Source organism: Lethenteron reissneri, chromosome 33, assembly GCF_015708825.2.
Source record: "Lethenteron reissneri isolate LAM-NWPU_2019-01 chromosome 33, ASM1570882v1, whole genome shotgun sequence".
In the NCBI taxonomy this organism is placed as follows: Eukaryota; Metazoa; Chordata; class Hyperoartia; order Petromyzontiformes; family Petromyzontidae; genus Lethenteron; species Lethenteron reissneri.
This window is the reverse complement of record NC_083811.1, coordinates 7,089,704-7,156,950: the sequence shown is the minus strand read 5'-3', so window position 1 is coordinate 7,156,950 and position 67,247 is coordinate 7,089,704. Positions and strand designations below refer to the sequence as shown.

At 44.8% G+C, this 67,247-nt stretch overlaps 1 protein-coding gene across 4 annotated transcripts; it reads left to right on the top strand.

Annotated features, from left to right (window-relative positions):
* Nucleotides 1-26,559: 26,559 nt before the first annotated feature.
* On the top strand, nt 26,560-62,703 carry FAR1 (fatty acyl-CoA reductase 1). Of its 4 annotated transcripts, XM_061564457.1 has the most exons (14): nt 26,560-26,783; nt 31,617-31,701; nt 34,532-34,589; nt 38,346-38,816; nt 42,461-42,636; nt 47,674-47,853; nt 51,005-51,182; nt 52,353-52,397; nt 53,960-54,078; nt 56,005-56,072; nt 56,235-56,406; nt 57,588-57,717; nt 58,841-58,968; nt 59,605-62,703. In XM_061564457.1, the coding sequence occupies exons 4-14, from the start codon at nt 38,412-38,414 to the stop codon at nt 59,765-59,767; spliced, it is 1,764 nt and encodes a 587-aa protein (XP_061420441.1). In that variant the 5' UTR covers nt 26,560-26,783; nt 31,617-31,701; nt 34,532-34,589; nt 38,346-38,411; the 3' UTR covers nt 59,768-62,703. The 4 variants fall into 4 exon arrangements, with proteins under 4 accessions (XP_061420441.1, XP_061420442.1, XP_061420439.1 ...); XM_061564458.1 differs by lacking the exon at nt 34,532-34,589 and having other exon boundaries at nt 38,439-38,816; XM_061564455.1 differs by lacking the exon at nt 34,532-34,589.
* The last annotated feature ends 4,544 nt before the right edge of the window (nt 62,704-67,247 follow it).

The following is a 67,247-nucleotide window of genomic DNA, read 5'->3' as shown; positions in this document are numbered from 1 at the left end:
TGCAGGAAGCAAAATGAAAACCTTTGTAACTTATGACCAAGCAAGACCTTGCTGAGGAGGTGTGTTTCATGCTATGGAGATGTGAGGGCGGGGGTAGCTGTGTCAAGCAACAAACAGCACTGTAAAAGTTGTAATAGATAAAACAAACATTAAAATCGTAAAATTAAATTCCCTATTTTGCTTCGAAAAAATAAGAAAATATGCATGTGTGTGGGTTCTGTGTCGCTTCCCAACGTGCGTTTGTTCCACTGCAGTATTACATTAGTGACGATCATGTTACCGTTCGAACCGCACAACGAGCCGATGCCACGCGGAGCAAGATGCACGTTATGTAACGTCATCATCTTGGCTGAGAAGGGTTTTTTTTTATCTATTCGGCACAATAATTTTTTACACCAAGCTTTGCGCAACTTGGCCGGTCTTTTACAGGGCAGGTCCCTAAACAGCAACCCACCAACTTGAGTTGGGATGCAGAGCCGTATTATACAGTGGGCACTGTGCCTTGACGAAAATTAAAGGGCCTACAGTGTCTGTTTTGTATGATAAAAATATAACCAATACATCTTCTTGAATAAATATTTGTATTTATATAGCAAGGATAGGCAGTCATGTCAATGTTTTTTTTCACAAGGTGAGATAAATTAACACGGAAGATTAACATTTCGATTATTTTTTTCATTGCAAAATTAGCAATAACATTTCGAATGGTGTTTTCCGCAGTCTCATTCTCAATAGATAATCTATGCAAGGGAACACAAGCGTTGTAGCCTATCGTTGATCGGAGACTTTTTTCATCAGCTTTAGCGAATACATTTTCGCTTATAATATTTTTTGGCTTACCTTGGTATTTTTTCCCAATAGTTTCAAATTAAATCTGCTTATCGTCGGCACGCATCGAATTAGGGCAGCATACTAAATATTGAACATATCAGCAATAACGACATCTGTCCAGCGGCTGCACGAAGTTTGCATGAAACAAGCAGGTGAGAGCAGCGGTAGTGGCATGGGGCAGCAGCAGTAACAACTGCTGAAAGTTACCACTGAAGGCCTACGAAACAGAAGTGCCTAGGACCTACAAGAACCTAAATCCGGCCCGTGTTGGGAAGCATTAAAAATGAAGTCATAAAATCACGACTCTTGTGTTCACACAATTTTGTAGCTTTATGATTTAAGTAGATGGATCGCACCGTAGCCGGCCATCTGAAACATCCAATTTGTAAATGAAAAAAAAATGGTTCTGATGAATAAAACTGTTTTCCACACGGAGCCATGACATTTCTTCATGAAGAATCGGCTTGTATTTTTCTTTCGGACCACGGGGTGCCCTTGTGTTGATGGAAAATGTCTCAAAATAGAAAGTGTGGGGGGGGGGGGGGGGGGTCTCGCTCATTGAGCAACACTCGAGGGAAGAAGGGAAAGACCTGAGAAGCCTGTGGTCTCCTCCGGCTGATGGATGTCGCCGCGAGGAGGAGTAGGCGAAGGTAGGCAATGTCTCCACCTGATGTATGAGATGGGGCCGCTGTCCCTGGGCACTCGCGGGGATGATGGGGAAAGCCCCAAGCCTTGAAGAGGCTCATCCGCCGCGGCACCAGCGGTGGGCGTGAGGTCATGGACGGGAGCCCCTGGCTTTGGCCAACGTGACCAGATCGGGCTGAATGTCCGATCTTGTCGGATGCTGGCAGCCGAGAGTCTGCGAGTCCAGACCAGACATTGCGCGTGTTGACACCCATCGCCCGAAGGAGGCTGAATTATAGCAGAACAAATTCTAGATTTGAAGCTTTCGTGACTGCAAGGATTCATATTCTTAGGTTTTTTTCGGTATTATCACGTAGATAAAAAAAATTAAAATTAATAAAATAAAATTAAATTTTATTTGTTTTTATCTACGTGACTTTACCGAAAAACCTAAGACTATAGCAGAACGAGCTTCTCGCAGTGGGCATTTAAAGTTGAGTGCGTAATTACTTTACAAATCATTTGCTTGTCACGTAATTCACGGTTGTTGACCATATGAAGCTTGTATTTCTCGGTTATAGTTGTGATGCTTCAGTTGGTACAACTTTCTACCATTGGCCCATTTTCTATAAGCTGGGGTGAGTGAATAGTACTGGGATGGGAGACTCCCTGGGAATACCAGCTTCTGTAGATTTGGGCTGCGAGGTGGATAGGAGGTTGCAGGACAACAATGGATTTCTGAATGTAATTGTGCAGAGTTTAACACGTAGGCTTTCGCGACCAACATCATCCATAATAGAGGTTTTTTGAGTTAGATCGCGTAAATATATAAATGTGTCGGCATAATGAATGGTATGTAATAGATAAATATCTTGTCAGAAAATATGATTGATATAATGTCTGTGGTCAATGGTAAAAAATAATGTTTAGATCCAGTTTGTTTTTGTGGGTAGTTGGCCTGTAAACTTGACCATTGTTCTATCCTCTATGATCATTGTGAACAGCTTATATGCGTGTGATAAGATGCTCGTCGCACTCTTCATATATAAGTACACTTCTATTGTGATGTTGAGGGCTAAAAAGTGTTTGTGTCACGCAAGGTAAGTGGAGCGCATTGTTAATATGCAATAGCCATCCCATGCCAATGGTAGGATTTGCACATTCCGTTTGCAAGGACTGCAGAACAGGTAATGTCGATGCGCCACAAAGAGGCACTTATTGGATAAATTCCACCATTTGATCTGGAGACAGACTCTCTGCCACAATGCCAGGTTCACGTCGGATAGCTTTGTGTTTAACAGAATTGTTTTAGAAAATTCCATGTTTTTTTGGCTCGCTCTATTACGAATGGATTTGTTGTGGAACATATAACATAGAAATGTGGCGAAAATTACCATTTATATTCCATTGGTCTGCAATGAGTAACCACCTTCTCAGCGCATTAACTATATGACCTCACACTTTAAATTGAGATGTACTGCAAAGGGGAAACAGCCGATGTCAGGAATTGGATGTGCTCGCTCTATGACGTGGTTATTTTTAACTCTGTGCGTGGCTTGTTCGTGAAATGGTTTATGAATAGCAACAAAGTCAAAAGCATAATTATCCACTGGTTCATTTTTGCCATATGTCTGAGCGTTTCCATCATTGTCCCTTTCTAAGAGCTGAGCCTGTAAAAAAAATTGCATAATTATTACAACACTAAATTTCATGCACCCCGTGTTCCTAAGAGCGTTGGGACAAAGCTTGCCTTCATCACTGTCCCGCGTCGGCAGTGAACGTAACGTTGAGATCTACAGGTGACTCAATTGTACAAGCATTTCTAAGATGAACTATGCAGAGCACTTTCATCCGCGCGTTGTCTATTGCTGTTATGACTATCCGCCGCTCCAGTCGGACCATTCCACGAGTCTAGCAGCCCACCGTGCCACGGCGAGGAATGTCACGATGGATTTCCCGCTGAGATTGGAATTCGTCTCCTGTTTTTTTTTCACTGCGGCGTCCGTCTCCGCGCGCGCGCTTGGCTCGGGTGGCCAGAGAACAAGGCAGAGAGCCCGGACACTGAATGTTCGTCAAAGCGATGCTCTTTTGCAATGTTTGAGCACTGGGAGCGCAGGGTTCTACTCGTATATTTGTTGTGACATAAAGAGAAGCTCTTGTTCCGCCCTCTTACTGTAATCGCGGTGTATATTTTCCTTTACATTTTAATCAATGCCTTGAACGGTTTCATAAAATGTTTTTTTTTCCCATTCTTATGGATACAATTTTTGTTTGTATGTTCACGTTGGGGCCTACGAACGTGAAACCCCCACGGGGTACACCAGAAGCGTTGGATTTTTATGTTTTTTGTACTTCATGCAAACCTCAGTACAGCCGTTCCTTTCTTTGTATACGGTCTTTATTGTTTCTAATTATTTTCTATTTCGGCCTTGGCTTGTGAGAGTTTGCAGACTGCATCAATGTCCACCGAGTCACTTGATATCGTAATGTCACGTCACGTCGCGTTGTGCGGAGTTTGTGTGTTCTCTCCCCACCTTAAATTTCGATTTAAAGCTTTCGTGACTGCAGGGATTCATCTTCTTGGTTCTTTGCCGAAAGAACCAAGAAGATGTCTCCCCACCTTGTTTTGCGTGGGATTCTTCCGGGTCCCCCAGCTTCCAACCACAGCTGAAGGCTCTGTTCCTGGGATGATCGAGCTCTTGCCAGAGCAGCTCACACACTATGAAACGCTTTGCGTTTGCTAATCAGGCAATCGGTCATTTGAGTAATTTAAATCTGTCTTGAAAGCACACTTCTTTAAACTGGCCATAACCCCCAAGTTCCGACCATTTGCTCTGTTTTTTTTATTTCTTGCTTTCCATACTTGGTGCATTTGGATCTAGAGATGAAATGTGCCTTAGAAGTCATTATAATAAATAACAAGACAATGTAATCGGTATTGGCCAAACATCTCAATGGTGGTTTAAAGAAAATACCCGTTAATGACTCAATTGGGATTACGCAGAAACCAAAATGTGTCAGGGCCCTTTGTACAAAGGGTCTCGAGAATCGGTGAGGCATTGCTGGGTAAGCAAGTGTAGTGATAATGTGAATAATAATAATGCGTAATTATATCGATATTCGTAGCAGTAATTAATACAACACATTGATTGAAATGTAAAATATTATTTAGCTGCTATAAATGTCCACGTGATAAGCCACTTCGTTGAGATAACATTTGTGGCCAGGTCACTTCTGAAAAAGAAGCTAATAGCTCAGTGGACTTTACCTGGTAAGTTTTATTTGTGTATATATGTTTAAGTTATTTATTTACCTTTGCTATGTTTTGTTTGTTGCTGTAACGTTCTGACCTCTGTGAAAAAGAGCTTTATAGCTCATCGGATTTCTCCAGTATAAATAAATATTCTTATTCTGAAGAGCACATTGCGAACAGAAGTCTCTTTATCAAGGGAGACCAAACTTTTTAACTGGTACAAAACTGACACCTTTATTCAAGGAATCATGTTTGCAATAACCACAACACAAGTAGTCAAAAAAAGCAAACAAAAAGAAGCAACTCTGATAATGATAATAATATGCACTGTCATTATCAGAGTTGCTTCTTATTTTTTTTTGACTACTTGTGTTGTGGTTATTGCAAACATGATGCCTTGAATAAAGGTGTCAGTTTTGTACCAGTTTAAAAGGGTTAAAACCTACTACTATATTTTGCCACTAGTAAAAGAGATCTCATAGTGAGACCAAACTTGTTAGAAGTGACAATTGTAAATATATAGCCTCTGTATTCGTGCACAACGGGCTTTATGAAAACTATTCTATGAAACGTGATTCCCACTCGTGCAATCATGCGTATCTTCATGAATCAATCACCATGATTGCATGCTTTTACATTGCTCTTCACGTGGTTAAACATGGCCCCACGCGCAGCAGCGCAGCACACGGCCAGGTGACAGAGTGAACCGGTAAAACTCATTAATCCACATTTGCATGCGGAGAAAAAACAATCGTAGTGACACAAACACAAACTTTAATAATGCACTTGGAAAAACAACAATAACAAACTTGTTATAGAAATAAATACATCTTGGTGCTAATCTATACCAATCCAATGTCAAAGCAGCAGGTCATAACATAAATTATCTCATATTCTTAGGTTTTTTCGGTAAAATCACATAGGTAAAAATTTTAAATTAAAATCACGACGTTTCGGAGGCAACACAAGCTTCCGTTGCCTCCGAAACGTCGTGATTTTTATTTTATTTTTATTTTACTTTTATTCATTTAAATTTTTTACCTATGTGACTTTACCGAAAAAACCTAAGAATATGAATCCTTGCAGTCACGAAAGCTTCAAATCTAGAATAAATTATCTCGATTTTACTGCTCAATAAATAATGTATTAATAAGGAACACATGAGCTGCACATGCGGGCGGTGTCTTCTGCGAACGAGATGAATGAATTTGCTGTTGTCCTGTCGGGCTCATTCATTATTCCGGTTTAGCGCCGTTGTTATTTCCCCCAAGGAGGACACTGGTGCAACATCACAGAGGGCCACACGCGGCGAACAGACGTCGAACAACCTTGTGAGACGCCGTCACAACCTGGGGGCGGCTTTCTTACTCGAACCGTGGAGCCGAGCTCCTTGCCGGAGAGAGAGAGAGAGGGGGGGGATGGGTGGCTGAGAAGGGGGTGGTTGATCTGGGCTGGGAGAGCAGGGAAGGCGGTGGTGGTGGTGGAGGTGGTGGTGGAGGGGGCCTGGACGTGACACTAAGGAAACTGGGGAGGCCCCTCAAGCAGTCGGTAGGGAGGACGATGACAGCCAAGAGGTTCCATCGATTCATCGCGCGAGAAAACACGGGGGCACCACACGCCTCGTGCGAACACACGTTAAGAGGGAGGAGGGTGTGGGGGGGGGTGACGGACCTTGTTTTCAAAGCGAGTGGGATTTACCCCGATTGTGCCAGAGAGTCGGCACATGCAGTGGGCTTGCCGCATCAATCACGCCGGCGGAGAGTCATGGACCCCCCGAGGAAGCGCCGTCGCTCGCTCTCGCGCGCCGCCGCTGCCGCGTAGGACCTCGGTCTGATTTACGCATTTTGTGTTCGCAGAGGTAACCCTGACGACAGCGCCCCGGTGCGAACACAGCTTCCCCCGTCACTTCCATTACCGACGCCTTCGATACGCAGCCCCCCCACCCCCCACTCTCCTCCTCCCAAAAAAAAACAAGGCTCCTCCAGAACCCCCCCCCCCCTCCTACACGCTAATCGGTCCCATATGCATGACTTCACGGTGCCACCTTTGGAAAAGACTTGATGGAATAAAAATTATCTCATCGGCCGAGTGGCCGTGCTGTGACCTCCCCAGCCCCCCCCCCCCGCGCCCCTCTTACACCAATAACCCCACCGGCCCCAAGATCTCACGACCGTCACCGCTCTGACATGTCACGCCGGGCATCGATTTGTCAGAAAGAAACGTCTAAATGCCCAGTGGTATCCCTCTCGTGCTATTGGAGTCAGGTTGCATGACAAAAAGGCTTCGAAGTGTCCTCAGGATGATGATGATGATGACACCGCAGAACGGTTTCTGATGTCTCTTCAATGGATGTCTCATTCTGTTGTGTTGCAGTGGTGACGTTTCAGTTTCAGTTTTTTTTTATTTTCATTTTTTTGGTACAGCCCTGTGAGCCATTCGGCTCTTGAATCGGGTGCAACCACAACAAACAAAAACATGAACAAGAAAACATCTTAAAGTGACTATGTGACTATATGCAAACAGAAGCAGCAGTAAAGGGCGACTCATGAGCCCTGCTGTGTGGAGTGTGTACGTTATCTCCTGGTTCTGCATGTGTTTCCAGTGGGTTCTCTGGGTTTCCTCCCATAAAAAAACAATGTCATTATTGTCGGCCAACATCTCAGCGCAGGACCCTCATGAAAACGTCTTTGGATTCAGTGTGGCTTTCCTGGGTATATAAGTCATAATTCAGTCATTAATATTACGCAGTATAATTCAGGAAAGGACAAGTTTAACTAAACTTCCACTTGTATGTGTGGGTTCATGCAGTCAGTGGTGACCAGGCTCAGAGGGAGAATGCCTTTGTTGAGAGCGCCAAGCCAGAATTGCCGAGCTCCTCGGTTTGAATCTGGGCAGTCACCTGACACTAAGCCAGATATTCAAGTGTCTCACCGTTGATAATTGGTTTTTTACCCTTCTATCTGGCAACAAAACTGACACCTTTTTTTACAAGCAGTCATGTTTGCATAGACCACAATACCTGCAGTCATAATGCAAACAAAAAACATAACTCTGATAATGTATGCACTGTCCTTGAAGTTGATTGCTCCACACCCGAGACAGCTTTCCTTAGAGCCTAGTCTCACATGGGTTGGACCAGATGACGCCCAAAGGCGCACAACTCAAATACAATGCACCATCAGAGTATGCGAGCTCGGGGTAAGCATTTACACCATTGGAACCTCATTTGCCAGTAAAAAATATGATAATTGTTTTTTTACCCTTCTATCTGGCAACAAAACTGACACCTTTTTTTGTGTGGACCAGTCAACTTCAAGGACAGTGCATACATTATCAGAGTTATGTTTTTTGTTTGCATTATGACTGCAGGTATTGTGGTCTATGCAAACATGACTCCTTGTAAAAAAGGTGTCAGTTTTGTTGCCAGATAGAAGGGTATAAAACCAATTATCATATTTTTTACTGACAAATGAGGTTCCAATGGTGTCTCGTCGTTGTTGGACTTGTTGGGCAGGACATGTCGATAGAAGGGATCGTGCCTGGTGGTCGAGACCAACGACAGAGTGGCAGCCACAGGATGAAACCCCGTCAAGGAGCACGCCCAGAGTGGAAATGAAGTCATGAATTTGGCTCGCGTGCAGGTGCCGGATGGAGTGTGGCATCGCGAGACCGCGAGAGATGGCGACGACCGAGGGAGGCTTTCATCCAGCGCATGATAGACCACAACCGAGCATTATGAACCGTTTAACACGTCGGCTTTCGCGACCAATATCATCCATAATAGAGGTTTTTGGGTTAGATCGCGTAAATATATAAATGTGTCGTTAAAACCCGCCACCACAATAGACAGGAAGGACAAGTTCAAAGGGCTCGCATAATGCACAATGTACGTTGCCTCAGTAATCCCCCCCCCCCCCCCCACATTGTGCAAGAGCGCAGAAGGGTGGTCGACACATCTATGCCTCTATATAAGGAACGAATTAGTTAAGACTTCTCCACAAATCTGTCTGTCGCCTGATGAAGCTAGTTGTAATTACTGGCGAAACGTCGTACTCAGATGGTAAATGTTGTGGCTTGGCTCTCAATCACACCGGTGTGCTGTACTAGTTACAAATTGGCACGTTCTGTTTACGTGACAACCCTTACTAGTTGGCTGTGTCGGGTGGTGGCGGGTTTTAACGACACATTTATATATTTACGCGATCTAACCCCAAAAAACCTCTATTAGGGATTATGAACCGTGTGTATCTGCACTTTTTCAGGCAGACAAATTAGCTATGTCAAAATTACCTTCCATATTTTATAATTAATTCGCATAATCTAGCGCTCTCTCTATATATAAATATTCACACTTGGCCAGGGATTAATTTCAAGATTAATATTTTCTGGGCCACGAGTAGACTGGGAGGTGGCTTGCGAATAATAGCCACAGCCATAGCTATAGGTAAACCAGATGTGGTGTGCCGGTGTTCAAATATTTTCCAGGTCACTCACCTGAACGGTAAGCTGCTGTGCATGCAGTAAAAAACGAATTCACAGCATGAATAGCAATGTTTTGCGGTTGCGGTGTTAAAATGTTATCTACCTCGCCTGGTTTGCAGGATTACGTGGGTTCGCTCCCAACTCCGACTTCTGTATCTTTGGAGTTTGCGTGTTCTCTCTCCCCTTGGTCACGTGCATTTTTCTTGAGGTCCTCCAGTTTTTCCCTCCATATTTTGAAACATGCGTTTAAATTTGGCTACTATAAATTCTCACGTATATAAGCCACTTCGGTGAGCTATGATGCGTTGACAGGTCACCTCTGAAAAAAACTAAGAGGTCAGTGGGCTTTACCTGGTAACAACTATTGAAATGATTATGCTGTCACTTCCATGGCCATTCCCTTAGCCTGATCATGATGGTCTCTGTCGGAGTTGCAGACGGGCATTTTCATTTCAATCACCAACTTCATTCGTGCAATTAAAGAAATAAGATATAATTGCAGGTATATTAAAAATACATGGACATAACGCTGCAGCTCTGAAGGGAATGTGTTTTACATAAGGGGCCATTCTAATAATCAAAGGCAAACGAACGTTTTAATTTTTGTCTCCAGGCTAATAATTACCTTAGAGCCCATTCTCAATCGGTTGGTGGCTCATGCCCTCCCACGTGCTATGACAATCGTGGAGGGGATGGGAGGGGAGGGGAAAGGGAGGGAGGTTTGTTCTAACCAAACGTCGCCTCGCTTGTATTGTCGGCTCACCGCTGCCGATGTTAAGCCGTGGCCGGCAACCCAAGTGCCCTGCGAAGCCCGGGTCGCTGGGTTCGTCGCGTGCCACGTGGAGCACCACCGGCTGCGCCACTGCGACACCGCGTGAGCGCGCCACCACCAGCCCTCCCCCCACCTGCAAGGAAATATCGCTGGGATATCCACAGAGGGTCTGGCGGCTCGCGAATCACGGCGCTGATGGTGTAAGCCCAGGGTTGGACCTGTGGCGGTTGGGGTAGAAGGGGGGCTACTTCTCGCTGCTCTTTCTACGCCCACCCCCCCTCCCCCCAGTAGCCCCAGCACCACCACACGGGCACCCCTCGGGAATAATAAGTAAGGTGTAGCTGTCACCCCATTCGCCGCTCCTGCGAGAGATGCCACGGCGGTCGCAACATGAAGTCATGTTTCCATCGACTCACACGCATCCTTTATGCCGTCGATTCCCTTCGGGGGCCGTTCTCAATTGCCACGCTGGTCACAAGTCGCAATAGATTTTAATGCTTTATTGCGCCCGCCCAATGTTGTTTTCATTCCTGTTTATTTTTCTCGTTTCTAAGTCCCAGTGCCACGCTAAAAATATATCCGCCCGGATTACGCGCCCTCCCCCCCCGACGCTGCAGGAGGCACGTGCGGCTAAGCCGGCGGGCTCGTGATTTGGGGGCCGCTGTAAAGCGATCAAAATCGTACACCCGACGAAATCGCCGATCAGAGATTTGCCCGTGCATGTTGCTTGTGGGTCGTGAGTCATGATCGGGGTGTCGATTCATTGGCAATCGCTCCATTGATCGAGTAATCATTTGATTGGCTGATATCGACAAGATCGGTGATTTGGTCACAGTTCGCTTTTATTGTTCCCACAGCGCCTCTGAAAAAAAACGAACGCCGTCGTTGTAATCTAAAAAAACGTGGAATTTTTTTTATTTTAGTGGGAGAAAGAACCCAGGTTTGAGTTTGTAAAAAAACACATAAGCCGACCTGAATTTTGAGAACGAAAAACAACGTAGAAGCGTGCCTGAAGAAGAGCATTTGCAATCGGGGTGTATTACCCACGACGACACTAGGACCAGACACGTGGATTCCGATAGAGGGAAAAAAGTTAAGCAAAAACTGAAAAGTGCAAAAAGAAAGCTTGGAAAGAGGCATGCTTGGACTAGACGAACAGACAGAAATATAAATGCATGAAACAGGCATATTCTTAAGTTTTTTCGGTGACTTTACCGAAAAAAACCTAAGAATATGAATCCTTGCAGTCACGAAAGCTTCAAATCTAGAATGAAACAGGCAACCAACAAATTACCATAGAGACTTCATATTGACTTTCAAAGACACCAATTGGGCTCGGACTACAAAGGTTTGTGAATGGAGGAGACCGTTGACAGCCGATGTCGTGGAGAGGACATGAGCTCACAACGAGATCAGCGGATGCGCATGAGCGAGATGGGATTGTGGCCACATGGGATTGTGTGGAATAGTGACCGCAAGGGAAGTCCTTGATGGTGATTATGATAACCAAATGAGCGCCCGATGCGAAGTAAACACTTGTTCGTTTGATTGGCATATGGAGAGTTGGTTAACTGGCACCACACCAGTGCCTCTCTAATTCCATGTTCAGCACCAGGTGTAGCACCAGGTGTGTATTTCAGGCCAACATTACCTGGTCTTAACTCATACTGTCTCGACCGTGACCAGTTACCTGTTTTTTTGTCATATTGCTTTATGTGAGTTTTTTTGTTTTATTATTCAGTGAGGCCCTTTTTTTATTTGGCCTCGGTGAGTTCACGTTGACTTCCGTTTAAAAACTCGAGACCTTCAATTTTGTCATTGCGTGAATGACTGCCGATCACTGATGAGCTTGAAAAGCAGGACACTGATCCAAGTCTGTGGTGTTGCACAATTACCAGTAGAAGCCTTGAATGCCTGTGAGACTGTGATTAAAAAAAATTTATTATATCAAAGATCTTTATTTTGGATTTAATTACCAAAGCCCAACAATTAAGTTGTAATATTATTCCTTTTCTTAGTCAGGAAAGCCTTACTGAGTGTCAAGACGTTTTCAGCCTGGTCTTATGTTGAGGATAGTTGGCCATTTCCTGAATATTTGGCATCTTGAATGTCTAAAGTGTCAATTTCCATTAATTCTAGATTTGAAGCTTTCGTGACTGCAAGGATTCATATTCTTAGGCTTTTTTTGGTAAAGTCACATAGGTAAAAAATTAAAATTAATAAAAGTAAAAAAAACCTAAGAATATGTCAATATCCACTTCGCGGCTGACAGTTTAGGTTTATAGCTCGTTGATGTTTTTTTCCGTTTGTACCGTCCTTTGTTTGGCATGATGTCTGACGATTCAATCCTCCAGTTGGAGCTTCTTTAACAACTACACAGAGAAGATTATGTTCTCCATCGATTATACAGCACAACTGAGAACACATACCTCGTAGTTTAGTTTAACAATTTTATGTTAAAAAAATTACTGATCGACTGGGAGAAACGAACCTTTGAATCATTGACGAGTGCACGTATCACTTGTGCCGTGGTTCCCAACCAGGGGCACGCGGACCCCTGGTGGTACGTGAGGTGATTCAGAAATGTGTGAAATTATATCATGTATGATCGTCATTTGTGAATAACCATGTATGAACCTGGCAATATAAAACAACTACGATAAAATTGGAATACACATGGTAGACTAGAACGATATAAAAACACATTTCTAAGCTCATTGATCGTAAACAATGTGGTTATGTCATGCACGCCGAGGATTCGTTTGATTTTTTATTCGCTTGCAGTTAACAAGCTTGTGAGGATACCTCTCAAAATGGACAATTGGTTAAAGTATTAATGCTCATTATTCATACATTTGTTTCTCAGAACCATTTTGGGTTACTCGGTTGAAACAAAATTCAACACGGGGCACAGTAGCCAAAAAAAGATTGAGAACAACTGACTTGGTGGCTATGGCTGAGGCTGTTTTGTACGGTTGGTAATGTCAGATCTATGATGCCACCTGCCGTCTGGATTTTGAACTCAGGGGGCATCATGAACCAAGCCGGCAGGTGCTGTAGTCACACCAGCACTATAAGCATTTAAGAGCACCGATTACTGTCGATAACACTCTCTGTCAACGATGGGAAACTCATCAGACAAAAAAGTGCGTGCAGGCCGGAGATAAATGAGAAGAAGAATGCACGCAGGGTACGATGGGAGAAATCATCCAGTCGTCACAATCGTGGCTTTGGCTGTCAACTAAAATCACCTTCTGCATGTTTTGAAAGTGTTCGAATTGGTTTATTGCCACCATCAGGCTGTGCCGAACCATTTCCATAGTGATGAGAGGTTGTCCACATAAAGCCCCTGAGGCACAAGGCAATGATGTCTGTACGGTGCTGATGATTCCTAACAAGAGGTGAAACTTGAATACAGTCGTCTCATTGTCCTGCTGTCTAGAATGAAACTGCCACCATTGACTCTTTTGAATGGATGTTTTACAACCAAGGCTGTTTGCACTACAGTGGTGATGACATGGACATGCAAGTCATGATGGAAAAGACAAATCCAATGATCCAAATGTACAATTTGTTGTTGTTCATAATTCATTTTTTGGGTGTCTTATTACAATAACTGATCTCAAACGAAAGGGCCCAGTACTTGTCACCTCTGATGCTACTGAATCCAGTCACCACAAATATAAACACCCACACTGAGAGTAAACGCGAGATTTGTTTCAGCTTCGCTGGGAAAAATAAATCAATTGTAGAGTTTGTCATGTATACTAAAGTAATGTAAACATGCTGCACTACAGGCAGCAGAGGGCAGTGTTGGATTTTAAACAATGTGCACGTGCACATCAATCGGGGCTCTTGAAGCCCAGACGTGCATTATAGCACAGCTGTGAACCACAATTACTGTCCGATGTGTTTGACAGTGCTTGATGTATCATTGAGTGAAATCTATGCGAATCCACAGCTCGCATGCTGAGTCACAATCCATCCAACTCATGCCAACAAATTCGTGCATCCAACATCACGACACACCCGTCCTTGGACGGGCAATGGGCTAGTAGTGGATTCATGTTTGCGCCAAATTATTGATGTCTCACGTGACGCAGTTGATTTTATTCGCATTTAAATTTGCGTAATTGCTGTACTTTATTTGTTGAGCTTTTTTCATTTTGGTGACCAGGATCACTCGTGCAAATAAGACTTTTCGTCAAGGTCTCTTTTGCTCTCACCTGGTTTTTAAACAAAATAAACGTGAAACTTGCCTATAATTTGTCTTCTACGAAGCAACAGGGCTGGGAAATTTTAAAATATTAAGTTTAATATAATTAAATGGGGGGCGGGGAGGGGGGTCAGAAAACATCTGGACCACCGTGTATAATAAGGGCGGTGGTGCAATTGTTAGCGTACGGCACTGTGGGCCCAGTGAGATGAACTCAATTCGGGCCAACACCAACATCAGTGCAAAAGTCCTGACCCCACCCTGACCCCACCCTGCCCCCTCCTCCTGCACCTCCACTGACCTGGATTGACCCCTCGCGGTTGCGTTGTGATCTGTGGTGGCCACGCCTGTGTGAAGATGGCCGAGAGTCGCGTACTTTGTGTGAGATTTTGGAGGGGCGAGCCGGTTTGTTGGGTTATGTGGACGCACGCCCACGATGATTGACTGGGCGGTGTGGCGACTCCCCAGGGGAGTGAGGTAATTGGGGAACTGTCGTATTTAATAATGGGATTTTTAAAAAGAGAGGCGGGCCCATTCCGCCTACATAAAGGCGTGCTGAGCCATATATCAGAACGCTCTTGTGGGATGCGTGAGTTGGACCCCTTTGGTGCGGCTGGATATCTGCCTGCTATATTTTACGGTGCCTTTACGATCGCGTTTCAAGTTTTCAAGTTCATTTATTAGGTATAGCCCTGTGAGCCAATTCAGCTCTTGAATCGGGTGCAACCGCAACAAACTAAAGAAGACCTGATGGATACCGAACCTGCTGTGGCCGTTCCAATGAACTCTTTGAGTCTCAACCACCACCTCCATGCAGTGCCGGATTATCCTGGAAGCAAAAGTAGCGACACATGCTACGGGCCCCGCACTTTCAAGGGCCCCGCGCTAAATGAGTTCAAGCTATCAATTCCGGTTTAGTGATTCTGCACTTGCTCTATTACTGTAGTACTATACCGCCTTCAACTTTTATGAACGACTGGGTGTATAAGTTTTGCGATGTATCGTATTTTCTGGCTGTATAGCAAATGAAAAAATACAATTACTTTACTATGCAAGTTAAAAAAATCATGTTTTAATATTTGTTTAAAATATATATTTAGGGCCTCTTTATAACGTATGCTACATGCCCCGCACTAGCTTAATCCGGCACTGCCTCCATAACAGTTGTTACTGTTATTATCATCATCATCATCGTTGTCGTACGCCCGTATTGCGCCGAGCCAGTTGACAGCCGCTTGCGGTCACGTTCGCCCCCCGGGTGTGGAAGGAGGTTGGCTGCACGCAGACCCTGGCCGCTACGGAAAACCCGTTGAGCAGGGCCCATGACGGGCGTGGCAGGTCAAGATTTCAAATCGACGTGCGCTTAAAGAGTATTTGGCTGCTATGCATTTCCACATGACGATGATGACGATAAGCCACTTGGTTGAGCTATCATTTGTGGTCATTGCCTGATGAAGCTAGTTGTAATTACTGGCAAAACGTCGTACTCGGATTGTTAACGTTGTGGCTTGGCTCTCCAACACACCTGTGTGCTGTACTAGTAAGAAATTGGCATGTTTTGTTTACGTGACAAACCTTACTAATTTGCTGTGTTGGGTAGTAGCGGGTTTAACGACGTATATTTACGCGATATAATCCAAAAAAACCTGTATCATGGATGATATTGTTAAAAATGAATAGTTTAAACCTGGAATACGAACGGTGGGGTCAGCGATAAAGAAGTGCTTCTTGATGGATGCCTTGTCGAATCTTTTTCAAAGAACTCACGCTGGCACGGCGTGGTTAAGACCTTCGTTCAGGAGTGGGTCGGCAAAGGACTGTGAATGTATAATAATCGACAAGAATGATAAATGTATCCACAATGTTGGATCCCACATATATTAGGTTACGTTTTTGTCCATTAACCCCTGCTTATTTAGTTGGGTGCAGATGCGTACTATTTAAAGCCTAATTTAGCATACAGTATACCATATACTATACATCTATATATATGAAAGGGAAATTTGTGATTGTGTATCTGTTCAAAATGTTTAGCGTACTTCCCAACATGCAACAAACTTGAAATTTGCCATGTGGGTACTTTCCAGACTGTACACCATGCAAAAATTATAAAAATAGACTTTTGTATATTTGGGGGGGGGGGGGGGGGCGCAATAATGCTTATATTTTGCACGGCAAGTGAACTGTGACGTCACATCTGTCATGTGACCCGTGTGCGGAAGCGTAACGGAGTGTGCCTCCTGATCGCGTGTAAAGTGAAATACAAATGTTATGCAGGTCTAAGGCGTTCTTCGCGCAGCATTGCTGCTTTATTATTTCAGTCGTTTACTGCCGTACGCACCCTGAAAGTTGTGTGTGTCTACTGCAAGCACGTGTATGTGTACCTATGGACGCACGCGTGTATGTGTACCTATGGACACACGCGTGTATGTGTACCTATGGACACACGCGTGTATGTGTACCTATGGACGCACGCGTGTATGTGTACCTATGGACGCACGCGTGTATGTGTACCTATGGACACACGCGTGTATGTGTACCTATGGACACACGCATGTATGTGTACCTATGGACGCACGCGTGTATGTGTACCTATGGACGCACGCGTGTATGTGTACCTATGGACGCACGCGTGTATGTGTACCTATGGACACACGCGTGTATGTGTACCTATGGACACACGCGTGTATGTGTACCTATGGACGCGGACGCGTTTGTGTGTGGGGAGCGGTAGTGTAGTGGTTAGCGCGCTGCGCTATAAACCCGGCGACTCCAGTTCGATTCCCGTTAACGGCCACCACTGGTGACGATTATTTGAACCGGTCCTGGGCCTCCCCTATGTCGACTCAGCCTCAAACGAGTAACTGGTGTGGTGTGTGAACATCGCCACTGGGGGAGACAAAGGCGGCCGGGCGTCGTGAATCCAAGTCCCGGGCGAAGCCGGGTAGTAAAGCCAGTTTACAATAAAACAAACCTTCCACTTGCACCATGTTACCATTTATATTAACTCATTTGACTAAACGAACAACATTTCTACAAAAAAAATCACCAATCGGCAAAAAAAGAGTAATCCGCATAACCATGACACTGACATGGCTTTTGGCAAGACACGAGGGAGATGGGGTCACAGCGTCCCTGGTGTAGGACCTCTGTGTCCAAACCCCGACACTTTCTCAGTCAGCCTACGGCTTTAAAAAGTGTGCAGTGTACTGTAATACATTTCTACACAATACCGGTACCAGATTTCGGGTACGAGTTCGTTCCTGACCAAACAGTCCACAGATGACAATTCCCAACACAGTCCAGATCAAACATGAACAGGTGGAAACCCGGCACGTGAATAAGGGACACCTTATTCACTTGCAACAACAACAACAAAATAGATCCATTGTGGGGCCCTCTTATTTGTGATGTCCGGGGAAAATTGCCCATTTTTTGTCTGACCCCGTCCTCCTTTGTGAGCGGCCCCGGCTTTACCCAGCGGCAACCAGCCAGAGGAGTAGCTCACTCTGGTTATGCATTAAGACTGCAGGCCACCTCGATCGGTAGCTTGTTCAGCAATTACTAAATGAAAAGTGCTTCGTGTTGGCAACGGAGCCATTCGCGGGCTGCGTTCAGTCACAGTCAAGTGACCTGTAACGTTTTCTTTCAATGGGAAATAAAGTTGATGAATGGCCCAAGCTACGAATAAACAGTCCACCGCAAACGTGACCGATGGACCATGACTGAGAGCTGAATAATGGCTGATGTATCGTAAACGTGGAGTTGGAGTGTAAGAGTGTGTTTGCTAAAACATGTCGACAATACGTAAGCCATTGTCAATCATACATTTACTCAGTGGTAAAAAAAAAATAAGCACGCTTCCCTTCGTTATCTGCATTCACAAAATAAACATTTATTTAGTACACTGGCTTCGTATCTATCTAGAATTATGTAAACCAGAAGCTTTTGAGTCTCATCAGCATTGCTAGGCTTGCAAAGCAAACACTGACGGTTTGACAGATATCAATGGTGAGCACTCTCCATCCAAAGAACGAGGCCCTGTCAGCAAAAGAAATCCCCAATATTGTATTAAAAGACACTCATTATTCACCGTAGTTGCTTATTACAAAATGATTGTGAAATACGTCTAAATAAAAGCGTATCACTTATAACTCTAATTTCTTAGAATTTTTATAATATAGATCCATAGCTATACATTTTATATATTGAAAACAACAGGTAATTTTGAAGGTTTCCTCTCGTCTAAATGTTAGAGCCTCAGCTAAATTCAGCATATCATCATCAACCATGATCAATCCACTGCCGGATAAAGTCTCTCCCATCTCGATGGTATCCTTCATGGTCTCAATGCTGCAACCCATCTCACTCCTGCATCGTCTCAGTGGTCGTCCTCACGGTGGACGTTAACGCCTTTGGCTGCCATTCCTTCACCAGCCTTGTCCACTGACCCTTCACCGTTTGCCCATGTGTCCTGCTGTTGTCCACTTTTTTATTATTCTCCACACTAGGGGAACCAGTGGGGGGTAGGGTGGCACGTGCCCCCCCAATGATCCGATCGAAATCCCTAATTTCGAATGGATCAATGGGGGTTATTAGTAATAAATCGGCATTTTGCGACCCCCACTGCCACTGTGTAACATATTATTACGTGCCAGCGACTCTCTGAGATGATAGTGCAATAGTCTGAGTCCATAATTGGCAATAAGTAACTGCAAAGCAGTTATAAGTGACTCAGAATTGTGCGCAGTTGCGTATACAGTACACGACTTCCTTGAAGTCAAACACTTTCAGCGAGCGCGATGCCGATCACACGACGCGGTTCGAATTCGACCCTCGATCGATGGCTGCGCCATCGCCGCACACGCGTCGAATCAAAAGCACGGGACAAGTCCTTACTAACAACTCCGATCATTTTTCAATGCAGAAGGGGTTGCCCCCCCTACCTGAAAATCCTGGCTCCGCCATTGATTCTCCAATCCACGCATTCCTTGCGCCGCTTCTCAGTGTAATTCAGAAAATGCACTTTTCATTGCCTACATGTGGGATGCCACGGTGGCGAGATGTTAACTACCTCCCCTGGTATACAGGACGTCGTGCGTTCGATCCTGACCTTGACACCTGTATATTTGGAGTTTGCATGTTCTCCCCGTGGCCGCGTGGTTTTTTATCCGGGTCCTCCGTTTTTTTCCATCCACATTTTTGAACGTGCGTTTCGAGTATTTGGCTGCTAAAAAAATTCCACATAAGCCACTTTGTGAAGCTATCATTTGTGGCCAAGTTTCTTCTGAAAAAGAGCTATATAGCTCAGTGGGCCTTACCTGGTAAAATAAGACCTTGTTTAGTTTTAGTTGAGTAACGTTTATCTTTAGCTTATTTTCCCTTTTCAATGTTTATGTTTCATGAAATATGCACTAAAAGTGTTTCTTTAATCACATTGATAAGTTGATTTTCATTATGCAATTTAGTATTTTCGAGTGACGAGGCATGAACTTGATCTTCCTATGTATATATAAATGAAGGCCTTGGATTGTGAGAGGTTGGGTGATTGCATGCGTCTTCACTGAGGTACATGCCTCTTTATCAACAACAAAAGCCAGGCATACTGGTATTACGTGGTATTTACTGTAAACACTACTCTAATTAATACAAATAAATAAACGCAAGGCATATTAAACCTTCGTCAAAGCCATCAATTTCTGCGTAAATGCTAAAAGATGTCTATCGTAAGTTCCTTATGTAATAGCTTTGCCTGCGCAACTACATCCGACACAAGCGCTTGGTTTTCTCAACCACATTTTGACCAAACCCATACCCCTGTGTGGTAATCGGTGGACGATGTCACCTTCAAACAGCACTGACCGGCTCCAGTCAACACTGCTTCACTGCCCAGTGCCTTTTCACGTTTTCCAGTCTTCCCCATTCTCATGAAAATTGCGTTGGCACATCTTACATGCACTCGATAATTAAAAACATCCTCTACAATGATGTAGAAAGCGCTGATTTAATTCAGATCCTTGGGACATTGTTTTATGAATACTGCACATTAAATCGGCACATGCAGTGCGAAATTACTTCATTTCAATTTGAATGGAGAAGGCTGGTAAGCATGGTGCGTCGTGATAACTGGATTTTGGGAAGCACTGCCTTATAAACAATGAGTCAATGGCAAACACAAGCCTGACAGAGATACTTCAGGTATCTGTTATAGGAATGACTTCAGTGAGCAAGTGACAGGAAATCAGTGAAATATATGTCTCGCCAATCAGATTATTCATTTATCGTTACTATACAGCACTTTAATATTTCACTGCTGTATGAAGGCCTCTCCACGTTGTGTCGGCCACAGGGATTGTTTTAACCATACTTTACCATACTGATCAGTGCAGGTTGATAAAGGGTGGGGGGCGTACAGCACCAATTCAGATATCATTTAGCACTGATGTTATTTCTTGGCTTGGAATTTTACTCAGATAATTAGTTTCATAGAGAGTGTGCAAACCACTGCACTAATGCTCCACCCACCATATAGCCAAGACAAAAAATAAGACAGTATGAAATTGCACAGAAGAGCTAAATGCAAATGTCAAACATGCCACCTATAATAAAAACATATCACAAGCATATCATGACACAAGTTAATGAATACGTACTGCAAGAACAAGCTACAGAAACGTGGACTCTGACAAAGAACATTGCAAACGGCTGAAAAGTGCACAAAGAGCACGGAAATATGCATTCTGGGAATTACACTGAGACACACAACAAGTATAACCCGTAAAAACTAAGTTTTTCACTATAAATCATTTATATGCGTGGCGGCTAGAGTCCTCTCGTCCTCTGGCTTGAGATGGCTGCCACCTATGGGTCAGATGATTGCATGGCAGCATTAAGCAATTGGCAATTAAATATAATATTTTTGTCCTAAAAAGTGTAAAATTTTGGAAAAAATGTTTCACGAACATTAATTGTCACGCACAACGAGTCTGCGTGGAAAATGTCAGCTCGATTGGATCACGGGAAGTGGGTTAAAAAACGACCGAAAGATTTGCACGGTCCTAAGCAAGCAAGCAAGCGAACTTAATATAAAGGATTTAAAAAGAGTTACGCGTGGGTCCAAGCACAATCACAATGCAGAGACATTTTTCTTCCTGTTGGGAACGGTAATTGGGCTTTGGCAGGAGGGACTGTGAGGAGGGGACAATGGCCAATGGACAAGACTGGTGACGGAATGGCAAACAAGGAGGAAACAGCCCTTGAGAGGGCGACCACCGTGGAGATGGAGCGATGAGATCGGCAACGAGATAGGAAGGCCTTCATCCAGCAGTGGAGAGATATTGCCTGATGATGACGACGACGACGATGAAGACAAAGTATATTAATAATTTAATTATTACACCATTTAGATTTGAAGCTTTCGTGACTGCAAGGATTCATACTCTTAGGTTTTTTTCGGTAAAGTCACGTAGGTAAAAATAAGTAATAAAATAATAAACTAATAATACAAATCTTATTATTATTTTATTAGGCTTTTTTCGGTAAAGTCACGTAGGTAAAAATAAATGATAAAAATTATAAAATAATAAAAAAAATCTTATTATTCTTTTATTTTTATTGTTTATTTCTAAGCATAAAATAATAATACAAATCTTATTATTATTTGATTTTTATTATGTATTTTACCTACGTGACTTCACCGAAAAAAACCTAAGAGTATTAACACCATTTGTTAATTATTTAGCGTGTGCATTTGCTCTGAGCCATGCAAGCAACTTGCGGTGTTCCTCCCCGCGATTGGCTGCCCCGAGGCAGGGTCACCACGAGTCGCCACCACCGGGCGATGTGGCCTGACGTGGTTGTTTGCGCAATTTCAGCAGGGCACCGACCGGGTTATGGGTTGTGACTTCAGCAAGTCCCAAAACCCAGGGGCTCACGTCCCTTCGGACCGTCGCGTAACGCGCGTGCGCCTTGCCACACTTTGCCGACGAACTGTGTTCACTCAAACGCATTTTGGGGGCCCATCGTACGATTCGAATAACTCGACACATTCGTCGACAACGCTGCCTCAATAGGCAAAATATGTTACATCGTGGATATATGAACGTGTAGTTAAACCCGCCCACCACCCGACACAGCCAATTTAGTAAGGTTGGTCACGTAAACAAAGCGTGCCAATTCGTTTTTAGTTCAGCACATCGGTATGTTGCAGAGTAAACCCACAGCATTTGCAATTAGAGTACGACGTTTCGCCAGTAATTACAACCGATGGTATATGATGTATATTACATTTTTAATGCCACAGCGTTGTTGATGAATGAGTGGCGTGTTATTTGTGATGGTATGCCACTACCAATGAAGCATTACCAAATAATGTTTAATTATGCAATTGAAAAGTGCTCAAAACCACTGCCATCACTGCTATTTTAAAGAATGTATAATTAGGGTACACTTGCAGTACACTAGGCTAACATTTCAAGCAATGACATGTATTCACATCCAAAACAGAACACACAAATTTGCTTCGAGGCTGGAGATTGCAGTTCACAGAACGGTGCTTCGAAAGGATATACACGATTGAAGAAAGTTGACATAGTATTTTTATATTTCGAATTGACATGTGAACACTTGTCTAAGCATCACATTGTAAAGTGCGAATTTCCAACGACAGAAAATAAGTGAATCAATCTTTCCACCATCGTTGTGCTCCAAAGAATGGCTGGCCCCTCCAAAAAAACATTACCCTGTTGAATTTTTTGCGTCACTTTGAAAGCAGTATTTCTTGACAACCGTTGCAGAATTATGTTGTGCACACATAGGTTTGACGTTGCTAAACAGGATATGTTGAACTGCGGGTGTTTAAGGAAGTTTTACCATGGGTGGCCAGGGCAAGGGTGCATGGGCGTGGTGTGGTGTGGGGTGACATTGGTGGGAACGAGTGGCGTGGACATGACACGAGACTCGTCAGGGACAATGCCCCGTGCCTGGACATCTGTGCAGTGGCATCATAGGTTGTGTACTTGGGCGCTCAGGCTGCAAGAAAAAAAAGCTGGATATTAGCGAAACACAGACAGATTCTGCTATCTTACAGTGACCTATGGGTTAATTATATGTATGTACTGTATGTTGAACTTCTTTCGCACCGTACGTAGCCAACCGTGCTAATCGGAGGTGCGGGGGAAGGATAATAAACTAGACACAAAAAAGTGGTAAATAAATTAGTTTATATTGATCTAACTGTGGCCTTCATTTCAATAATATGTGGTTCGGTGTCTCAGGGCTCAGATCACCGAGCCGGCATGATTGAGAACCGAGGTTCAGTTGAATACATTGGTTCACTCAAGTGTAGTGAGTTGATATTCTCAACTCCGTAACCAATGATTATAGAAAAAAATCCATCGTTCTAAATTTGCGTTGCGCTACAATGGCTTATTCCAGCTGTAATAATTTAAAGGTTTTTTTAAATTATAAATGCGACCAATTTTTGCAGGGGATAAAGTAGCACAATGAAGTGGCATCAGAGCTCGTTGTTGTGACATTATCTCTTACTAACATGAGCCTTACCAACAGCCCATTCGAGTTCAGAAGGTCTTCTACTGCATTTCAGGAATGCTTTTAACAATATGCAGTGTTCACCACCCTGCACTGAGCAGTGGGTAGTATCATCAAACAAGTCCCATCACAGAAACAGCACGTGAATGCCTTCCACATACAGCAGTGTAAACTACAGTGCTTTATATATATTTTTTATATTTTAAACAATGGTTACAGGGATAGCGCAAAACCGAAGATCACAATGTCCAAGCGATTGACATTAACACAAAATAATTTAGTAAAAGCCCTCAGTTAAAATCGTGGAAGCAGAAAAGAAGCGAGATAGAGAATAGGATATATCGATAGGAGATTGAGAAGAGACAGGTACAATTAATTAGAAAAATTTAGGGTAAAAGATACAAGATGGAGTGAAAGGGTCAGATCTGAAGCAAGTCAACAAAAGGAAACGTCTTCCTATTAACCAGTAGCTGCCCTTCGACCATATGGCATCAGTATTTAATAAAAGCATCAACAGAAGCCAGCATCATAATGTAAAGTTCAGGTTCATTTATTAGGTATAGCCCTGTGAACCATTCGGCTCTTGAATCGGGTGCAACCGCAACAAACAAAAAACATGAACAAGAAAACATCTTAAAGAGAATATGTGACTAAATGCAAACAGAAAAACCAAGAAAAGACTGCTAAATATTGCAGAAAAAAATCACTGTACACCAACGCCGTGTGCAAAAATCCCAGTGGGATGCAAGTCAAACAACCAACAACAACCACAAAACAACTTAGATTAATGCCATCAGTCTAACTCTGTACTACAACAAGCAAACATGGCTAAACCAATAAATAGTGTAACATTCCACTTTCTTATGGTGGAGGCGATAGCATAATCGCCATTGACTTTACAATTGCACAAAACTAGCCCAGTGGGAGTAAGAATCGAACATTTTCAGTCACTGACAATTATTATTTAAACTTCTTCTTGGTTCTTTCGGTAAAGTCACGTAATAAAAATAAAACATAATAAAATAATTATTTTATTATGTTTTATTTTTTTATGACTTCCCTTCTACGTGACTTTACCGAAAGAACCAAGAAGATGAATCCCTGCAGTCACGAAAGCTTTAAATCGATATTATTTAAACGTTTACATGAGCCGCGTTCTACTCCTCTCGGCCCAATCAGCAACGAGCACGCCACGGGGCCACGCTGACACACGCGATGGGAATTCTAATCGCGCTGTTGAGAGCGTGACGTCACGCGCTGTTGAGAGCGTGACGTCACTGCGCCAGAGCCGGGACCCCAAGCGCGGCGTTAAAAGGTAGCGAGCGTGATGACGTCACCATGCTAAGAGCGGTGCGTGATGACGCTAACAGCGGTGCGTGATGACGCAACCACGCCTAGAGCGGTGCGTGATGACGCAACCACGCAAGAGCCAGGACCCTGACGGCGGCGTTAAAAGATGGCGAGCGTGATGACGCAACCACGCCAAGAGCGGTGCGTCCTGACGTCACCACGCAAGAGCCAGGCGCCTAGGGCGGTGTTAAAAGGTGACGAGCGTGATGACGCAACCATGCCTAGAGCGGTGCGTGATGACGCAACCATGCCTTAGAGCGGTGCGTCCTGACGTCACCACGCAAGAGCCAGAGGCGCCTGAGCGCGGCGTTAAAAGTGGCGAGCGTGATGACGCAACCACGCAAAATGCGGTGCGTCGTGACGTCACCGCGCCAGAGCCAGGGACCCCAAGCGCAGCGTTCAACAGACGGCTCTTACGCGATGACGTCACCACGCCATCTTTTCCCCAAAGCGCTTGCGTGGTTGCGTCACCACGCACCGCTCTTGCGCGGTGACGTCACGACGCACCGCTCTAGGCGTGGTTGCGTCATCACGCTCGCTCTTGCGCGGTGACGTCACGACGCACCGCTCTAGGCGTGGTTCCGTCATAACGCTCGCTCTTGCGCGGTGACGTCACGATACACCGCTCTTAGCGTGGTTGCGTCATCACGCCCGCTCTTGCGCGGTGACGTCACGACGCACCGCTCTAGGCGTGGTTGCGTCATCACGCTCGCTCTTGCGCGGTGACGTCACGACGCACCGCTCTAGGCGTGGTTGCGTCATCACGCTCGCTCTTGCGCGGTGACGTCACGACGCACCACTCTTAGCGTAGTTGCGTCATCACGCCCGCTCTTGCGCGGTGACGTCACGACGCACCGCTCTAGGCGTGGTTCCGTCATAACGCTCGCTCTTGCGCGGTGACGTCACGACGCACCGCTCTTAGCGTAGTTGCGTCATAACGCTCGCTCTTGCGCGGTGACGTCACGACGCACCGCTCTAGGCGTGGTTGCGTCATCACGCTCGCTCTTGCGCGGTGACGTCACGACGCACCGCTCTTAGCGTAGTTGCGTCATGACGCTCGTTTTTGCGCGGTGACGTCACGACGCACCGCTCTCGGCGTGGTTGCGTCATCACGCTCGCTCTTGCGCGGTGACGTCACGACGCACCGCTCTAGGCGTGGTTGCGTCATAACGCTCGCTCTTGCGCGGTGACGTCACGACGCACCGCTCTCGGCGTGGTTGCGTCATCACGCTCGCTCTTGCGCGGTGACGTCACGACGCACCACTCTTAGCGTAGTTGCGTCATCACGCCCGCTCTTGCGCGGTGACGTCACGACGCACCGCTCTAGGCGTGGTTCCGTCATAACGCTCGCTCTTGCGCGGTGACGTCACGACGCACCGCTCTTAGCGTGGTTGCGTCATCACGCTCGTTCTTGCGCGGTGACGTCACGACGCACCGCTCTAGGCGTGGTTGCGTCATCACGCTCGCCCAACCTTGACGCCTTCGCGCGCTGACGTCGCGGGACCCGCATAACATGGCGACGACGGGGGTCGGCGTGTGACAGGCGCATGGGCAGCAGCAGCAACACCAACATCACCAACAGCATCAGCATCCTCTCGGTGTCGAGGTCCTCAACAGCGATACAATCTCACGTGTCCACGAGCTGCAGGGCGGTCAGCTTCCATAGTTCTACTCGCGACGGCTTCTCTGCTCTGCGTTCCATTGAGGTACGGCGCCGAGTCTGCGGGCGGGCGGGGTGGTCCAGGCGGGTTCCACGAGGACGCGGCGTGGGGACACGATGAGACCTGGGGTCTGGTCTCTCCCCCTGGGACCTCCTCGAGGTCTCGGTGTCTCTCCGGGGAAGCTGAGAGTCTGGTCCTGGTCTCTCTGGGAACGGGGGGGACCCCTGGAACTTTTCTCACTCGCGGTCGGGATTACTCGTGGGTGAGATCAGGAGGTGGAGTCCTGGGACACGGGTCTCTCAAAGTGTCTTTATATTTCATAGAACCCACAATACCACATGGGTTCTAGTTCGCTGAGCAGGTTTTTTTCTGTGTCTGGGATCAATCGCCGGGTTTTGCGATGATCTCTGGTTTGCGGTGTCTCTTATCGTGGTTCCTATCCCACAATCCTAATCTTAATGGTAATACTATTCAAGGAGTATGGGTTTTATATACAGCATCTGGTCGTTTGGACCGGTCTAATTTGGTTTTATTGCGTCTATTATCTCCATAGGTACCTTTTTTTTGTTCCACACTTCAAAAAGTCTGAACTCATTCAACCTAATTAGCTGCCTTGTCACTTCATATCTGGCTCAAGCAGGCAGATGATTGGGAAGTGAGTGCGTGTGGGTGGCCAGTGAATGCAGGATTTAATACTGGGAGCGTTTATGGCAATTTAATGAAGCAAGGGCTCAACAGCTGTGGCCTTTCTTCGTTCAATAATGATTGGATTGAGAGCAATGCATTCCATCTGCCCACTCATTTCAGTGTACTGCGACATTGGGGGGTTTAGACAGATGGGAGTACACTGTGGTATATATATATATTTGTGGCACGGTGTGTGTGTGTGAATGTACTGTCGTTTGTGGGGGGTGCAGGATTACTCTGATTTGCCATGGGTGGAATTAAACCCGATTTTTACAGCGGCAGGCATCGGGTTTTTTTCTTTAATACAATTAAACCCGATTTTGGGGAGTTAAAACCTGGTTTAATGAATACGAAACTCTGATCCAAGGCTTAGGCTGATTCCTCGTCGGTGCTGCTATCGTACTCGGGGGGGCATCGGGCACACGGGGTAGTCGTAGAATGCGGCGGGCAGGTTGGTCTTGATGAACACGAGGAGGAGCTTCTCCACAATCGTGGGCACTGCCAGTGAGTTCCTTAGCTTGGAATGGATGAAGCCCATCGTTGAGAAGTTGGCGAAGTGCGGTTCTGTAATTAGAACCAATGAAACCGGAATTCTCCCAATCTCAGATGATCGGGTTTAATATAAAAAGACAATTAAACCCGATTGTAAAAAAACCGACTGTGCCACCCTTGTGATTTTCAGAGGCAATTGTTGCCTGTGCACCGTTTTAGGCGGTGGGGTTTTTTTTATTGGTCAACATTGCTCAACTGTCGGGTAAAAGTTGTTTGCTTATCCGTTCCCATGTTAACAATGAACTTGAAAGAAATTGCATTTCACTGTCAAGCCACCATGCAATGTGAATGACATTCGTTGCAGGACAAAAGGTTAATTCTCTGACACCTGCAGACTTTAACTTGTACGTGCACATTTGACGAAGGGTGCGTTGATATTTTTTGTTGTAGCTGCGTACAATTCCTGTGCTGTTCTTGGAACGTAAGATACGAGTGGACTGGCAGATGTTACAAACCAGTTTGAATCTAATTTGTACGCATCCTACTTTCTCTGGGATTCTCGGCGTGATAATAGTTTTTTTTCTTCAAATTAAAAGAGTTGAACGATGGGGGGTGGGGGTGAACGAGGGGGGGGGGAGAAACTTTCCGAATAAAAAGGAAACAAACGGGAGTTACTGTTGTAACAAAGCGAGGGGGGGGGGGGCTCATTGTGTGTGTGTAAAACAATGTTGGGAGGAAAACGTTTTTTTTCCAGCGACGTTCACTCGTGCTCGGGGGGAGATATGTCATGGCAGATGTTGGGCAGAGCTGGGCTGGTGGGGGTGGCGACTTGCCTAGAGGTGGCACGAAGCCAAGCAAAACCCGGGGCCATTGCGAGCCGCGAGGGCACGGGGGGTGCAAGGTGGTGCGGGGTGGTGGGCATCGAGCGGCACGGCGTGTCTGTGTCTCCACCATGAGGCCCAACAGCAGAGGTCGCAACCGGGTACCCGATACCCGTACCCTACCCGATACCCGGCTACCCGTACCCGGCCGGGTACGGGTAGGCCGTGAGTCACTGGTGAGTAACTGTTTGTCACTCATTTCCCAACGTCTTGTCTCTTCTCACAATTCAAGTTCCTAGAATCAACCCACCCGCACCTGCAACATGGCTTCATCCCAGAGGTCGCAATCAGGTACCCGATACCCGTACCCTACGGGTAGGGTACGGGTACGGCCGGGTACGGGTACCCGTTTGCGACCCTGGTGCGGCCGGGTACGGGCACGGGTAAGGAATCAAAACCCGTTTGCGACCTCTGCCCAAAAGAGAGAGAGATGGGCAACACGGGCAGGCACCTCCTGCTGAACAGAGAGTGTGTGTAAGTCGGAGGCTGCATTCCACGGGGTTATCGACTGCACTTGACTTTCCTTTGCATCTAACCATTGATTTGCGGTGCATTCAAATGTGTAAGTTCAACGGCACTCGCCAAAAGCTCATTGTAAGTCATTTGGTATATCTTTTTTTAACTCGGCTTGCCTTCAACGTTAAATATCCCCTTAAAATATACAGCTAAGGGTAATTTGCAATGCTTATAGAATGAACGCGTACACTTGACGGTATTTCAAGAGTTTGTTAAAATCAAGGTGGCACCAACCTTTTAAAATAGGTACATACACTTGCTTTCAGAGGCCTTCAACAACACAATGCGGGCTGCTTTTGCTACAGGTCCAATTAATATATTGGCACAAGACAGGTCTGCTCTTCATCAAAGACCTTGACACGATTTCAATATGCGCTGAAAGAACGTCTTGGTGTAGGGATGCGTGTGCTTGTGGCCCTTAAAATGTGCACCCTAGAGAACCCGTCGCATGGTTTTTTTTTAAATAAACATCATCTGTTGCCAGGGCCCTACTCCACCCAGACAGTTGATATGTTAGCTCAAGCTTTAGGCCGTCTCAATCGACATTCAGGTTTGGTCTCTTTCGCTACCGACCTCTCCTCAAGCAGGAATGCGCCCTTACACACAGCACACCACGCACCCAGGGTGGGGGCAATTTCGCAACATGTCTCTTCGACATCGATTCTCCGTGTTCTACCCATCACTCCCGACCGAGTGCCAAGTGGTCTAGAAGGTGACTAATTAATCCGATTTGGCGAGTCAAACTATTTCACAGTAGCCTCTTGGTAGTACATGTTGTTTATTGTTAAAATTCCATCACAGTTCCTATGATCACTGTTTCATTGCTTTCATGGCTTTATTTTGGTGATTTCGAAAAGTTTTTTGGTTTGGCCATGTTTGTTTGTTGTAGTACAGAGTAAGACTGATGGCCTTAATCTATGTTGTGTTGTTGTTGTTTGACTTGCATCCCACTGTGATTTTTGCACATAGCGTTGGTGTACGGTGTTTTTTCTGCAATATTTTTCTGTCTTTTCTTGGATTTTCTGTTTGCACTTGGTCACATATTCACTTTAAGATGTTTTCTTGTTCATGTTTTTGTTTTTTGTTTGTTGCGGTTGCACCCAATTCAAGAGCCGAATGGCTCACAGGGCTATACCTAGAACTTGAACTTGTCAGGCACGCTTTGACTTAACAGATGAAAGCGTCCGAGGCGCCACTTGTAGGGACTTAGGTTATCTAATCTCATCGCGGGCAAACACTGACCATCGTTATTGTGGAGAAAAAAAATGACCAGACAAACTCAAATGCAACAACGAATGGAATAAAAGAATCATGATAGTAGCTCGCTTAACCGCTCCGAAATGAGAGAATCTCTGGCATGGTTCATGAAGCCCTTGTAATCCGCTGTAAACAGTTGCAAATACTTTATAATTGCAAATACAAATTATAATTGTGGGAACTGCGACCTCATTTTTTTGGGACAAAATTTTTGGTTGCAGTTTTATGTTCTTGATGTACAGTATTGTTGTTAACGGCACTTTTCATCAAGCTCTTTCCTAATAGTATTTTCAGTACTACAGAATTATCCATAATATAGATTTATTTTGGGTTAGGTCGCCTATGGATGATATTGGTCGCGAAAGCTGACGTGTTAAACTACAGAATTATACTTTTAAATCATACTCTTTGATGTCTGGCAAATGCTGCTGACACGTGGGCTAATTACTGTGACACGTTAATAAAAATATATGTTCACGTTTAAAAACACATTTTTCTCTGACAAATTATAATACTGCACCACAGGTAATTTGAATCTTTTTTTCCAATGATAGCCTCAGATTATTCACAGAATTTCAGAGATTATTATTTGACCAATTTCCCTTAAAAGGTTTTAATGTTGGAGGACACCGTGCCCCTTTTCGTTGCTTCAAGTAATTTGGAATTAGAATTGAATGTTTGAGCCAACAATAGTCAGTTATATACAATAAAAAAATACATGTCATATTATAGTGCAATATTTTGTTACGCGAACACAGTACAGCATTTATTGCACGATATAAGTGCTTGCACCTTCTGACTTTTGCTTAATGTACATGCATTTTCCATATTGCTAGCACTCAGGAGATGTTAACTTCCTGATAGAATGCAGGCCTGGTGTATAATACTTATCACGCTGCTGCACCGAGAATTTGTTTGCGTATTTGGCAAGCCCCGTGGCGACACGAGCTGACTTACCGCGAGTCTGGTTGTAGCTGTAGTCCCCGTGTAAATTTAGACTTGTCTGTTCACTGTAGCATGCGTGACCTGGGGAATTTCGTTACAGGACACGTGGCCATCAAGCGCAACTGGTCTGTGCTGCCACGTTTGTTTTAAGACGTCGCTGGAGGGCTGACGTTACCATAGCGCAGGTGAGGCGCTGACGCACAACACCGCGACCACTGTCCCCCCTATGCGAGTTGGCTTGTCGTTAATTAGGGTGCAGGATAATCGGACTCTTCCCGTGTACTTTGCAGTTACGCAGTTAAGGGAGGCGTGGAAATTACATGAGCACCAGGGCAATATGTGCATTCTGACAAAATGATGCTTAATATGTCAAATATTAGCGTGGCAGCCCCCTATAACCTTCGATTTTTGATTAATAAAAAAAATTGTAAATCGTCCCAAGTTACTGTGTGAAGTATTATCAGGTTGGAAATACATTGCGTTGTTTGTTAGAACCCTTATGACTCTCGGCCAGAACATACATATGGCCCACAATAGCTATACAATTTTTTTGCAGACATTTTTTTAAAGGAAATAATAAATAAGTAACAATTGCAATAGTTTTTAAAACAAAGCTTGCGTGTTTTTTTTTATCTGATACAGAGATAATCTTGTGTACATAAAATATGCAAACTTGTTACCTATAAATGACATGTAATGTAAGCCTGATTTATGCAGCTAACTTCCAGAGTCCGGCCAACATTATCAAGGCTTGCTATTATTGTGTTAAGTAAAAAAACGCACTTTTACAGTCACCCAATTACAGCACACGTGTGTACTGGCTGCACACATATGATAGGGATAACGTGTTTTTTATTGTGCCTGGGCTGGTGTGAAAAGGGCTTCTTCCTGGAACTAAACTTCAGCGGCAGCTATTGCAAAGTGTCTCTTGTCATCATTTAAAAGCATTCGAAAGCTTATCCTTTTAAATCGTATGGCTTGCTGCTCTGTGACAGACTGATCAGATTGTCCGACAGCTGGATGAGAAGGCATCAATGATAGATAGCACTTAGCTGTTGGATGCGACAGAAAGCACTCTCATTTAAAAATGGGCTGCTCATATTTGCAGCGATACTGCACAGGATTACGTGGGAATGTGTGAAGGCTTTTTACAAATGTACCAATGATTAAGAGCTTTGTTCTGATTCACAATAATTGTGTATCTGTATGATATAATAATTTGAACCATAATCTCATAACAATAATGTCAATATATTTTTTGAGTTGTGCACAGTTTATACAGTTGAAGTTGCGCAAATCCAAATTGCATTTCATCACCCGAAACAAGTGGATGTCAAATTTCTCGCAGCATTTCCTCGTAAGAACCCTATACCTCTTGCAAGAGTGCATGTAACGTTCATCTAGCCCATCGCAAGTGAAGTTCCTGCAGGTTGCTCCCCTGGTGAGACTAGGCCATAAAGAAGTCTGTCGCTGGTGTGTAGGCCAATCAGTTTCAAAGACAATGCACATAGTACCAGAGCATGTTCGTTTGCATGTTCACCACAAGTACGTGTGGTTAATGCAGACTTGATTCCTTCTAAAAGGTTTCTATTTGGTGTTTGAACATCTTAACACTTCGTTTTTTATTGCCAGAAAGAGTAAAACCTCTTCTTATTTTTCTTGCTTTCCCCTGTTGGTGCTTATCTGTCGTTCAATGCCCGGACGGCTGAATAAAGTTGCCTTGTTCGGGGGCGTTTGAGTAAATTCTGAATTGGCAATAGTATGTGTGTATGTATGTTGAACGCCTTTTGCACCATACGTAGCCAACCGTGCATGAAGAGCAAGGTACGGAGCGAAGCCCAGGTTTTTTTTGTTTTATTTATATCGGCGCATATTGGAGAAACCGGAGAGCTCTGGGCGTCACGCCTGCTTCTCCCTGTATTCTTAAGTTAAAGGTTACAGCAAATAGCACCCGGTGCAGCTCCACCATATATGGCTTTTGACAAAACTCCATCAGGCTTTGGCCAAGGTTTGTAGAGATATCAATTACAGCCAGCTCCATTTACGACCTGGATTCGTTTTAGTGGCATTTTTAATAGCTATGAGTAAAGTTACATTAAAAAAAGCCTATCTGCAGTTAAATAGGAAGTTTAGAATAGCAAAGTAGATTTTTTGTGGGTTTGCTATTTCTTTGTGTACATTAACACCTCCATGTGGCCGGCCACATTGATCCATCTGTTGGCATTGTTTCCAATGTACGCATTTGAGGGTGCTTGTATTAATTGAATTCACTTGCGCCTAGTCGTGGTCGTAACGATCTGCGAATGTTTTGACAAGCAAAATTAGTGTGAAGACAACCTTTGCTTGAGGGGCAGCCTCTGCTCTGAAACATTGCATCCTGCGCACAGTGCTGAGTTCGTGTGAGTGCATCGGCAGGTTCCTCCTCATCAGCCGCTCATTGGGGGCTTTTAAACACACGCTGGTTTATATGTCGCCGCAAGGGTGCCGACAATTTCCATCGCCAAAACTGGCTTTGTCGACATTTGTGTCAACTTCATTTTCCCCACGCGGAGAGTCGGATGTGAAAACTCAATGTCGACATCGCCGCTAAATATCAGCACCGGCGCTGATCTTGTGACCAACATTTTGAGAGATGAAGTGCTAACGACGCCATATTTTTAAGCTTGTATATTGAAGACATATACTTTCTACTATATATGTACTGTAGTGATATGCATGTGTTGTATGTATAGTCTTTGTACAGTACTGTGTATTATACATGTGCTGTACACATAGAAGACGATACTGTACACTGACATGTAAACAAAAGGTGTGGTTATATTATTAATATTAATGTATGTCTGCATGTCTGCGTGTGCGCTGCATGTGAGACTTGTGCGAGCCTGTCACCTGTGTGCCCATGGGAACGTTGCTCTGACGTCGACACGATGTTCCAGCCATAGCCGCCCATGTGCTGTTGGGGTGTTATGTTGCCATAATGATCATTTGTATGTGGACGCGGATGGCCCTGGCCAGTGGAGGGGCAGGAGCCAATGGGAAAGCGAGGTGGACCCAGAACCTCTCTTCATTTTGGGTACGTAAAGTGGCTCTTGCAAATAAGACTACCCCTGGCCTCTTGCGTTTCTCACCTGTGTAAACAAAATCAACTTGAACTTGGAACAGTTGCCTGCTTGTTTAAAGCATCCGTTGCTTTTTGTTTCCACTTGGCACAGGCAACGTGAGCTATGGTGACACTGAGTGCATGTGAAAAGCCTCATCAGGCATTTATTGCTGACCACTGCATCTGGTTTACTGGAACGATCCTTAATTTCCAGTTGATCAGCTAATTACGTAGGATGTACATCATTGGAATAGTTTACAACGCCACACCTGTTTTGAGGGTTTTCTTAAGTTCATGTTTAAACATTGATCAGTGTCTCTTAGAGTGTTTCCACACTTCCATTTGTTAATTCTAGCTCTTGGAGGATAAGCTGCATCTGTGACTAGGTTACAATTAACTTTAATTGTTAAAATAAGTGCATTTTATTTCATTTACAAATTTTTTTTGAAAAATCTGTAGAACAAATAAAAATCAAAGTTCATAACACCATTCGTGGCGGTTAAAGAGGAACAAAAATAAGTCACTCGACTTTTTAAAGTTGTATTTTGATTCCAATAAGCGGAATTATTTCAATGCCAACTGGGGTAAGATGAATCAATTGTTCCATGGCATCGTGGAGTTTTGTTTTCAGTTTTCCCTTTGGAGAATCACTGTTAAGACTTAATGCACAAAAATGTCCCGCACTGGATTGTGGTGGGCAAGCCTCTGTATAGGTTTGACCATGCTGCCCCAGGTATTTGAAAAGTGGCTTTCCGTTCAAAGGAAAGTCAAACAAAGTGGACCTCAAGGCCAAGTGATTGGAGTGTGTTCATCGGATATTGGCACCTTGTGCAAAGCCCCCGGCCACAATGGGAATGGTGATCAGGGGAGAGAGGTGGTGTCCCTCCCGAACCTTTGGCGCGATGACGCTCATTATTATTCCCTTGCTCACGGCTTCAATTAGTCATTAATCTCGTGCTAGGGCTTGTTGGGGATATGCGCAAGGGAGTCTTTTTTTCCCCCTATTCAGCCTGCACCCGCATTTATGCTTCAAGCATTTTAACACACACTTTGAACAGGTGTGAATATAAATGTGGCTACCCATTCATTGTAGCCGTTAAGTGTAGTCGTATATTCTAACAACACACGCATTTTTTTGCTCCTTTATTCAGTATATGCAGAGTCCTGTGTGTGTTTGTGGGATTGTGAAACCCCTTGTGCTTTCTTCAACTGTTTCTCAGAAATTGTGAATTTCATTCTTTGACAAATACTATCAACTTGGGGCCAGGTAGCTAGAATGAATCAAACGGGCTTGTGTGGATAGTTAGTTTTACTATTTAAGGCTGCCTAGGTTGCATTTTTCAATAACTCATTCTAAATTGGTCGCACAATTGTAGCTCCGATTTGGTTTTCGTTGCACCGCGGATATCCGACGTGTCGCTCCACATGCTGGAAGCTCCTCAGCGCGTGCAGTGAAAACTCGGAAATTATACCGGACATTTGCGGTGCAACCCTAAAGCATCACAGCTTCACAGCACAACTCTTAGAGCCTACATATCAGTATGGTTACATCATTGACGTCTTAACACCCAGAGCACACGAGTTTATTTTTCTCAAACCGAGATGGCTGTCCTTTAGATGGTCCAGACCATATGCAACCGAGAATGGAAAGTTGCTGTCACACTTGAGGATTATTTTCTTGTTGCCAGGGTGAGGTGGTGTGTGTACTGTCCTGGGTGGTTTTTACACTGATTGCATTTAAACGTCTTTTCTTACCTCAATCATTATGGAGTCTGATACACCACACTTACAGACCAGCTACTAGTCATACAGTTAACATTATAGGATATGTGGAAAGGGTTACCAGCAACTAAATAAAGGGGCATGTGAAAATGTAAGACGCTGAAAATAATACAATTTCAGTGAATATGTTTGAAGCTTTTTACTGGAAAGAGGTGTCTTTGACTAAAATCACCATCAATGTGCCCAATCTTGTCAGATCTCGGAAACTATGCAGAGATAAATCTCAATCGGTCGATGTTTATTTTTCTATCGCACCTTAAGTAATAAAATATCCTCGAAGCACTGCAGAAATTATAAATGAATATATTTAAAAACAATCTTTGGTTATAAAAATAACTTTTAAATAAATAGTCAACCTAAGATAATTAATTAAATATGAAAATTATGAGTTACAATGCATGCCAGGTTGTCATGGGCTCTGTTCCATGGTCGTCAACCTCTATGCTTTCTGATTTCATAGACCCGTACTGACCTTTTGCAGCAGTGGTTTGGCAAAAGAGCTGTACATGGTAAAAAAAAAGTATCGCTGTTGAACGCTTCTGGTCTTTATTTAAATTTGCCAGGAATGCCATGTTTGGACAAGAGGTTATTTTTTCTCGCACCACATTAAAGAATTGCCATGAGTGAGTACATCGCAACTGTGATTTTTTTTATGCATCCCCTGATGTGCAAATAATTCCAGATGGCTGCAAATGGAAAAGTGTTGCACCCGTGTTCAGCAGGGGGATGCCGAATCAATGATGATAATTGCAGGCTGTTCAGCCCTCCTTGTTGGCAGTCTGCAAAATGCTTGAGTTATTCCGAGAGCCGAAATTCAGAATCGCTGGAGGGCTGACATTTACAGTCGTGGTTAGGGCAGGGGAATGGGTAGAGTGGTGGTTGGCTTGACTTTAGAAATGGCATGTCAGGCCACGGCATCATCTGGACATTTTGTTTTCCGGTAATGTTTCTACATTTAATTTTAAAAATTTATATCCCTGCGGTTTGCTTCATTATATGTGCAAGCATTAACAACAATTAAGCTGTTGAGGTTGTTTGATATCAGGGATGCCTGGCTCTTAGGGTAGCGATTGTGGGCACTGCAATGGGCGTTTCATTTGTACATTCTGACCACAACACCAACATGCGATACCATACTTTCAAGATGATCACTTCTAGTTGTGCTATAACTGGATCTATTGGCTATTGCCGCGAGACCACCTGCCACTGAATCTGGAGCACACGGATTGAAGCAACCATCCTGCAAATACTGTGAACAGGGCAGAAACCCAGCCTGAAAGCCCAGCGTATCTGCTTGTGCTCGAAATAGTGTGACTTGTATATTCTAAAACAAATGAGGATAACATGACACCCCTTCCTATTTGTGGAGGGTTTCAGTGCACGATATTAATGTGTGTAGGAGGATTTTGGCAATTTGACTTACCTGCGTTTTAAAGGGATAATGATATAAATGCACATTTAATAAATTGGTAATCCCTCAAAAGGAAACCACTTCCCATATTTTCACTCATTGTTTGCAAAAACAAAGGGAAATGAGAGCAGACTTTGAAGGCCAATTTATAGCAGCTTTGCACACAATTTTAGTATATTTTTTCCCCATGTGAACTTGACTCCATGATAGACGTTTGCTCTTCCAAGGCTGAGGCATTTGTCATCAATGGCTCTCTTCCTGAAGGTATCCAGTAATTGGTGGAATAATGTTCCGCCTTTGTGGCTGGCGCTTGCAGTAGCACCTAAGTATGAATTATTGATGCTTTGCTCTGCCTTGAACAGAGTGCTACCAAAGTCTCGAAAGGCACTGTCTAGTGCAACATATTCACTGTGCGAAGTTGATTTACGAAGGCTTTTTAGGTGGCTCTTGGGTTCACTTGATGTTGTTTTTGTGCTACCTTTGGCTTGCCATTTGTAAAAAAAATGAAACCCTCTGTGTATTTACTGTCTTGACAGCGTGACTTTCCCATATCCTGCAAGAACAGTGGACCAAAAAGACAAGCAAATTAAGCAGAGCACGGCATGAGCTCATCTGTCTGCATGGAACAGGCCCCACTCCTCAAAGTCCCAGCCATGCTTGGCACGTCGGGGCCAGCGCATCTCTCGTCGCCGGGCTTTGGCGACGACACGCAGACCGCCCTCCCTGCAGCGCCCAAAGGTGGTGTCGGTGGCCTGGTGTACGGCTCGATGCAGCAGAACACGGGGCCTCCAACATCTGGCGCTCGCCTCGGGGCCCCCGTCCCATCCGTGGTCGACTTCTACGCCGGCAAGAACGTGATGGTGACGGGCGCCACGGGGTTTCTGGGCAAGGTGCTGGTGGAGAAGATTCTGCGCTCGTGCCCCATGCTGGGGTCGCTGTACGTGCTGGTGAGGCCGAAGGAAGGGCAGAGCCCCGAGGAGCGCATCAAGCTCATGACCTGCTGCAAGGTGAGGGATCAGTTGGCCGGCCTTTTTTTGAGAAGTGTTTGCAGTTGGTTGCATGAGGCTGACTCACCCAAGGCCAGATTTCGCAACCGATTTTCCACATTCCAGGCGTGGGTGGCGCACATGCCTGGTAATCAAGCGCTGGGGTGCCAAGGGTTGGCAGATCATGCGCAGTATATTTATGAGACTTCAAAACTCCTCGTGGCTCCAAGGTGCCCAGGATATGGTAGTGCAACAAGTGTGTTTTTGAACTTGCCTCTGAGGACCTTCGAATGTTAAACCATCATATGCATGGGCTTGTTTATGGATATTCAGTTTCTTTCCCCCCACATGCAAAGCACTCCTTGAAAAGGAACTTTCCAAACATCCCAAAGCAGAATAATTTGAAGAGCTTTGATATTCTGAGCTTTTCTGGATGAATAACTAGACATTATTATTATAAACCACACATGATGAACATTCACAGCTTCTGCTGTTAGTGCTGCGCTGATGGTATGAGCCGAAACGAAATCCACAGGGAACGATGTGGAGCCCGCTCTTCACGACCTGTGCACGTGGGAGCATTCACGTGCATCGACCAAGAGCTTTTGTGGCGCCATTTGGGGGAGCACCTCCGTGAATTGGGGTCATTGCCAGAGGCTTTTACAACATGCCCGAGGAAAGAATCACGCCAGCATACGTTACTGTACAGTATCGGGGCATGTGGAATGCCTGAGTATTTTGTGGGAGTGCCACTACCACCAGAGACGGAGGAGCCACACGGTTAGTTTTATCCCACTGAACGGTATAAAATGCCATTGATTAAACTCGGTACCCTGCGGCACTGCATTAATTTTCGTGATGAAGTGCTGCATTTGATCATTTGGGTGTTCTTTCTCAAGTTATTATTCTATACACCCGTGGGTGTAAATTTGTAGACTCATTAGTGGCCTCCAATGCACGCTAAACGCATACAAAATGCCACGAATTTTGGCCGGGAACATTTATATACGGAAGTGTTTCCGCCTAGGGCATAATTATGAAAAGCTCTAAAGCACTACTTTATACTCACAGCCTCAGAGCGCAGTGTGAGAAAAAAGGTCATTCATAATTTAAATAACATGAAATCTGCTGTGTTCGTGATTGCCAAGGGAGTGAATGTTGGCTTTAAACGGCTCTTGAAAGAACCTACCCAGATGCTAGAATCACCGATTCCTCCAAAATGTGTTTTATCAAGAGCTTATGTGTTGTTGTCTTTACACATCTGTGGTGTGACACCAAGCAACAGCTCCGTTTGGAGGCCTTTATTTTAGCATACGAGGGCCCATTGAGATAACAAAGCTTTGATGTAAGGGAGAGCAGATCAAGTTGTCGGTGGCAACGCAGGGCGTTTTATCGTGAACGCGATCTTCACATTTTAATTTTTTCGCTGTGGGCAGCACATGAGTCGCACAACATCCATTTAGTGAAGCTTGGCGCACAATTGGCCACTTCAATCTCTGGCTGTGTCGGGGCTGGGAGCACCCGTTTTTGTCTCCCAACATCACGGGTTCTTCTCTGCAGTGGGCACGCTCGGCCCCCAGGCTATTAGCAGCTCGCCGCTACAATTCGGGCCGATTCGGCAACATTTTTTGAAAACGAAACCCAGGGTGGGTGGGTGCTTTTGGTCCCGTGACACGAAGCGGCTTCACAGTGAGTGGACAAGGCTATAAATGGGCCCTTGTGGGCATGGCACTAATTTAAATCTTAATTTGCTGCTTTATTATTAAACGTATTAAAAACATGTTTCTAGAAACAGTTGGGAGCGAATCAGCATGTTTGAGCTCCATTGTGGTGTTTTAATTTTTAAATGGGCCTGAAAAGGATATTAGATTTAAATCATTATACCTCATTGTACATGATGTATAATAACACTGACAACCATGATTAGCTCCATTTGGGGAAAATGTTTTCTTTGTTTGAAACTTTTTACTATTTTCATTTTACCAGGGAAGGCCCACAGAGCTATATAGCTCTTTTTCATAAGCTAACCTGGCTACGAATGATAGCTCAACGAAGTGGCTTACCATGTGGAAATGTATAGCAGCCAAATACTCGAAACGCACGTTTATTTATGTGGAGGGAAAAACCGGAGGACCTGGATAAAAATCCACTTGACCACTAGGAAAACATGCAAACTCCAAATATACAGGCGTCGGTGTCTGGATCGAACGCACGACCTCCTGCATACCAGGAGAGATGGTTAACATCTCGCCACCGTTGCGCCCAGGCCCTGAGTGGGATTCACACATTTCCTGGCAAGCATGGCGGTGCCATGGCTATTGGCTTGGGTGGTTGGGAGTTGACACTTTATGATTGAATGCACCTTCAGTATCGGGTTATGCACCGTCTGGAGCACTGGACGACACACACATGGAGAACTAGTTTCCGTAGATAGGAATTCAAATATCTTGCTGAAGGATTGTTCTGGATTCATGCATATTTCTCTAATGTATTGCCATTAACGTGAAAAAAGCGTATCGCCGCTAAGTTTAGCAGCCTCTATGGCATTTACATTTTATTCTAACAATGTCACTCGAATGTTTATGAAACGGGCTACTCCTGGAGGATTTGTTATCATTGACACACAATGCTTCCTGGTTACGGCCAAAGCATTAAAAGCACAACAGTGGAAATTGTGGTTCTTGGCCTTATCTGACCCGGGCAGGTGAGCCTTTGGTAATTGGATACAGCGGGTGGTTGTTCTCTCATAATTTGGTTAGTATTGTCCCCACGAATAGAGCTTGAACTAAGGAGACTGGTGGATAGGCCTGCGATATTCACAAGCGTTGATGTCGAAACTGGAAGGCAATAATGTTCAAATCGTCGAGTTTGTTGCTCATTAAATCCACATTACCAGTGTGTCTTATTAACATTCTGCAAGGATATAACTGCAATACAAGTGCAGTGTCTTCATAAGATAACTTAACCATATTTTTCATTTGCCACCTCAGAAACAATCGTCCCTTCTTGCTATAGGAAAGGCTTTTCTGCTGTGAAACATTTTTTTTTTGATAAATATTGCCTTTGGCACATCCATGCTTTAAAAAAAGAACCCTCTCCTAATCTTAACTGCATGACAATGGTTTACAAACCTTGTGAAGTGCCGTTCAAGAAACTAAATGTGTTGTATTTTCCTACAGCCGCGAGTGGGAGTCCATCCATGAATACTGTACGTTCTAACAGCGCAGTCGTTGCCACGACCCACACGTAATCCCGCCAGGTGGCTCAGCTGCAGAGCAAGTTGCTCACGGAAAGTCACGTGTTCAAATCCTGGTTGGGTGTTGACTCGGCCCATCGACCCTCTGGGTTCGATACAATTCGTACCCCTTTGTGGGTAAATCAACAATCATAAGGAGTGACTCGGTCCCGTCATAGGAACGTGGAATTTCCACCACTGGCTTGCGGCCAAGATGAACATTGCTTCAGTGGTCATTTACGCAGGAAATCACTTTATGCAATGCACATTTAATAAATGTGTGTGTGTGTATATATATGATTCAGTTGTGGCCAACTTTAAGACCTAGAATTTGTCTGCGAATCTGCCATACAATTGTCCCCCCGGCGTCCTCGAGAGCGACGACTTCCTGACCGTTTGCCCGTATCCACCGCCGCTTGTCTCCTTGCAGCTCTTCGACCGCCTGCGGCAGGAGCAGCCTGAATTCGAGGCTAAGATCATCCCGGTGGACAGCGAACTGACGCAGCCCAAGCTGGGAATCTCAACTGCAGATGAGGACCACCTCGTTGCCACCATCAACGTCATCTTCCACTGCGCTGCCACCATCCGCTTCAACGAGCCTCTCAAGTAAGAGTACAGCTCGGTGCGCACGCGCGTAACATGTGATACCTGGTACGTGATGCGTGCAAACCCCCATCATTACAGCAAATGACTGAGGGTACGCTTATAAAAAGATCAGGTATGCGTGTGGCAAAGCTCTGCATTCTTCTTCCTGGCATCGTTTCCCCACTCGTGCCGTCTGCCTTGCTGGTACTGTACTAGACCATCTCCACATCACTCCGCAGCCCTGCACCTGTTGAGATGTTTCCTTGATGATGTGGTGTTGTCCTTTGCATTGGAACGAATTTTATCATTCTGAGCACTGTCTAATTTATATTGCACCTTGAGATGGAACATGTTTTGAACTGCATTCCTGCCATTTTGAGTGGTTGGGTCTGTTTTATAAGCAGTGACTTTGGCAGACAATTTACACGTATGACTTCTTCTTTTAATAAGAGCATAAATAATTGATTAGGTGAAAGTGCAGAGTTAACGCATTTGACATTTTAACAGTCAGCAGCTGGGTGCATTAATTGGGACGAGGTTGGTGACTCCATGTGAATTCCCCTACACTTGTAGACTATGTGATGGAAAGATTTGTAAAAACGAACTGGTCATGTGGCTCTGTGGCAGTCTGTTCATAGTTGACTCATTTTTCTTGGAATAGGTTTATGTGGCGTAACTCTATAATTGTTCCCGATTGTATACGGGAACGTTTTGCGTGCTGGCAAATGCTCACATTTGCTATTAATGTTCAGCTTTGTTTTGCAATCTCTCATTCTTTATCGGGGAGGGGGCGAGGCACTGCTGCCAGGTGTCTTGTATGGTTGCCGTAGCCAAATGTAGTAATTTGAGCTTTGAGCTGAATCAATTTGGGGTAATTACAGTATAACCCCTGCGGATTGGCGGACGTCCCATGTGTATTTCATTATTCAGTACCAATTCAAAGCTCAAAGTGAAACTGCCCTCTGGCAGTATTTTGCTTTTGCAATAATAGTAAGTTGTTAAAGTGAAGCACTCTCTGTATTTTGTGCAAGAAATTATGATATAAACACATTTTAATGAATTGTGACATTGAACTGCTTTTCCAAAGCATATGAACATTTTTTAAAAAATTAACCCGTAAAAACAAAGTTTTTCACTATAAATCCTTTATATGCGTGGTGGCTAGAGTCCTCTCGTCCTCTGGCTTGAGATGGCTGCCACCTATGGGTCAGATGATTGTCTGCCAGCATTAAGCAATTGGTAATTAAATATTTTTAAAAAATTCCCTAAACAGTGTAAAATTTAGGATTTTTTTTTCGCACGAAAATTAATTGTCACGCACAACGAGTCTGTGTGGAAAATGTCAGCTCGATTGGATCACGGGAAGTGGGTTAAAAAACGACCGAAAGATTTGCACGGTCGTAAGCAAGCAAGCAAGCACGCAAGCAAGCAAGCGAACTTAATATAAAGGATTTAAAAAAAAAATACAGTCAGTCCCCGGATTGCGGAAGACCTGAGTTATGGAATTTGACGTTATGGAAATGTTCCCATGAATCATGTAAAAAAAATCAATATGCAGAAATGTTTGCGTTTAGTTATGTAAGCTAAAACAGTGCAGCACGGTCAAGTTGTGGATGAATACCACGAAGCGTAAGGTGGCTGACTGCCTTACACCTCGCTCCACCAAAACGCCGCTTTCACCAAGCCTGAGTTTCACTCGGATTCAGGCAAATGGTGTTTTTTGTAGCGTTACGTAATTCTTTTCCATTATGTAATTGTTTGTTTTTTATGCTTAGAACTTTTTTTCCCTCATGTTTCTATTGCTAGTTTTCTGAAATAGTTTTTTAGGCGTTATTACTGTATGTGCTTTATTTAACACCGTTACACTTTGATTGCTCATGGTCTCAGCCAACGGCGATTAGAGAAGTCTTGGCCTAGCCTAATGCACGCTAAATTTACTTTCAGAAGTGACTGCTTTCTCTTAACAATTAATATTAAATTGTTTCGTGGCATTCATAAACAATTGGATACAGTGTATGTTCCATTAGTTTATTTATGGGTAGTGTTAGGGTAGATATATTCGATGAAATGAAAAAATCGTAGGAAGTGCAGAGCGTATGTACAGCGATACGATCCAGGTAACGATAGAAGATGGGCAACAGCGCGATACAGTACTAAGAGAAAACAGTAGGGCAGGCACAACTATTTACGACTTTGGGATTTTATGTTTGAGTTGGGGGGGAAAATTGTTCAGTTTCCGACATGCGGAAAATTTGGGTTATGGTTTGTTCTCGGGAACCTAACCCTTCTGTAAACCAGGGACTGCCTGTAACCGCTTTACAGATGTTTATTTTCAGCATTCAAACGATTGCCATCAACATGATAACTTTTTACCTTGTTGCCACAAAAGTAATAAAAGAGCAGAAAAATGCATGTTAAACTTTTTTTGCATCATACGAAGCCAACTGCTCATCAGAGGTGTGAAATGAAGGTTGAACTCGTTTGAAAAATTTCCCATCCTATATAAACTCTACGCAGGCAGAGCTTTAAATATTTTCCAAATTTCAACAACTTTCTTTTTACATGGATATTCATTCCGTTTTAATTGAAACTTTGAGGAATTTAAAGTATATGCCTATCACTACAAAAGAATGCTGTGGAGATTGACCAAGAACATACAATGCGTCTGGGGTAAGCCTCAGCATCATAATGATAATTGGTGTGACATGTGAACAATTACTAGCTGCAGTTTGTGTGACTCGCCAATTTAATAATGCAATTAACTTCCCTGCTTACAACATATTGTGTGTCGTTTATAATTAACTTAAAAACTAAATTCCAAGTGTTTTTAGAATTCAGGCTTCCACATTGTGGCGTTCACTTTATCTGCGCAGTTTTTTGCCTTTGTTCCAGTGTGGATTGTTATCCAAGGCAGCATCTGCCAGCTGAGCTGTAATCCGCTGTCTTTGGAAGGCTTAGGGGACAAGTCTTGTGTGAACTTGCTTGCTGTGTTTAACCTTTCCTCACCTGCAGTTAATGAGCAGTCCACCGAAATAAATAACCAGGGTGGGGAGGGTAATCCCCCGCCAAGACTGGGCGCACACACCGTAATCGCGAACCTTGAACACTCTGGACGGGAACGGAGGTTGCCATACAGTCAATCTTTTATCAGTTTTCATTAAATTTTGGCTTACAAATAATCCGAAATTGCCAGATATTGAAATGGCCACCATTTGTCCTTGGCTGAACAGCACAGAACAATTTACAGCTTTTGGAATCATGGAATTTTATCTGGACTCGCAACCTTTTTTGCTTGCAAAGGATGTGTTCAATTTATTGAGCCGTCTTTTTTTGTCTTGCCGAATTATTGAAGTGTGGATTATGGTGAGCTTCAGCAGCATTATGAAATGTATTCGGATATGGCTGTAATTCAGGAGTTTCGCAATGGACTCATGGTAGAGGTTACAGTTATATGTCGCAGGAAGTGGGTTTTGAGCCAAATAAACACATTACAACACTACTCATATGAACCCACATGTAATGTGGGTGGTAACAACATCGTTTTGCAGGGCAACACGGTTAAGCACGAGCAAACGAGTTTCCACAATATCCACACACAAATCTCTGGCGTGCCAAGCTGGAAAAGCCTTTTGCCAGGAGATAGCAGCTCAGGCTTAACACGTTATGAACAGCGCACTGACATCTTGATTCGCTTCCCTTCCTGCTGCGTGTAATCCTTGTTCCAAAAATCTGAATTAAAGTGGACAGTTGTGTTATGCAATCCTGAGAGAAGCCTAGATTATTGCCTTTTTCATGAATGCACCGATTGTGCTCTGGTTGATATTTATTTTAATGTAAAATCTTTGCACACAGTGGGTCGGATTTTCGGGCACGGTTCAAACAAATAGCCAGACGACAAACACGACGACCGCTTACATTTGTGATGTGCCCATAATTGTAACAAATGCCTCGGACGGCGGATTTAATTAAAAAGAACGGGATCGACCAAGCAGGCGACAGAGAGGGAAGCGACGACGGCAGTCGCCGCTCTGTCGAATAAAGCCCCCTTTTTTTGGTCTTTGCATTCCAAAGCACAGTAATATTTTATTTCATAAGTAATAATCTACGGAGTTTTTTTTTATAGCTCACTGCATCCTTGTAAGAACATTGCATGCATTTTTGGGGTGGGGTAGGGGGGAGAAACACACCTCCACTTACAACTATCAATCCGCTACCTAGCAACCACAACTCAAAACTACACATAAGCCACTCGACGATAACCATGCTTCATTAACCTGAAAATCAAAAGCAGGTGCCTGCCTGTTTGTAGCCCAATGAATCTGTTTGAATTTCATGGTTAGCAATTCATTGTTGTTGTCATTAGGGACTGTGCTCTTGCCACTGCTCGTGCAGCAGTCATGTGTTTTAATTTTTTATAAGGCACTAAAACCAAATATCAAGTCACTTTATGGAATAACTGCAAATATTACAATGTATTGTGTGAATGAACATTAAAAAAGCTAGATGTTATTTTTAAAAGTAACCTTGAAAAAAATATGCAAAAATTAGTCCTAAAAGTCAATCTTGTGGGCCTCTTATTGTGCAGTGGCAATGTGTTGCAAAATAATGTGAGACCAACGCCGAGGTCATTATATTAGCGGAGACTATTTGAATACGTATCGGGCTTTAACGGGTTACGCGTATGAGGGGTTTTGTTAATCTTCTTTCTCCACTCATTCCTGTCGGGAGCCACCTCCAACATCTATTCCAGTCTTTCATATCCGGGCTCACCACTTGGAACCTTCACTTTGTAGGCCTGCCTCTTGCTGTTCCACCCTGGTACTTTAATGTTCTTCACTTTCATTCCGATCTAGTTTGCCACAGATATATGGAAGTGTTTCCCTTTCAAATCAATCATATTAAACTGAAAACATATATATATTTTTTATAATTGTAACTCTCTCCACAGACGATGCTGCATTGTCAGTAGGAGTCCTCGGACGGACTCGAGGACCAGCCAGGCATGTCAACGCACACCGAGTTAATGTTTCATATGTGTGTGTGTGTGCCACGTGGCAGGCACGCCCTGCAGCTGAACGTCGTCGCAACGCAGCAGCTGCTGGCGCTGGCTCAGCGCATGCAGCACCTGGAGGTGTTCCTGCACACGAGCACGGCCTACGCCAACTGCAACCGCCGAAGCATCGACGAGGTGGTGTACCCGCCGCCCGTCGACCCGTACAAGCTGCTCGACGCCGTGCAGTGAGTGGCGCCGTACGCTTCATACCGAGTGTCTGTGTGGAGCGCTGACGTCAGCTGGCGTCTGCCAACTCTGATCGTGAGCTCGTGAAGGGGTCCGTACCGCGACAGCCAAATGCCTGTGACCAAAATCGTCAGATCTTAGAAGGATTGGCAGGGTTGAGCCTGGATAGTGCTTGGATGGGCAACCAACTTGCATTGTAGCAGGTGCTGTAGGCTTCTGCGATGCTGCATTGTCAGCACAGAGCAGTGCAGCGCTGACCGGGTGGTAAACTATGGTCAGATAATGCCTCAAAAAGGGCTGCATGTGTACAAAAGGGCGCATCCTGCTTTTAGCCCAATTGCTCAATATTGTTTTGTCTTGATGAGGTCATGGTTCATTGGCTGTCTCCAGTATCGACCCTGCCTCCCTGGGTAATGTTCTGTGGATTAATTCAGGATGCCTTGATGTTTGGTAAGGGAAGATGTTGCATGCTGTTGCGAACCCATAGCTTTGGAGGAACCACCCATTGTTCCACCAAAGTGACAGGATTGTTCCTTTACAAATGCTTGGCAGGAATAAGTAACTAATCTAGACCTAGAGACAATCTAAGCCAAACTGCTGCTGCACAATATGTTGATTAAGATATGTATGAAGAGCTAAATTATCATATGCCTTGGCAGTTAATTTGATCCATTTACAGTAATCTCCACTGCTCAAGTAATTGGTGAATTGCTGTTAGTGTTGACCTATTTTTCATGTACGTATGCACGGGACAGGTTTTAAACATGTAAATTGCCTTTCTGCCATATCTCCAAATAGACACAATCCATTAATGGCCATCCATGCAAATGCATATATATCAAGCCCTAATGACATCCATCCATGTCATTTTTGAGGAAATTGGATAGAAAATGGCCTTCACATTCGTGTATCTCATACATTTGCTTCTGAAAGCATTAAAGGCTATAACAAGACAGTGGTGGCCAATTGAATTCAGAGTACAATGATTTGATATTGTATTACTCAGCAAGGCATCATCATCATCACGATCCATGGGCAGATAGCCCTTCGGTGTCCACTCCACATTTCTTCATTCTTCTTTGGTTGTCATGGTGCATTGGATTCCTTTCGTCTTTTTTTCTTCACGGCCAAAGTATCGCCAGAGGCACCCTTTCGCCCGACCCTCCTCCTTTTTATTCAGGCTTGAGACTGGCTCTGATATCCACTGGATTGTGGACCCCCCCCCCCCCGACAAGACCTATTTAAATTATAAAAGATATTCGCACCTCCGAAAAGCATGCTTGGCTACATACGGTGTGAAAGAAGTTCAAAATGCATGCATACATACATACATAACGACGATAATGAAAATGCTCAAGCAGTTCAGGATAAATGTTTACTGATGGTATGACAAGAGTTGCTGTACTTTTGATGACAGGAGACATTCTGACATGCAGATTATCTTGATTTCCACAAAAGGTCGCGACATATCCCTGTGTCCTCTGCTGATAATGTCACTTGGCGATGTTGTGGGATTTGACCGAAGCAGGCTTGCGTAATTTTCCCAATGTCACATTTCTTTTATCAGATCTTCATTCGTATGGCATTGTGAAAAGCAACAGTTTTTCTTTTTTCCTAATGATCGTCATAAATTAATGCAAAGGTTCCTTATCCAGTCCAATGATGTGGTTGACGCAGTATGGATTTCAGCGATATCGCCAGGATTGGCATGGATGGAGCATTCATCGGTGATGTGCTTGATGGTTTGGACTTCTCCACAGTCGCAGTTTGGCGATTCTTTGATCTTCCATTTATGGAACGTGTACGCGCATCTGCCGTGTTGTGTTCGAGCGCGGTTCAATGTGGTCCATGGTCGTCGTGGAAGAGAGAATACCGGTACTTCCACCGTCGGATCGTGAATGATGTTTTTGTTTGCCACGTCCATAGCCGCCCATGATTCAGACCTCCGAGTGGCGGTGTCTTTATTTTCGGCTGCTAGAGCGGAGACGCGTACCCCCCTTGGGCATGGGGGGTTCCTATAGATCTTCATGGAGCGGCAGAGTGAAGTTCTTCATTGTCTTGTTGTACTCCCGTGTCGTCGCATCATCACGTTGGATGTTGGCCGGAGCGATATTCGCCAGCACAGGAAGCCACGGGAGTGGAGTAGACTTGATGACACGAAGCGCGTTGTTAATTTCGGCGTCGACAAGGTTCGTGTGGGGGGCTTGCACCCCACACCGGGGCACAGTACTCCGCAGTGGAGTGAACAAGGGCCTGCGTCGATATCTTCAACGTGCTGCCATCGCTTCCCCAGGTTGTTCCTGCCAAGTTTCTGAATAATATTCCCTCGTGCTTTCGTTTTACCTTTAGCTTGTTTGAGGTGGTGATGGTAAGCATCCGATCCCGGGTAACTCCTAGATACCGAGGGTGTTCATCATGCCTTAGCTTCGCCCCGCAGAAGTTAACGTTATCAGATGGTCTTCAGTAACTCTTTGTCACTTTACTGGACGGTACTGTGTGTACTCATGAAAATCAATTCCTCTTTTTGTTACATTCTTGCGTACTTGTGCCCTTGCACAAGACAGTGACCGAAGACCGACCCATCTGCCGAGGCTAAAAGTATTGTTGATTGCCAGCAGGTGTTTGCTTTGAATTAGGCAGTGTTCAGGCGAGTTCACAAAAGCTGTTCAGGCAATTTTTCTTTCCATCCAAGTTTCTGCTCTCGGAGAGTAAGTTTGTGTGATACATTTAGAAATGTTAGAGTTATATTTTGTTCACAGCATTTACGACCGGACATCTATATTTAAATATTTGTGGTTTACAGCACAGACCGGCAATGAACGTTCCTTTGCACGGTTTTACGAGGTGTTATGGCTCAAGAGAGCAATATTAAAGATCTTTTTAAGCAAAGCAGCTCAAACTTGGAACATTTCACACACATCACCAGGATACGAATGATACCATGAAATAATGCTGAAAGAAATACCCCGTCAGTATAGTCCTGAATGTGAAATGTGCAATTAAGGGCAATGTTAAGCACACACTGCCCTTATTTGTACCGAAGGGCTGGAAGTAGATAGAAAAGGCATGCAACTTTAGGTGAACCACAAGACAAGTTAACACGGTATATGGTGGTCTAATCTTCTCACGGAACGTTTTCCGCTGGCCCAGGTGGATGGATGATGGCATGGTGCGCGACATCACCGCACGCCTCATCGGAGACCGGCCCAATACCTACACGTTCACCAAGGCCCTGGCCGAGTGCATGGTGCAGCAAGAGAGCAGCAAGATCAACGTGGCCATCGTCAGGCCCTCCATCGTCGGGGCCAGCTGGCAGGAGCCCTTCCCCGTAAGAAAATCAGAATATTTATTTACACTGGTGGAATCTGATGAGCTGCAAAGCTCTTTCACAGATGTCGTCCAAGTAGTTCACAGATGTCTAGTAGACCGCCGTCGCCACCAATTCCGTTTGGCCTCGGCCAACCTCTCCACATGGGCTCGGTGCACAGTCACGTGACCTCTACAAGTTTTAAATTGTGAGGACGGTTTGTGGCTTAAGTTTCTTTCTCGTTGGAGGCACGCAAAATGTACCCGATGTTCGTTGGCAGTTTTGGCCCCCGACGGACATTGCTGGCAAACATTATTGCTACGTACAGCTGACCTGTAATGCAATACCTCGTTATTTCAAAGTTACACGCATGATGGTGGTTGGAGGTCTTTTAATGATTTTTAAAAGTGCCATTGTGCAATGGGTTAAATGTGTCAACACGTTGGACAAGCGACTGGCATTTTCGTGGGAAATGGTGCCAGGTTTTACTGCACCCGCTGTGCAATGTCTGCACGACAGGGTTCCATGAAACACGCTGAATATTAGCATTGTCAGAGGCACACGACTTTTGTTTGCCAAATCATTTGTCTTTTCTAGCTTCTGCTACAGGGGGAAATTTCTAATTATATTTCTGGCATGATAAATGTCCCTATCACCTCTGCAACCACAAGCCCCCACCCTCACAATATTGATTTCAAAGTTAAGGCTGCTCTTCTAACACATGACTACGTTTTAACTTTTTAAAGTGTACAGTTGTATCTATATATGTTCGTTCAAAACAATATCCACAGTTAAAAATATATTGCCGTGACTATCAATGAGTGAATAATATAATCTCCAATGCGGTTACAATCCCTGTAATAATATTTGTGGTTATACGTATGCATGTGATAACGTGCGTATTGTGTGCGAGTTGTTCAATTCATAACACGTGGGTCTGTCTCATGACCTGTCAATGAGCCTGAGACAATTAACATGGCCTCGAGGTGCACTTAGCCTGGCACAAGTGCCATGGTGACCTCATCGCTGCCACTATATTCTAGTCCATGGGGCGAGGAGGTGGTTTTGCACGAGTGCACGGTCATTCAACACTTCGCCCATGTCCTCTGGCGATGAACTAATGTTTCCAAAACAAGTGCTACTTAAATTAACCCGCGTCCTGGATTCACCTTTGTCGTGTCTGCCCTGCAGGGTTGGATTGACAACTTCAATGGACCAAGTGGACTCTTCATTGCTGTAAGTATATTTATAGTTTTTTTAAATCTTAATTTCTACAACCTTATTTCATTCAATTTCACTCGCCTTTTGCCCATCCAAGGACGGGTGTATTGCAGTAAATCTGAAACTTGCAAGCGAAAAGCAGACCGCGACGTGATATTCATTGCATCCATTCGTGTGCAATTAGTAAGGCCGCGGTGACACGGACTTATTTCATGTAAAGGTTATAATCCCTTGTTCATCATGACGTCCTTTTTACTTTGATGTCCCAACAGCGTTACGGAGATCGCATGACGTGAGGGTTTTGCCTTTGTAGTGAGGGTTGTGAGTTGACGCTTAGGAGGGTGGAGGAGGCAACTCGCCCCCCCATGTGGAGTGACGTCACCCGCTAATTATTATTAATGGAGGGGGGGGGGGTGTCAATTTGGAGGACGTCACCTGTTCATAATTATGAATGAGGGGGCTGTTCGATGTGGAGTGACGTGCGGGACACACAGACATTCTTGGCTCATTGTATACAAAAAATGGGTGTTTGTGTCCTCCGACAGTGTGGCTATACAAAAATGTAACAGTCTTTATCGTGTATTGTCAACAAATTTGTCGCATCAAAAATGGTTCGTTGCATTTTGTAGATCGGCTGGCCTCTAGGTCTAACACACGTGCCACTTAAGAGACTAAACGAGGAGTGGGTTAATGCTCAAGAGCAATGATGCTGGATGGTTTTTGTTACGACAACTCACAAGTATGCCCCCAGGCCAGATTACAGTGGAAGATGCGCAGGTCTGCATGTCCCGCCATAACCTCCTGCATCGAGAAATAATTTAAACATGCACCCGTATAATTATCAGCGGTGATATTTCCACTTGCAATTCACACGCGCGTGCCTAAGTGACATCTTTGCATTCGGCTGCGTGATCACGTGCCCTCTTTAAATTATCTCGCCACCTCCTGTGTCTTTGGCGGAAATGGTGACGCGCATGTGGTCTGGGGAGGTTGCCGCAGCTCGCGGAGCCTGGTAAATGTTCCCTAAAGCCGTCGAGTGTTTTTGAATGTGTTATGCAGCCCGATAGTCCTGTGGTTACACCACGCATGTAGTGATCCAACACGCACGGGCTTTCTGGTTCCATTTTTGAGGTGCCTGGCCTTGCCCACAACACTTTAGTGTGCAACTTGTGCTGTGTAAAGGATGTTTTTTTTCTTTCCCAAAGCTGCTCAAAATCGCAACGTTTCACAAACGCCACCAGAACAAGTCACTGTGAAATTGCACCAAAATAAATACTTAACCAATGCCACTTTTAAAACGAACTGTGTGTTTTTATTACGAAGTTATGTGAAGGCATCTTTCTTTATGAGCGCAATAATAAACCAGGCACTTAAAGATCATAGTGACATTGTCAAGAGTAACATCTTGTTCCAACATTTTTACCGCAAATGTAACCATCATAAAATATACCACAACTCAATTCTCCTTGACGATGTGAACCAAGTGGACCCAAATTAAAGTGACGATATAATTCACGTTTACAGGCGGTGGAAGTAAAAGTTTACTTATTTATTTTGTACACTCCGGGGCTCGCCAGGCGGGCAAGGGCATCCTGCGCACGATGCGGGCCAGCAACGACGCAGTGGCCGACCTGGTGCCGGTGGACACGGTGGTGAACGTCATGCTGGTGGCCGCGTGGTACTCGGCCGTGCACAGGTGCGACGGAACACGACAGCGACGCTGTGCCTCGCCAGCGCACAGCCCAGAGCACGCGCTTCTCCCCCACCCCCCGTGAACTCTCGCCAAAGACAAATATCACCCTTATAGCCTTGAACAGACTTGTGGGGCAAGCGCTGTTAGTGAGGCAGCTATTAAGGCTGGCATAGTGCACGAGGGGTTGGTGTGGTGAGCACCACGCCCGGCCATCTTTGTCTCCCCGGTCCCGATGTGTACACATCGCGTTAGGTTCTTCTTCACGGCTGGCGAACTAGAGGATGCCCAGTTAATATTTTCACCGCTGATGTTAGTTACGTGGCCTGGAAATTGAACACTGTTCGCCATGTTCGTAGCGCAGTGCGCCAACAACTGCATTGCCGCTCCACCCTATGCCCGCAGCCACTCATTGCCCCACCCAGCACCAGTCGTTTAGCAATGTTGTCTCCTGAATCGCAAATAGAGTGAAATATTTGTGGTTCAGCAATTTGTGTTTGCCCCCACGGGTTCAAAATCCGTGAGTCCCAATTGAGATTTGGCTTTGGGGTAAAGTGGTAAAAGAACAAGGTCACGAGCGTATTATTTGTTTTTGTGAGCAAATAATTATATGTTGGTGTGCACAGGAGGAGAAAACACTGCGTGCCTGTGACAGATTTGATTGATGGCTCCAGTTACCAAGTTACAAATTTACTTTGTCGGGTCTAGAAATCTGTGTGTTCAAGAGACAAACTGGCTACCAGAGATGCTTCGTAATATTTGGTGGACAGATGACCATGATAATTATTGCTTAAATGGATAATTGATTGGTAAAAATGTTTGACTAGATATATGCCATTAATTGTACAAGTCTCAATGCGCATTTATTAATGTATTTTCATCCACGAGTAATATAAGTCATGGCTGGAGGCTGCAGGTAAGCGCATTTGCTGGTCCATTCGAATTAACTTTAAACGTGCATATTCGTTGGGTCTCTCGGTAAAGTCACGTAGATAGGTTCAAAGAAAATAACAAAAACTACGACGTTTCGATCGCAACACAAGCGGTCATCATCGTGACTTTACCGAAAGACCCAAAGAATATGAATTCCTGCAGTCACGAAAGCTTTAATTCAAGATTTAAACGTGCAGTCAATTTCAGCCAGTAAGCCTTTATTCAGTCATAGCAAAGATCTATGAAAGTTTCACCGTTGCATTTCAATTCCATTTTTTATAACCGTTCTGCCAGGGAATATTATTTGTGGAGGAGGGTACAAAGAACTTGTGTTTTCACGCTGAACATCACTGAATAATGGTTGCCAACGTGACAAGGCCACGGCCAGCACTACTGCGTGTGTAACTGGCACAGTTTGGCAACTACAGAGGCATAGATTCTGTTCACTCGTGGTTTTCATTGAGCAGCATGGCTTGTGCATACCACCCACCCAGCGCCATTTGATTTTTAAGATTCGCTGCATGTGGAAGGGCACACAGCTGCCTTGCTCATTAAGACCTGAATAGAGGGAATACGTCTTCTTGGTTCTTTCGGTAAAGTCACGTAGAAGGGAAGTAATAACGTGACTTTACCGAAAGAACCAAGAAGATGAATCCCTGAAGTCACGAAAGCTTTAAATCGAGAGGGACTACGGTTTCACAGCTGGGCCCTTTTGTTTTGGTGCCCCCTGGAGGTACAGTCAATGTATTGCTGCTACGTCAATGTAAAGTGAATTGGACACCTTCATGTCTCACGGAGCTGACCAAAAGCGTGTATAAGCCAATCGGTCGTCCCCAATCGCACATAAATTGGATAACTGATGTTACACATGCGTGACCTGAAAAGGTATTGAAGCCTGTGCCGACTTTGATTTTGCACAGAGTCGGGAGCTGTGCACGTGCATGCCCAAGATGTGACGTGTCGTTTGTCTAGCGATGCGCGTGTGTGTGTGTGTTTCAGGCCAAGGAACACCCTGATCTGTAACTGCACCACTGGAGAAATCAACCCCTTTCACTGGGGACAGATTGGTGAGCCCTCAGGCAATGGTTAAAATATTTTTTATCGTGTCAGTATATTTTTTTATGCCAATCCATACCAGGTGAGGCAGTTGACCTCTCGCCACCGCGGTGCCCAGTGCTCGCTTCACCTTGCCCACCTGCTCCTCCTCGCTCTCTCACCTTGCCCCCTAGAACACCACGTGATTTCCACGTTCAAGCGGAACCCGCTGGAGCAAGCGGTCCGACGGCCCAACGTGAACCTCACGTCCAACCACCTCATCAACCAGTACTGGATCGCCGTGAGCCACAAGGCGCCCGCCTTCCTCTACGACCTGTTTCTCAGAATGTGTGGCCAGCAGCCCAGGTTCAAGCACAGCACAGGGGCTTGGCTCACTTCACACGTTTGCATATTGTAATAATTGGTGTTTTAACCTTTTATCTGGCAACAAAATTGATACTTTTTTTTACAAGGAATCATGTTTGCACTGACCACAATACCTGCGGTCGGAATGCAAACAAAAAACAACACAACTCTGATAATGTATGCACTGTCCTTGAAATTGATTGGTCCACACCCGAGACAGCTTTCCTTAGAGCCTAGTCTCACATGGTGTTGGACCAGATGATGCCTTTTGGCCAGATAAAAGGGTAAAAAACCAATTATCATATTTTGCTACTGGCAAAGGAGGTTCCAATGACGTTTGCATATTATTGTGTTTTTAGTTTCCCTTTGTGTATCCAATGGGAAATAATTTGCAACTTTTTGTTGTTAATTCGTGTTCATGGTGATGATAAGTTTAAACGAGCCTCGGCGCTGAATTCTGCTTCTATAGTTAACGGGAGACTCGCTGAATACAAATTTGATTCGTGGTATTGTGATGCAGTAGAAGAGTTTCTCAAAGTGTTTGCTTGGCCTCGCCAAATTTTTCATTACGCCTTTCTACAAGGTGCTCTTTGCAAGGGCACTGCAGTTGGGTGCGAGTTAACAGCATTAAAAGAACAGACATTGGCTTAATTAATAACATTGATGCCATTATAACATACAGTAAAACATTGGATTGCGAGTAACTAGGTCTGCGAGTGTTTTGCAATACGGGCAAATTTTTAAAATAAATATTAATTTGATAAGCGAGCGAGGTCTTGCAATACGAGTAGTACCTGTATACACTTTGTCTGCCGAGCGTCACCTGATCACAACTGATATACGAGTGCTTTGATATACGAGTGCTTTGGATTACAAACACGTTTCCGGAACGAATTATGCTCTCAATCTAAGGTTTTACTGTACTTAGAAAAACTACACTGCATTATGGTGTTTGGCTCCGGTCCATAATGAGTGATGGGCATGCAAGAGAATCGGAGTTCCTGCAGAAAACCCGCGTATCATGAGGTGGCGACCCTCCACGCTGCCATCTCCTGGGTGCACCTCGCAGCCGCCTTTGCCAACGACACCACCAGGCTCGCACCTCTTTAGCTCGGGAAGCCCGAGGTCGTCGCTCAGGTTGCTGCGTCTGTGCGTGTGCAATGCGGTCACTGCGCTCGCAGGATGATGCGCATTGTGAACCGGCTGCACCGCTCCATGATGCTGCTCGAGTACTTCACGAGCCACTCGTGGGTGTGGGGCTCGGACAACCTCACCATGCTGCTGGGCCAGCTCAGCCCGGAGGACCGCAAGGTACGGCGCACCACGCCCACCCTCCCCCTGACCGCACCGCATTCTCACCAAAGACAAAGATCCCCCGTATAGTCTTCACAGACTTGTTGGAGCAAGTGCCATTAGCGAGTAGCATCTACGAAGCTGGGAGCGGTAATGTAGCGGTTACCGCGCTGCGCTACAAACCCACCAACCCAAATTCGATTCCCGCTCATGGCCAATGCCAGTCACGATTGTCTGAACCGGTCCTGGGCCTCCCCTAGGTCTACTCTGCTTCAAATGAGTACCTGGTACAGTGTGTAAAAACATTGCCACTGGGGAGACAAAGGTGGCCACCCACCACCCCCTCGTGTGCTGTACCACAGTCTCACCGCGCACACACATATACATCAGGCATTACATGCCTTGGCTGTTTAAACCATGGCCAAGTTTCTCAAATTCCCTTCCACTCTGGTCCACGCAGAAGTATAAAGGGAAACACCGCAGTCGATTTGAAGGTCGTGTGTGGTGGGATAGAGTCTGGTCAGTGTGGAAGAGTAGACCAAATACTCTCTAGAGGTGCTGTCTGCCTCGGGTAGAGTCCCTTCCACCAGCAATAGTGTGAGCAAGCAATTGCAGGGCCACACCTTTAAAAAAAAATGTACATGCTTTGTCCACCGAATTATGTTGGAGATTGGTATATCATTGTCATAGGCCGTGGGGCTACGTGGTGGGCAGCAGAGGGCAGTGCAACAGAATCCATTGCGTGTGATATACTGCTGTGCTCCACACCTTCATCTTGCACTAAACCAAACAACTCCACGACCCACACAGCACGGGGAGGCCTCATCCAGCAGTGGATTTGGCAACAGATTTGGTGTCGTGGACTGCCGTGCTCTCACTGTGGACTTAATGTGGAAAGTTTTGATCGTTAAATTATCCCACGGCGTGCCTGCAGCCTTCGTCACAAACAGTTGTTTTGTGTCGCGTTTGTTGTCCATCCCCCGCACCTCCGATTAGCGCGGTTGGCTACGTAAGGTGCGAAAGAAGTTCATCGTACAGTGACGTGCATAGTCACGTGAGAGTGCGGTGGAAAGACGCCGGCCCCATTTCGAACGCAACTGATACACGAGCGGGTGTTGTGTGTGTGTGTGCGCGCGCGCAGATGTTCAACTTCGACGTGCGTCAGCTGCACTGGCCCGAGTACATTGAGAACTACTGCATGGGGACCAAGAAGTACCTCCTCAACGAGGACATGTCGGGGCTACCCGCGGCCAGGCAGCACCTCAAAAAGTGAGTGCCTGTCGATGCTTTGCCATCAGATCCCCACCTCCCTCCCCCCCCCCCCCCCCCCCCTCTGCGTTTCCCTCGCGTCTCTCTGCCATCCACTGAACCAAGTTCCTCTGACCAGATGCAGAAGCTTCATACCCACGTGGGTTTTTTTTGCAGCAGTGTTTATTTCATTCCTCCGTGGTTATTATCACGTTCGGCTGTTTGTACTCTTAAAAGAGCTGCTTAGCTCTGTATGGGCATTAGCAGCAGAAATAAAGTCTTGAGCCTGAATTTGGTTCTGTGCAAAATTAGTGAATCTCAGTGAGGTTCCTCCATTTAAAATACATCAGAAGATTTAACAACTTGTCTTTGCAATGGCATTAGTACATTTACGACGATGTAAATTTTATCTAATTCTATCTTTCCACAAGCATTGTGCCTGCATCAAGATGCCTAAGGATTTGTTCTTATTTCACTATTCTATTTTCAATGCGATGGCAGAATTTTTCTTCCAATATTGCCATTGGTTGAACACTCGCACACCCTCTCCACTAAGCTGTAGTCACAAGTGAATAACAAAGCAAATGTATATCGGCGTGGATAACAGACAATTTTGTTTCAATCTGACGGGGGACGCGCTTGTGTGGTTGTCTTCAGGTTGCGCAACATCCGCTACACGTTCAACACAGCGTTGGTCGTCATCATCTGGCGCATATTCATCGCTCGATCTCAGATGGCGCGCAACATCTGGTATTTTGTCGTCAGCCTCTGCTACAAGTTCCTGTCGTACTTCCGGGCATCCAGCACCATCCGCCGCTAGTTTGCAGTGGGCACCGCCCACACACTGGCCCCTTTTTTGGCCTCCCTATGTATGCATCTGTGTTGAACTTCTTTCGCACCGTACGTAGCCAACCGTGCTAATCGGAGGTGCGGGGGAAGGACAACAAACATGCCCACATAGCGACACTCAAACCTACCCCTCTCCCACGTTGACCCCCCCAAGATAATACACTCTGGCCGGGCAGGCCCGAGTCTCATGTACGAACCTGCAGTAAAAAAGCCATCTGCCACAGAGGCTTCTGTCAACCTTGTGTTCCACCATCACAGCGAAACATAATCCAACAGAGTAATTTGTTTTCAAGTTGAAAAAAAGCAGCAGTACGCTCCATACCTCAATTCGTTTTTTCTTTTCTTTTGTGACGTCGCTACTAATTTCAAAGTAACAATTCGAACTGGCCTTTTTGCTGCACGTTTATGCAAAACTAAAGTGTGTATGGCTTAGCACTCCCGCAGAGGAGAGATGTCATCTTCTCACAGTGGATGTTGGATTCGGCCTCGAAAAAATCCCTTGCGATTGAGCAAACGCGACACCATAGCATCGGCTTCATCGACGGTTTCGGATGTTTGCTGTACTCGCTAGCAACTTTGGTTTAGGTGCATATGTGAAAAGGTCTGATGTGTGAATATCTACAGAGAATGACAGTTAACAACCACCATGCACAAATAGGTTGCTGGACAAAAGAAATGGAGCACAAAGCTCCTTCAATTATAGGCGAAATGCTTTACTGTGCTGTAACAGTAAGTGGATGTGCATTGGATTAGGAACAAATACTGCACTGGGTGTGGGCAATTAATTGGTCAGGGTGGATTAGCAATGTTCTGATATGCGACGGTTGTACCATTATTTTTTCAAACAACAAATGTGTTCCTGCATTTAAGTGGCTTTCATAACCTTAACAATCAATGTTCAACTTTTTTTTTTAAGTCTTTAGAATTTGCAGTTTTTTTCCATGTTGCATTATAAATGACTTTATATGCATTTTTGCTTCATTATTTTACGCTTTTTTACCGTTATTACTCGTATTGTGATGTGCCGAAAAGTTAAGGTTTGATTTACCGTGTAATTGTGGAAACCCGTAAATTTTGGCCCCGTCACGGTTTTGTTTTCTCTGTGGCTGCCAAAACCATCGTCTCTATTGGGACGACCGATTTGTATTGGAAGGTCTTCAACAGCACGTTCGACTGAATTTAACACGCGTACGTTTTGCAGCTGGGGCGCCACGGTGACGAGATGTTAACCACCTTGCCTGGTATGCAGGAGGTCGTGGGTTCGACCCCGACCCTGGCACCAGTATTTGGAGTTTGCGTATTCTCCCCGTGGTCGCGTAGATTTTTCTGTGTCCTCTGGTTTTTCTCCACGTTTAGAAACATGCGTTTAAAGTATTTGGCTGCTATCAATTTCCACACTTGGTTGAGCTATCATTTGTGGCCAGGTCACTTCTGAAGAGCCGTATAGCTCAATGGGCCTTATCTGGTCAAATAAAAATAGTAATAGCTGTTTCAGAAGACATGCTGAACACACAGCCCAACCTAGAACACGGCACTTGGATCGCACAGACTGCTTTGTTGGGGTGAAAAGGTGTTCTGTAACCAATCCCCCTGCGTGTGCTCTCTCGTGCACCGTTAATGGAAAGATAAGTGGGTCCACGTGAAATGCAAGGCCTGCCCTTGACTGGTTAGGCAAGCAATGGGCCCTGTGTCCTGAGTTTCATTTCACCATATCCCACTCAGGAGGTGTCTACGCATATGGAAGATCAGGGCTACCTTGTAATATGATTGTGCGCCGTAAAAAAAATTCCCTTCAAGTCATCAAGTTAAACATTCGTCACTTGCGATGCTGCGTTATTTCGATTCATGTAACCGAAGGTGAAAGAAGTCTGTAAAGTTGACAAACACTTAATTTTTCTTGCCGCACAGTTTAGTCAGTGTGTGTGTGGGGGGGGGTGTAAGGGATGGGGAATGTATACGTATGTAAGATTGTCCTATACTTGGTCTATTTACAAGTTTGTTCAATTTACATTTCTGATCTTTTATTAATGCATACTTATATTCACTTAGATGCGAGGTCGGCCTCAGTCCCTTTTGCTATAACTCCCTTGTAAGCATCGTTAATGGAAAAATGAGTGAGAAAAGTAAATGGTTACACTTTGCAAACACGCTATGGATCGACAAAAGCCAGGACTGTATTCCACTATGGGTGACAATAGAAACAGAAGCTAAAATTGCATTTGCCAATATTTGGTAAATGCGTCATTTTTAACTTTATGCAACAAAGCGTATGTTATTGTACCTACTTGTAAAGTCAATTGTGCACTTTATTCAAAAACTAAAAAAAGTAGGAGTAGAATGCTTCGACGTTTCTATTGCCTTTGTAATCAGTTACAGTCATAATTTAACTTTCATTCTTACTACATTTGAATAGTCTAACTTTGATTTAACAAAAATGTTGGTCCCCAAGTAAAAAAAAAGTTTTGGTTTTAAAGCTTTATTTTTCTAAATAATGCACTCTAAATGCCTAAAAAAAGTACTTGCCTAACAGTTGATATACGTGATGGGAACCCTATTCATTGGAATTGTTTTAGTTGTTTCATCTGACAGCTTTAGGAAAGCCTAATGGTTTGGTGTTCCTTATGAAGATGTCAACGTCTTGAATCACCTTTTACACACGCATTGATGCAGAATGGTTAATCCGAGGTGCCCGTGTGTATTGAAACGTGTGTTTCACCGTAGCACTTCCTGATTAACCCCTGATGGAGACCACTGCTTTTTGGGCCACGTTGTTGCATAAACAAGAGAGCATTACAACTTGGATCCACACGCAAGGTTTTGTACTGCAAATATGTAGGAGTAAAGATTTCCATATTGTAACTACTTTCACGCCCCTTTTCATTCCAAATAAAGAACCATTTATGCAAAGTGTCTGTGTTGTGATGTAAAGTTATCGTCTGTATTGTGATATGAATTGTCATTCGGCATCCTTTTACACGTGCTACTCCGGCTCCAGAATAAAAAATACAGACACTCCACGGACATTACAACAACTTTTCAGCAAGGATATCAGACGACGGCATATTTTTTAGGAGCTGTATTTATTTCATTTTGCTTAAGTAACAATCCAAAGAGTAACGAAAATATACTTCATTGCCTAGCAGCTACTGATTTTAGGAGCACTGCAAACCAATCGTGAACATTTCGCACTACACCTGCAAAATTTGAACTATTGTGTAAAATATATTTGGGCAGCAATTGATTCGTTTTTGTTCCCCAGTCATTTTGTGGTCCCTGCCAAGAGAGCACTTCAGGTCTGTTCCAATTACTCAAAGCCACACTTGAAGTTGTTTGTGTGGCCTGCACAACCATCTCTTGACTGCACCATTGGAACCTCCTTTGCCAGTAGCAAAATATGATAATTGGTTTTTTACCCTTTTATCTGGCAACAAAACTGACGCGCAAAAAAAGGTGTCAGTTTTGTTGCCAGATGAAGGGGTAAAAAAACAATTATCATTTTGCTACTGGCAAAGGAGATTATAATGGTGTAAATGCTTACCCCGAGCTCTCATACTCTGATGGTGCATTGTCTTTGAGTTGTGCGCCTTTCTACGTCATCTGGTCCAACACCATGTGAGACTAGGCTCTAAGAAAAGCTGTCTCGGGTGTGGACCAATCAATTTCAAGGACAGTGCATACATTATCAGAGTTGTGTTTTTTGTTGGCTTCGACCGCAGGTATTGTGGTCAATGCAAACATGACGCCTTGTAAAAAAAGGTGTCAGTTTTGTTGCCAGATAGAAGGGTAAGCAACCAATTATCATCTCTTGGTTGCCTGAGAACCTGGGCTGGGTTGCATAATACGAGTTAACATTCCCCTTAATTTGCATTTATGAACCTAAAAGGGAATGGATGTCAAGTTGTTCAATGCAACACGACCATGGCCACTGCACATTGGTGCCCCACTCGTCAACCAGGACTCCAACACCACGTGACGAATCCGAGAGAGAGGTTTGTCCAACATTTTACTCACAAAACCCTCATTATACCAGCGCGTTTAAAACAAAAAATATTTTGACATTTCTTCCAGAGATGGAAGTTAGTCAAATTAAAATTATTCGTTTGTGTTCAATCATTTGATGCCTAGGGTTAATGCATTTGGCTGTACTGCACTGGAGAACCTGGTGTTGATTACAGGTCATTGCCGATTCGAACCCAGGATTTCAGCGATACCAACTCAGAACTATGACCTCTGCCCCTGAGGACCCCCCCCCCATGGTTGTTTAAGCTCTTATTGAGTAGAGCAAAGTCAAGAACGTGCAGATTTGGTAATTTTATCTTGTAGGGAAATATTAAATTAGAGATTGAGCACTTATTTTTAAAAAGCGGTGTCCTTTATTTAATAAGGTTGCACTCGATTGCGAGTTGGTAAATTGTGTAAGAACCTTCAATAGACTTTTAGGAGGGTAGTAGGTACTCTGTAACGATAGAAACACTGCTTGAGGCGCTGGAGTGCACGCTTCAGCACTGCCGGAGATTGAAAAAAAATAATGAAAGTGCTCCAAATGTTGAGCTGCAGCTACTCGTGGGAAATTAACCATTTTTGCACTGGACAAGGTCACGGTGTAGCTACAACTGGGTTGTAATCTGAACAAACCTATTCGATCTCTGTGACCGCATTCCTTTCGTTTTAATGCACTCAGGAAACCTAACCCTGACTCAAAAGCCCAACGCTGACTCGTGTACAGCGGTCCTGTACGTGGACACTCGAGATTAATTTCAGAATCAGGATTAGTATTTATACTGGAGGAATCCGATGAGCTGTAAAGCTCTTTTATCCAGATGTGCAGTAGGGGTGGATCAGATGCTACGACAACAATACAAAAACACGATCGGAGAAAAAGTAAGCAAATCACAAAAAAAACATACAAATGAAACTAAACACTTTTATTTTACTCGGTAAAGCCCACTCACCGAGCCATTAGCTTCTTTTACAGAAGCGACCTGGCCACATACCTCAACCAAGTGGCTTATCATGTGGAAATGTATAGCAGCCAAATAATGAGACTTTATAAACACTCAAAGTGTAATGGTGTAATCTTGATTTGAAGCTTTCGTGACTGCAGGAATCCATACTCTTTAGTTTTTTCGGTAAAGTCACGTAGGTAGAAAAATAATAGATAACGACGTTTCGATCGCAACACAAGCAATCGTCATCAGCAGTTTTTTCTTGCTGTGGTTGTCCCACCTGATTACCGATTGCTTGTGTTGCGATCAAAACGTCGTGATCTATTATTTTTCGACCTACGTGACTTTACCGAAAGAACCAAAGAGTATGTAATCAATGAAAGTGCTCTCAACGTACATAACAGCAGGGAGGCTCGTGTGGTGATGCAAAGGAAATGGGATGAAATGCCCACAACAAAGCGCTGCTTGCTGAACGAGATCATTAAAGAGCTCTAGTTGTGTAAACTCGACAAGTGCACCACATTGAAATTGTGACGTGGAATTAACTATGTGTTATTACAATGTGGTCATTATAATATATTTTACCTTGTCTGGCAATACAACAGGCGTTAAGATGTTAAACCGCCAAACAGACATGCATGTTTTTTGTTTGCAAGGCCGTAATTATAATATATTGGTGGGGACATCCCCCCCAATATTCAAATATGCTCAAAATTCCCTCCCCCCCCCCCAATGTATTGCTAAAAATTAGATGTGGTCCCCCCCAATGTTGACTGCATGGCTACGGCCTTGGGTGGAGCGGTGGCGCAGTGGTTAGGGCACTTGCACCATTTAATCCGCATCAGTCGTGATCGTTGTTTCGAGCATACTTCCCCACGCTGGTCAGTGGGGACTGGCAAGAAGGGTGGTGTCGGGGAGAGGGGACTGACTGCAGACGTCAGCCTCACGTTTGCCACCTGTCCTCCGGGCTTTGACCCGGGGCAATGCGAGAGGTGGCATCTGCGTTCTGGTGCCAGGAAATAATTTGTACCGAGACCTGGTACCGGCATTGTTTACACTCCCATTCCACCATACTGCACGGTCCTCGTCGTACACGTAGGCCGACAGGAATATGTCCTCGTTTAGAAAACGTGGCAAGCACTGCGTTCGCCCCAAGTCGGGAATCGAGCTCAGGTCGTCGGCGTAGTGCACCCAACCACTGCGCCACCGCTCCCACGCCCAGCTGACATGAATGAGCCCGCAGGAGTCAACGCAACGCCTGCGAGCGACACCGCGGCTCCAACTCTGCAACGCTGCAGCGTCTCGAGGCGCCCGGAGCCTTCCTCGTGCCCGCGTGGCAACGCACACGGAATGCTCGGCGTGTGAAAGTCCAATTTTAATAAGTTAATGTCGACACGAGCAGCACTGCTTAATTCCATCCGGAACAGTCCGGAACGCTGGTTTGGGAATTATATTGGCCATTGCCACATCCACTTCGCCGTATTTTGTCCTGATTGTCGTACCCACTATTCAAATGTAAGGGTTATAGGAATGTAGAGTACGCACAGTATAGCAGTATGAAAAAGGCGAATTTTGTACTCTAATCCCTACGCCAAGCCAGTAGAGCGAGCAGCGTTCCGGAAAAGATCGAGTGAGAAATGAAGCCTTGACAAGCACGGTCGGATGGCAATCGCTGATTGCTGCACAATCGTCCAACGCGTTTGTCGGTGACGTTGCATTGGTAGCGGTGGGATGAGCACAATGGACACACCACAGCCCCAGCATATTCCGTCAATAACAATGATAATATCGACTTGTAATGCACCGCAACATTTTATTTTGCTCACTCGCTGGCTGGTCCGAGAGATATCGACCCCGAACAGAGGGCCAAGGAAGCACAAGACGAGCGAGAAAGCAGGAGCCACGCGGTCGGCCGGTGTTCTGCGGTCATCGATATCTTCAGATTGTATCGATCAATGAATTAATGGGAGCACCTGGAAATAGAATGCCACCCGTGCGTGACTTGGCACAGCAGCTCGGCACGAAGCGTGACTTGGCACACGCGCACTCGATCATCCGACAGAAGAAACAGGTAAGGGGCCGTCCATAAATGACGTCACGCGATTTCGGACGATTTTTGCCCCCCCCCCCCCTTCGTCACACGGCGTCACAAAAAGTCAGACCCCCCCCCAGGTGCGTGACGTCATTTATGGACGGCCCCCAATCCACGTGTGTTGCTGTGCCGCACTGCATTCTCCTGGCAGGCCAGGGTATGACACCTCGACGCCCACGGAGTTTCGCGACATTTGTGCGAACCACCAACTCTCGCCCGCGGTGATGAAAGGCCATACATCATTATGCTTTTGTAATGTTTTTTATTTTAAGGCCACTGTTACTAACGAATAGAGGTTTTTTTTCTCTCTCATATATATTAGGTATAGTATATGAAACAGGGGTTGCATTATGTTGAACTTTTTTCGCACCGTACATAGCCAATCGTGCATGGAGGTACGGGGGAAGGACAGG

What these genes read in the sequence shown, in the direction of transcription:
- FAR1 (XM_061564456.1), top strand. Translation starts at nt 38,412, where the DNA reads ATGAGCTCATCTGTCTGCATGGAACAGGCCCCACTCCTCAAAGTCCCA. An exon ending in AAGCTGCTCGACGCCGTGCA is followed by an intron (nt 47,854 to 51,004) that starts GTGAGTGGCGCC and finishes CCGCTGGCCCAG; the next exon opens with GTGGATGGATGATGGCATGG. An exon ending in CTTTCACTGGGGACAGATTG is followed by an intron (nt 56,073 to 56,234) that starts GTGAGCCCTCAG and finishes CTTGCCCCCTAG; the next exon opens with AACACCACGTGATTTCCACG.